Source organism: Lates calcarifer, linkage group LG17 (genome assembly GCF_001640805.2).
Source record: "Lates calcarifer isolate ASB-BC8 linkage group LG17, TLL_Latcal_v3, whole genome shotgun sequence".
Lineage (NCBI taxonomy): Eukaryota > Metazoa > Chordata > Actinopteri > Centropomidae > Lates > Lates calcarifer.
Genome location: NC_066849.1, coordinates 25,976,400 through 26,045,819, shown reverse-complemented (window position 1 = coordinate 26,045,819; position 69,420 = coordinate 25,976,400). Strand labels below are relative to the sequence as shown.

Sequence of the window (69,420 nt, the reverse complement as noted above, 5' to 3'; positions counted from 1 at the left end):
CAACTGCTGCCCCAACACCACAACTGCTGCACACACTACAACTTCAGGCCCAACAACAACAACTGCTGCCCCAACAACCACAACTGCTGCACAAAACTACAACTTCACTGCAGCCTCAACAACACAACTGCTTCACCTACAACTACAACTTCAGGCCCAACAACAACAAATGCAGCCTCAACAACCACAACTGCTGCCCCAACAACTACAACTTCTGTCCCTACAACCACAACTGCTGCACCTACGACTACAACTGCTGCCCGATAACCACAACTGCTGCACCCAACAACTACAACTGCTCAACAACCACAATTGCGCCCCAACAACCACAACTGCTGCACCTACAACTACAACTTCAGTCCCAACAACAACAACTGCAGACTCAACAACCACAACTGCTGCAGCTGCATCTACAACTACAACTTCAGGCCCAACAACAACAACTGCTGCACCTACAACTACAACTTCTGTCCCAACAACAACAACTGCAGCCCAACAACAACAACTGCAGCTCCTACAACCACAACTGCTGCACCTACAACTGGCTGCTGGCTACAACAGGCCTCAACAACCAGCAGGCCCAACAACAACAACTGCTGCACCTACAACTACAACTTCTGCCCAACAACAACAACTGCAGCCTCAACAACCACAACTGCTTCACCTACAACTACAACTTCAGGCCCAACAACAACAACTGCAGCCTCAACAACCACAACTGCTGCATCTACAACTACAACTTCAGGCCCAACAACAACTGCAGCCTCAACAACCACAAGTGCTGCCCAACAACTACAACTTCTGTCCCTACAACCACAACTTCTGCACCTACGACTACAACTGCTGCCCAACAACCACCACCCAAACAACCACAACTGTTGCCCAACAACAACAACTGCAGCCCTACAACCACAACTGCTGCACCTACAACTACAACTTCAGGCCCAACAACAACAACTGCAGCCTCAACAACCACAACTGCTGCCTACAACTACAACTTCAGGCCCAACAACAACAACTGCAGCCTCAACAACCACAACTGCTGCATCTACAACTACAACTTCAGGCCCAACAACAACAACTGCAGCCTCAACAACCACAACTGCTGCCCCAACAACTACAACTTCTGTCCCTACAACACAACTACTGCACCTACGACTACAACTGCTGCCCCGACAACCACAACTGCTGCACCTACGACTAACAACCACAACTGCTGCACCAACAACTACAACTCAGGCCCAACAACAACAACTGCTGCAGCCCAACAACAACAGCCTCAACCACAACTGCTGCCCAACAACAACAACTGCAGCTCAACAACCACAACTGCTGCATTACAACTGCATCTACAACTACAACTTCAGGCCCAACAACAACAACTGCTGCACCTACACTACAACTTCTGTCCAACAACAACAACTGCAAACAACCACAACTGCTTCACCTACAACTACAACTTCAGCCCAACAACAACAACTGCAAACTAACAACCACAACTGCTGGGCCCAACAACAACAACTGCAGCCTCAACAACACAACTGCTGCCCCACAACTACAACTTCTGTCCCTACAACACAACTACTGCACCTACGACTACAACTGCTGCCCCGACAACCACAACTGCTGCACCTACACTACAACTGCTGCCACCACAACTGCTGCACAACAACCACACTGCAGCCAACAACAACTGCTGCCCCAACACCACAACTGCTGCACCTACAACTACAACTTCACCCCAACAACAACAACTGCTGCCCAACAACCACAACTGCACCTACAACTACAACTTCAACAACAACAACTGCAGCCTCAACAACCACAACTGCTTCACCTACAACTACAACTTCAGGCCCAACAACAACAACTGCAGCCTCAACAACCACAACTGCTGCCCAACAACTACAACTTCTGTCCCTACAACCACAACTACTGCACCTACGACTACAACTACAACTACACCTACACTGCAAACCACAACTGCTGCACCAACAACTACAACTGCAGCCCAACAACAACAACCCAACAACCACAACTGCTGCACCTACAACTACAACTTCAGCTCAACAACCAACAACTGCTGCAACAACTAGGCAACAACTACAAAACAACTGCAGCCTGCAACAACCACAACTGCTGCAGCCCAACAACACAACACCTACAACTGGCCCTCAACAACCACAACTGCTTACAACTACAACTTGCTGCAGCAACAACAACTGCAGCCTCAACAACCAAACTGCTACCTACAACTACAACTTCAGGCCCAACAACAACAACTGCAGCCTCAACAACCACAACTGCTGCCTACAACTACAACTTCAGGCCCAAAAACAACAACTGCAGCCTCAACAACCACAAGTGCTGCCCCAACAACTACAACACACAACCACAACTTCTGCACCTACGACTACAACTGCTGCCCCCAACAACCACCACCACCCAACAACCACAACTGTTGCCCCAACAACAACAACTGCAGCACAACCACAACTGCTGCACTACAACTACAACTTCAGCCCAACAACAACAACTGCAGCCTCACAACCACAACTGCTGCACTACAACTACAACTTCAGCCCAACAACAACAACTGCAGCCTCAACAACCACAACTGCTGCACTACAACTACAACTTCAGGCCCAACAACAACAACTGCAGCCTCAACAACCACAACTGCTGCCCCAACAACTACAAACAACCACAACTACTGCACCTACGACTACAACTGCTGCCCCGACAACCACAACTGCTGCACCTACGACTACAACTGCACCACAACTGCTGCACCAACAACTACGCCCACAACAACTGCTGCACCTACAACCACAACAACTTCAGCCTCAACAACACAACTGCACCTACAACTACAACTTTGCACTCAACAACCACAACTACAACTGCTGCAACCAACTTCAAACAACAACAACTGCTGCACCTACAACTACAACTTCTGTCCCAACAACAACAACTGCAGCCTCAACAACCACAACTGCTTCACCTACAACTACAACTTCAGGCACCAACAACTGCAGCCTCAACAACTGCACACACCCCAACAACTGCAACAACCACAACTGCTGCCCAACAACTACAACTTCTGTCCCTACAACCACAACTACTGCCCTACGACTACAACACAGCACACTACAACTGCTGCCCTAAACCACAACTGCTGCACCAACAACTACAACTGCAGCCTCAACAACCACAATGCTGCAACAACCACAACTGCTGCACCTACAACTACAACTTCAGTCCCAACAACAACAACTGCAGACCCAACAACCACAACTGCTGCATGCTGCAACTACAACTACAACTTCAGGCCCACAACAACAACTGCTGCACCTACAACTACAACTTCTGTCCCAACAACAACAACTGCAGGCAAACAACCACAACTGCTGCACCTACAACTACAACTTCTGCCAACACCAACAACTGCAGCCTCAACAACCACAACTGCTGCACTACAACTACAACTTCAGGCCCAAAAACAACAACTGCAGCCTCAACAACCACAAGTGCTGCCCAACAACTACAACTTCTGTCCCTACAACCACAACTTCTGCACCTACGACTACAACTGCTGCCCCAACAACCACCACCACACCCACAACCACAACTGTTGCCCCAACAACAACAACTGCAGCGCCTACAACCACAACTGCTGCATCTACAACTACAACTTCAGGCCCAACAACAACAACTGCAGCCTCAACAACCACAACTGCTGCATCTACAACTACAACTTCAGTCCCAACAACAACAACTGCAGCCTCCACAACCACAACTGCTGCACCAACAACTACAACTTCTGTCCTACAACCACAACTACTGCACCTACGACTACAACTGCTGCCCCGACAACCACAACTGCTGCACCTACGACTACAACTGCTGCCCCGATAACCACAACTGCTGCACCAACAACCACAACTGCAGCCTCAACAACCACAATTGCTGCCCCAACAACCACAACTGCTGCACCTACAACTACAACTTCAGTCCCAACAACAACAACTGCAGACTCAACAACCACAACTGCTGCATCTACAACTGCTGCATCTACAACTACAACTTCAGGCCCAACAACAACAACTGCTGCACCTACAACTACAACTTCTGTCCCAACAACAACAACTGCAGCCTCAACAACCACAACTGCTTCACCTACAACTACAACTTCAGGCCCAACAACAACAACTGCAGCCTCAACAACCACAAGCTGCTCCACACCACAACTGCTGCATCTACAACTACAACTTCAGGCCCAACAACAACAACTGCAGCCTCAACAACCACAACTGCTGCCCCAACAACTACAACTTCTGTCCCTACAACCACAACTACTGCACCTACGACTACAACTGCTGCCCCGACAACCACAACTGCTGCACCTACGACTACAACTGCTGCCCCAATAACCACAACTGCTGCACCCAACAACCACAACTGCAGCCTCCAACAACCACAACTGCTGCACCTACAACTACAACTTCAGGCCCAACAACAACAACTGCTGCCCCAACAACCACAACTGCTGCACCTACAACTACAACTTCTGTCCACAGCACCAACAACTGCAGCCTCAACAACCACAACTGCTTCACCTACAACTACAACTTCAGGCCCAACAACAACAACTGCAGCCTCAACAACCACAACTGCTGCCCCAACAACTACAACTTCTGTCCCTACAACCACAACTACTGCACCTACGACTACAACTGCTGCCCCGACAACCACAACTACTGCACCTACGACTACAACTGCTGCCCGATAACCACAACTGCTGCACCAACAACTACAACTGCAGCCTCAACAACCACAATTGCTGCCCCAACAACCACAACTGCTGCACCTACAACTACAACTTCAGTCCCAACAACAACAACTGCAGACTCAACAACCACAACTGCTGCATCTACAACTGCTGCATCTACAACTACAACTTCAGGCCCAACAACAACAACTGCTGCACCTACAACTACAACTTCTGTCCCAACAACAACAACTGCAGCCCCAACAACAACAACTGCAGCTCCTACAACCACAACTGCTGCACCTACAACTACAACTTCAGGCCCAACAACAACAACTGCTGCACCTACAACTACAACTTCTGTCCCAACACCAACAACTGCAGCCTCAACAACCACAACTGCTTCACCTACAACTACAACTTCAGGCCCAACAACAACAACTGCTGCACCTACAACTACAACTTCTGTCCCAACAACAACAACTGCAGCCTCAACAACCACAACTGCTTCACCTACAACTACAACTTCAGGCCCAACAACAACAACTGCAGCCTCAACAACCACAACTGCTGCATCTACAACTACAACTTCAGGCCCAAAAACAACAACTGCAGCCTCAACAACCACAAGTGCTGCCCCAACAACTACAACTTCTGTCCCTACAACCACAACTTCTGCACCTACGACTACAACTGCTGCCCCAACAACTACAACTTCTTTCCCTACAACCACAACTTACTGCACCTACGACTACAACTGCTGCCCCGACAACCACAACTGCTGCACCTACGACTACAACTGCTGCCCCAACAACAACAACTGCTGCATCTACAACTGCTGCCACTACAACTACAACTAACAACTGCAGCTCCTACAACCACAACTGCTGCACCTACAACTACACTTCTGTCCCAACAACAACAACTGCAGCCTCAACAACCACAACTGCTGTCACCTACAACTACAACTTCAGGCCCAACAACAACAACTGCAGCCTCAACAACCACAACTGCTGCACCTACAACTACAACTTCAGGCCCAACACAACAACTGCAGCCTCAACAACCACAACTGCTGCCCCCAACAACTACAACTGCTAGCTCCTACAACCACAACTGCAGCCTCCACAACCACAACTTCAGTGCCCAAAACCACAACTGCAGCCTCCACAACCACAACTGCTTCACCAACAACTACAACTTCAGCCTGACACAACTGCAGCCTCAACAACCACAACTGCTGCCACCAACAACCACAACTGCTGCATCATACAACCACAACTTGCTGCACCAACAACAACAACTGCAACCCTCCACAACCACAACTGCTGCACCTACAACTACAACTTCAGGCCCAACAACAACAACTGCTGCCCAACAACAACAACTGCTGCCTCAACAACCACAACTGCTGCATCTAGAACTGCTGCATCTACAACTACAACTTCAGGCCCAACAACAACAACTGCTGCACCTACAACTACAACTTCAGGCCCAACAACAACAACTGCAGCCTCAACAACCACAACTGCTGCATCTACAACTACAACTTCAGGCCCAACAACAACAACTGCAGCCTCAACAACCACAAGTGCTGCCCCAACAACTACAACTTCTGTCCCTACAACCACAACTTCTGCACCTACAACTACAACTGCTGCCCCGACAACCACCACCACCCCAACAACCACAACTGTTGCCCCAACAACAACAACTGCAGCTCCTACAACCACAACTGCTGCACCTACAACTACAACTTCAGGCCCAACAACAACAACTTCAGCCTCAACAACCACAACTGCTGCATCTACAACTACAACTACTGCACCTACGACTACAACTGCTGCCCCAACAACCACAACTGCTGCACCTACAACTACAACTTCAGGCCCAACAACAACAACTGCTGCCCCAACAACCACAACTGCTGCACCTACAACTACAACTTCTGTCCTAACACCAACAACTGCAGCCTCAACAACCACCACTGCTTCACCTACAACTACAACTTCAGGCCCAACAACAACAACTGCAGCCTCAACAACCACAACTGCTGCACCTACAACTACAACTTCAGGCCCAACAACAACAACAACTGCTGCCCCAACAACCACAACTGCTGCACCTACAACTACAACTTCAGGCCCAACAACAACAACTCCAGCCTCAACAACCACAACTGCTGCACATACAACTACAACTTCAGGCCCAACAACAACAACTGCAGCCTCAACAACCACAACTGCTGCCCCAACAACCACAACTGCTGCACCTACAACTACAACTTCAGTCCCAACAACAACAACTGCAGCCTCAACAACCACAACTGCTTCACCTACAACTACAACTTCAGGTCCAACAACAACATCTGCTGCCCCAACAACTACAACTGCTGCACCTACAACTACAACTTCAGTCCCAACAACAACAACTGCAGCCTCAACAACCACAACTGCTGCACCTACAACTACAATTTCAGGCTCACCAACAACAACTGCAGCCTCAACAACCACAACTGCTGCACCTACAACTACAACTTCAGGCTCACCAACAACAACTGCAGCCTCAACAACCACAACTGCTGCCCCAACAACTACAACTTTTGTTCCTACAACCACAACTTCAGCACCTACGACAACAACCACCACCCCAACAACCACAACTGTTGCCCCAACAACAACAACTGCAGCTCCTACAACCACAACTGCTGCACCTACAACTACAACTTCAGTCCCAACAACAACAACTGCAGCCTCCACAACCACAACTGCTGCACCTACAACTACAACTTCAGGCCCAACAACATCTGCTGCCCCAACAACTACAACTTCAGTCTCAACAACCACAACTGCTGCACCTACAACTACAACTTCAGGCCCAACAACAACAACTGCAGCCTCAACAACCACAACTGCTGCCCCAACAACTACAACTTCTGTCCCTACAACCACAACTGCTGCACCTACGACTACAACTGCTGCCCCGACAACCACAACTTCTGCACCAACAATCACAACTGCTGCCCCAACAACCACCACCACCCCAACAACCACAACTGTTGCCCCAACAACAACAACTGCTGCCCTGACAACCACAACTGCTGCACCAACAACCACAACTGCAGCCTCAACAACCACAACTACTGCCCCAACAACAACCACCACCACCGCCCCATCAACAACCACTTCTGCACCAGCAACCACAACTTTTGCCCCAACAACTGCTGCACCAACAACTACAACTGCTGCACCAACAACAACTACCACCCTAACAACAACAACTGCAGCAACTACAACCACAACTGCTACCCCAACAACCAAAACTGCTTCTCCAACAAGTACGACTGCTGCACTAACAACCACCACCAGCCCATCAACTACTGCCCCAACAACAACCACCATCACCGCCCCATCAACCACAACTGTTGCCCCAACAACAACTGCAGCTCCTACAACCACAACTGCTGCACCTACAACTACAACCTCTGCACCTACAACTACAACTGCTTCCCCGGCAACCACAACTGCTGCCCCAACAACCACCACCAGCACATCAACCACAACTGTTGCCCCAACAACAACAACTGCTGCACCAACAACTACAACTTCAGTCCCAACAACAACATCTAATGCCCCAACAACCACAACTGTTGCCCCAACAACCACCACCACCTCTTCAACCACAACTGCTGCCCCAGCAACCACCACCGCCCCAACAACCACAACTATTGCCTCAACAACAACAACTGCAACTCCTACAACTACAACTGCTGCACCTACAACTACAACTTCAGTCCCAACAACAACAACTGCAGCATCTACAACAACTTCTGCACCAACAACTACAACTGCTGCCCCGACAACCACAACTGCTGCCCCAACAACCACCTCCAGCCCATCAACCACAACTACTGCCCCAACAACAACCACCACCACTGCCCCATCAACAACAACTTCTGCACCAACAACCACAACTGTTGCCCCAACAACAACACCTGCTACACCAACAACTACCACCCTAACAACAACAACTGCAGCCCCTACAACTACAACTGCTACCCCAACAACCACAACTGTTGCCCCAACAACAACTGCAGTTCCTGCAACCACAACTGCTGCACCTACAACTACAACTTCAGTCCCAACATCAACAGCTGCAGCCTCAACAACCACAACTGCAGCATTTACAACAACAACTTCTGCACCAACATTTACAACTGCTGCCCCGACAACCACAACTGTTGCCCCAACAACCACCACCACCCAATCAACCACAACTGCTGCACCAGCAACTCCAGCTGCAGTCTCAACAACAATGACTACCACCCCAATATCAACTACTGCACCAACAACAACGATTATCCCTAAGAATACAATTAGTTTCTCAACAGTGATAACTGCCCTAACCACAGAAACTGCCCCAGCAAAATCTACATCGTCCCGAACAACCACAGCCACGACCACAACAGCTCCTGCCCAAACAACGACTGCTGTGCCAACAACTTCTGCCCCAAAAACTACTGTTGCTGAAACAACAACAACTGCATCCAGTGATGCCTGCTTTATCAGACTGGGTATGATTCATCTGCTGCTTGGACTCCTTATCTATACCCTCTTTTAAAATCCAGTAAAATCAGAGACAAAGTATGGTTGATTTCACCAGAGGCTCTCTGAATTGGCTTTGTTATGTGTGCACCTGGGTTCATTGGCCATCCTCATCTTTAGCTGGCATCTTTATGGGTTATTAAATTCAAATGTGGGAAAAGGGGATGAAGCCTATGTAAATGGTAGGTGGGATAAGTAAATGCCAGTGTCATTGTCAGATGTTCATGTACACAAAGGAACATTGCTTTTTGTGCTACAATCATCAAACAATTTCAGGCACAAGGTATAATCCAAAATGCTTTGTCTGAGCTGTTCAGTTACCTGATTAAGCACACCCCTCTTGCCTGTCAAGATTGGGAATTACTATGGTGTAATAGATCATTTACTTAATCACATTGACTCATATTATCTATCTATAATTATGCTTTATCTAAATGCTACAATTTATCATATAATTGTCTTTTCTTTGCATCATCACATGAATATGTTGCAGTAGCATCATGAAATGTATTGAGATCTAATGTTCTGAATATATTATAACTTGTCTAATAAACTTTTCTGAACAACACTTTCATGCTGTGGTGTCTTTAAGTAAAAAGCCTAGAATGATGAACCAATGTATGTATTAAAGTGAAGTCACTTTAATACAAAGCTTACAGTTAATTTAGTTGGTTAGATACAGTAGAACAAAAGTCAGTCTAAATTTTGTGTATTTTTATCCATTTTCATCAACGGTTTTCTCATCAATTTGTTTTGTTTTCATTTTAATAATTATTTTATATCTATATATATATGATTTTCGCAAATCTTAAGTGGATAAGTCACTCAGAAAACAAATCTCCCAGGATACAGCACACAAAGGTAACTTTGGGAAGGGACAAACAAAGTAATTTTCAGTATGATAAATAACTATGACATTTGATTGATGATGCATATTAAGCTGTTTAAGAATAGAGGGCGGAGTAGTATTCGACATAAGCAGGTGTGACAATATTCTCACAGCCCAGAGCCAACTGTAGAATTTGAAGAAGTCTAGGATGTTAGATTTCTTCAAATTAAGGTACAATTTGTTCAAATGCTGTTTTGTTTTAAACCCCAGTGTTTTGATGATACAGAAAATTCCACAATAAGCAACAGCAACACCCTCATTTGACTAATATTACTGATTTAATTAAAGCCATTTCGTGACACTACAGCAATGACTCATATTCTATTCATACTGAACATGGCGTTGTTTTGTTAAGGCATTATAAGATCACATATTAAATTGTTATCTGTTCTACAGGTAATGCTCCAGTATTAGCGAAATCACTGGTAAGATAATTTCTATTACAATACAAATAACTTGTATGTCAGGTTTGGGTAGGTTTCCATTGGGTGTGTTGCTGATTGTATCCAAATATTTGGCCCAATGAAGACTTCCAACCCACACAGTTGTTATTCTCCTTTCAAGTCATCATTGCTATTCTTGTGATTCATTTGCACTATACCTCATTGTGTGCCAGGGCTCTCCAACCTCTTTTGTATTTTATTTTTACAGTGTTCTTGCAAGCCTGTTTATGCATTCAGATAAAAGTTATGATGTCAAAATACACACATTAGACCTGTTTTCCCTTGCTTTTTGCTGAGATAGGCTTTACTTCATCATTGTCAACTGGTCAAGGCAGATGGCCGCCCACCCTGAGTCTGGCTCTGCTTGAGGTTTCTGCCTCTTAAAAGGAAGTTTTTCCTTGTCACTGTGGCCTACTGCTTGCTCATGGTGGGATCTGTTGGGTCTCTCTCTGTAAATATATTTTAAAGAGTATGGTCCAGACCTGCTTTATATGAAAAGTGCCTTGAGATGACTTTTGTTGTGATTTGGTGCTATATAAATAAAATTGAATTGAATTGGATTGTTTGACAGACCCTACCACTCTATGTGCTAAAATAATAATTGGAAAATTAACCTTTTTTCTTAAGAACCCCAAAATGTAGGAAAAATATTTGAAGCAGTAATTCCTCCACTTGACACAAATTGAGCTTGCACAATGACTCTGTTGGTCACTGCAGTCATTTCCACTTTTTGTTGTACGGGCTATGCATGAGCAAATATATTTTTTGTTTGCCATAAAGTAATTCACAAACAAAGAAATGTACAGTATGCTCCAGTTTTGTTTCACTAGTCTCACACTTAACGTTTATTTCACAAATCAGAGTGAATAAAAAACCAAACATATAATCCACACGACTTAAAACGGAAGCAGGAGCTCTTTGGCTTAAAAACGCAGCTTCAAATGTCATAAACCTGGTACTAAACATGACATTGACTTTAAAAACATAGCATGTTTGATCAGTGCTTTCAGAGAACAAGCTTTCACTATCAAATTGAATGCTTTATTCTAACAAAGTCAGATTGTACAAGTGACATAAATGTGTTCATTTTATCCCTTAGGCTCATGTACCAATGCATTTAAATCTCATACTGTAGAACACTGTGTAGCAAGGGGTTAGAGCTCTTCTTTCTTTTTTAAGATTATCTGCCGCACCATTTCAGCTATTTTTGGTCGGATTTCTTTGACAGAAACTTTTGGTCCCCATGCATCCACCACTTTGCCATTTACATCAATTAGATACTTCCAGAAGTTCCAGTCAGGCTCTTTCCCAGAGGACTCTGCAGAAAATGTGAGAAGAAGAAAGAAGAAGTGAAAGATTGAAAAACATTCTTTCAAACAACAGTGTACAGTATATTAGTTTTTTCCATTTGGGCTCCCTCTCAGAAACACTTCCACCCTTCCCTCTTGCCTTTTTCCCAGCTTTCTTCTACAGTATTCATTATTTTCTTCTTCTTCTCTCCATTTCTCTCTTGCAGAACTGTGAATCCTCCTCTGCCTTCTCGCCAAAGTTTTTCCTATATGTAATCTTGGAGGGTGGCAAGGTGGTGGCGTGTTTAGCACTTTTGCACAGCAGGAAGGTTCAGGGTTCAAACCCTGGTTTGCCCACAGTTTTTCTGCATGAAGTTTGCATGTTTTCCCTGTGCCTGCGTGGGTTCTCTCCAGGTACTCGGGCCTTTTCCCACAATCCAAAGACATGCAGGTTAATCTGTGACTCTAAATTGCCTGTATGTGTGAATGTGAGTGTGAATGGTTGGACTGATCGCTGACATATAGAGACAATGGGATTGCAAGGTTTCACTGTGTAAATTATAAACCTGTAAATTATAAACCTGGTTGTCTTTTATACTAATCTACGTACCAAAGAGTACGTCACATTAGTGTACTAACAACATCCCATCTCACCAACGAGGTACTTGTAGACATTGTTGGCTCCAGTTCCGACGACAGCGATTTTACTGAACAGAGGGAAGGAGACTCCATAGACCCTGCGCACAAAACTGTCGATCTCCTTGTCGCTGCCGGGTTCCTGCTGCCCAAACTGGTTGCAGGGGAATGCCAGCACATTGAAGTGATATGGCCCAAAGTCCCGCTGGAGCTGCTGCAGGTCTTTGTAGTGTTCCTCAGTGAAGCCACATTCACTGGCTACATTCACCACCAGGGACACCTAATGCCACAAAAATGGACTGTAACACACCACAATAACAATCCTGACAGGACAGTCACCATACAACAACCAACAGCAACCAGGAAGTTGTACATCATATCTTCATTTGTTAGCTTGTGTTTATCTCAGATATGATGTTAAAGGAAGGACAGAATATATTCTTTTAATTGTTTGACTATCATGATTTTATTAGAAGTATTAGATACTATGATCTTATTGGTCCAGTGTTTCCAGGTTGTTCCAGCTATTAGTGTGGTCACCCTACAGTGATATCACAGTGTACTGACACACACTGGTGTACACTTGACCATTACTGTAGCAAAATGAGTTGAACACATGGGTGGAAAGTAACTTTACATTTACACTTTCTTAGGTACTGTACTTAAATGAGTACAATTTGATGTACTTGTACTTGATTTGATTTCTGTTTTATGCCACACACACACACACACACACACACACACACACACACACACAGAAAGAGGGAGATGGGTGACAAATTACACGAAAAACCTAAATAAATGACATTAGAAAAATAACAAATGCAAAGGCTTCCACATAGGTGCACCACATGGTACTGTCAAGCAATTAACATCCAATCATGTTCTGTAGCATGTATGATGATGGTATGTATATTGTCATCTTACATGTTAGTGAAGAGGTGATGGATGGACCTGTAGAGGTACACGGCTTAGAAACAGTTGATTATGTTAGTGCAGGTTTCTACATGTTACAGCTTCATGCCTCAGTTCACAGTCAGTACAGGAGCACATCTGCAAAGGACAGAAGAGCAGCTCATCACTGCAAAGGTAAGTACATGCAATGTTTAATTTCATTTTCTCTCAGTCTAACTACAGACTGGAAGGATCCCATCATCTAGTGCTGACATCTAGTGTCAAGGTGAAGTAATTACAAGTCGAATGGATCTTAAAATTAATCATGGAGTAAAAACAAATGGTTTTAAATTAATGAAACCCTTTGAACCATTCATAAATACCATAGATTGCTGTCATTTCTAAAAAATCCATCATGTCTGCAGTCATAAAAGATAATATGGGGTATGGGTCATGGGTTTCTCAGTTTGTAACAAGTCTAATCAGTCAAATAAGAAAAGGTTCTATGATAATAAGTCTGCAGGTGTACATGTTGGTAAGCAGGTTGTTAATGGATTTTGTTCCAGATGTCCTGCAGCCAAGATGAGTGTTTGTGAGTGAGTATTTTCCACATGCTTCATATCAATGTTTTGTAACTGCTTTTCTAAATTTTTTATTAATTATTAATAAAAGCACTACTTACATCTTATATTCCATTTACAAATGCTGTCTTATCAGAAAGTGGTACCAAAGCACCCTGTGAATAAACTGTAACCTACAAATAAAATCGTGTATGTTCAGGCTCATTTAATAACGGGCTGAATAAAATCTGCAGTAGTTCCAGGTAGTGTACTGTATCAATCCATTGTAGGCAGATTAAGGCTTATCTGGTCTAGTTATCCATACCTAGCTTGAATGAAAACTGAAGCTGCAGGCGCTCTGCAGGCCTCTTGCCACGTAGGCCAGCGGGGCTACATGATGGGACATCCCGAGCAGCCTACAGTCAAACTGATCTGCAGCGGTAGCCTACTGTGTTAGTTCGGCTACATCTACAAACATAATGCATAATGGGAAACGGAAAATAAAATGAAAGAAACATTCCCATGCAATGTTCATTCATGCAACCGGCTGACATGCAGAGAGATTGGTCACAGTGACTGACCGGTATAAACTGTTACGTTCAGCTGCTCGGGACCAGACTTACCGAACCCCGGTATTTTTCCAGGGACACTAACTTCCCCCTGCTGTTTACTACTTTAAAAGTATAAAAGTCTTTCTGTTTGCTTTCAGTGAGGCTGAGTAAAGTCAGTAACACGGTGAGAGCTCCGGGAAGCATCTTTATAGCCAAACTGCCAACGCAACAGAAGCGAAACTTCTTCAAACTCCTGCGATAGCTCTGCGTCCCCGGCAAGTTAAGGTACAGACCAGGGGGCGACACTTCCGGGGACCGGACGTTACTTACAAAATAAAAGTCTTGTTGACGAATTTGTGCCATCAGTAACTTCCTAAGACACCTATCTTACATAATGGTCACGGTACAAGCTGTAGATTCATCGTCAGTAATGACCACTGATGAGAGTAAACAGCACATGAACCAGTATTACCACAGAAGGTTAAAGCTTCCCATCAGTCGGTCAATGACTCCAGTTAACTTTAAATTAAAGTCTAAAGTTGTAATATAATAGAATTTGTTATCCCACAGAAAGCTACATAATTTTAAACCCTGTGAAAGTTATTTTCCTCTCAACCAGAGAGGAACATTTTTGGTGATTTGCTGGACTTTATCTGTGCTCTATTGTAAATGAAGAGTCTCGACCTTTATTTTGAAAGTATATTGGATAGAGAAGAATTGGAACTGGAACAAAAACTTTTCCAAAGTCTCAGCTCATTAGGCAAATGAAGGCATGCACACCATGGCCTACTTTCTTCTGGAGGAATATAAATGAACACAATCCAGAAATACAGAACAAAACCCAAACTCTCTGCATATTGATGACAGGAGCGTTCACTTGTAAGAGAAGTTTTCATAAACTGGGTTTCATGTGAATGGGAATTTAGGCTACATCACATTCCTAACCAGAGTAATTACACAGAGTTAAGATGGGGTATTTTGGTTACAACTTGTGTTTGGAAATATTAGTTTTGGTTTGAGTGAATGGCCTACATACTGTATGCCAAAATAGAAATTGCCCAGAGAAGTGCTCCACAGGATGTCAATTATTTTTGCTGCTTGCACTGGGAAGTAATATCCAGATTATATATATATAAAAAAACATTGTGTCAAGCTGCAGTATGTAAAGGGGACGTTACAACAACAACAATTAGCTGTGTTTATTTTATGTACAAAGCAAAAGGTCAGACATTAAAAGTTGAATTGGCACACACTGGAAGAGCCTTTCAATACTATCATTTTAGGATGGTCTTTAAATACGTTTTTGAAAATATAATTATCAGTTTCATGGGTATTAGGAGAAACAGCCTTAAGAGCAGCCTTAGGACATGGCAATGTGTTGGTAAATGTAATTTTTCAGAAAAATAGTTCTTGCTTGTGGAAATTAAGGAGAGAGAGAGTAGTTATTGGATCCTAAAAATGTTCCCAGTCCATTTTAATTTAAAATATAGACTGAAAAAATTGTAATTGTATTGTAATTAGGTTTTTAGATAAACCAAAAGAAAGAGAGAGGGAGTATATTTGCTTGGGATCACTGTATCTCCACAACAGAGATTCCGAGCGGCACCTGAACGCAGCACGTTGCACGCCCCTCTTCATCATCACTGGCACTCCCACAATGCAGCGGGGTAATGTATTAACATGGCGTCAATGGTTGCTGTTTTGACCAGGGCCGTGGGATCTGAAAAACATTATTTAGAACAGAACCATGGAGACAGCTAAACAATAATCCGAAATCAGCGTTAGAGCTCGAAAGTAAGTTAATACGCGCTCTTGTGTGTTGTAATGGTCGAAGTCGTTTTTTCCTGCTTTTAATGACTTGCTGCTGTGTGGCAGCTGGGTGCCAGTATTATTTATTTCCCGTTAGCTAGCTCAGCCGGACGACCGGGCACAGCGGCTAACGACAGTTAGCTCGCGGAGGACGGCTAACTGCAAAGTCGGCTGAGCAGAGAGCGGAGAGTCCCCTGGAAGTCAGCGCACACCCTTCCTATAAAACAGGAAACACCTTTTGGTTTTAATGGTGAGCATTTCTCTGAGTCGATAATTTCTGTGTGCTTTCGTTTCTGTTTTGGAAGTTGAGCTAACGTTAAGTCCCAGTGTTGTGTCGGAGTCTGCCCTCCACCCCCCCACCCTCACCTGAACCGCACATTATTTGCTCTTACCCCAGTCAATCATGCCTGCGACGCCATAGCACAATAATAAACCCTAAATTAACCCCTAACTCCAACCATGGGAGGAACCAATTTCAACAGACACAACATCACTGCTCAGTCTCTGGTCATATGAGATGTGTGTTTGTGTTGAGCAGTGGTGGAAAGTAACTGAGTACATCTACTCCTGTACAGCGTTGAGTATTTCCATTTTTTGCTACTTTCTTCTTCTACTCCGAAACATTTTGGAGGGAAATGTTGTACTTTTTTACTCCTCTGCGTTTATCTGGCAGATACAGTTACGAATTACTTTCCAGATTAAATCTTAACATATATTAATATGACACCCAGTGATTTTGGCTTGTGATCCGGTCAGATATCTATGAGCCACAAGAGTGGTGTCCCCTTTAAACTCTGTGTTAAATAACGGTTACAAAGCCCCAAACTGATCAGTTTTTTCATCAGAAAAGAGTAAAAATAAGTAAAATACTAAGAATTTAATATAAACTTGTGTAGCAGAACATTATATTTTTCCCTTTTCTCTCTTATTAATAATCTCAGATGCACATGAGCTGTAGATTGGGAATCGTTGCACTAATCAAGCTAACTGTACATAAAGAAGTTAAAATTAGCTCCAGTCCTGCTACAGCAGTAAATTGCTGCATACAAATGGGCACATCAATATTAACTATCTAATAATATCATATGTAATAATAAGGCATCACCAACAGGGGGCATCTTTCTGTGCACTGAGTACTTTTAATACTTTAAGTACATTTTAGTGGGAGTACATCTGTACTTTTCCTTTAGTAGAATTTTGAATGCAGGACTTAAACTTGCAATTGAGTGTTTTCATATTGCTTCACTGATATTTTTACCTAAGTAAAGGATCTGAGTGCTTCTGAACTGGAGTTTAGGGAGTCAGTTAACGCTAACATCGTATTTACTACTTCATTAGAGTAATAGAAATCCCTCTTTTCTTTACAGTTGAATAAAATGTGGGAAATTTGTGATTCGCACTGTGTTTGGACTGTAACTATTATTTTTGATCTAGCAGTTACTCAGTCTATGAAAAACCTGTACATAGGTTTCTCTTTTAAAGTGTATACATCAGTTGCAGTGCAAACAGACTGCTGCTGCTGCCAGGGTTTTGACTGGCACAAAAAAAAAGTCTTGTATCACACCAGGTCTTAAAACCCTGTGCTGGCCTCTAGTTAATTTTAAGATAAATGTATTTACAGACTTTCTCTCCACTATGTATGAAGTTGAATTCATATGAAATATATGAAATTTAACCCACAGACTCTGTGCTGTTTACTGTAGTGGAAACTAAATAAAAGTGACATTACCTTCTGTAGCTGTGGACCAAACTCTCTTTCTGTGAGTCAGAGCTCATCGATATCAATCAAGACTTTTTACTATTTGTTTAAAATCTCTTCTTACAGCTTAATTTCTGTTGGGATTTTGTGTTTTTTTTTTTTAAAGAAATAACTATTTTTATGTTGGCTCTAGTGAGTTGCATACACAGTAAGTTTATAAGTGTATTTGGTTAGTTACAGTAATTTCCATCAGTAAAACAAGACACAACAGTCTGTGCATTTTGTAGCAAAGTCTTGTTTATTTGTTTTTTGTTTGTTTTTTTTTAACCTAGATTTTAGGTGGGCTGCCTCCCTGGTGATCCTCAGCGTGGTGTTGACTCCACCAGGGACAACAGCAGCAGGACAGGAGGGATGGATGAGTCCATAAGTCCAGTAAAATCAGTCAAACAGTCTCAGCCCAGAGGAGCCAAAGCTTTGTCCAGTGAGAAGTCAAATAAAGAGGCTCCTGCACAGAGAGAGGCTAACAAATCTGCGCCCCGCAGCAAAGAAAACCTCACTACTGCAAAGGATGACCATAATATAAGCAGCCAGGGGAGCCGTGGGCAAGGCAAGACTTCCACAGACACCTCCCAGGAGAAGAGGAGAGGACGGCCCTCCAGGCTGACAAGACTGAGTGGAAGAACAAGTTCTGGGGAGCGAGGCAAAGGCAAAGGGGCAGGCTCACAACAGCAGCTGGTGGCGCTGGCTCCTGATTCCAGGGCATCTCTTTCTGTGGACAGCAGCCCCTCAGCAAACAGAGAGACCAAGTCTCCTGCAGTACCCGGTACACCTGAGAAAGGCCTCGCAGAGCACGCCAAAAGCTCCATTGTAACTCCTACAAAGGAAAAGTCTCATGGTGTGTTTACAAGATATTTTACCTGAGATGATCATGTCTTTATCAGCAAACGTATCTCTGGTACACTGCCTTGTCTTTGTTGTTTGTAGGGGTGAAAGCTGCAGCATTGATGCATCAGTCTGTTGAAGAGGGCACAGAGGTGAGGCCCACTGTGGAGGACGGACCACTGACAGAGCAACAGCTGGGCCTCCGACAGGCAGAGGAGCGCCTCTTCAGAGACTACATCCACCGACTGGTGAAAGTAAGGAAACAGCCCAGTTATGTCTGATATATAAGAGATATATGGGAGGAGTTGGTTGTTTGCATTTGAGTGTCTGTTTTAAGGTTGAACGGTTGCCTCTTTTGAATAATTAAAGCAAGAGAATTTAACTTGTAGCACTGAGGCAATAAGTTCTTACATTGATCAGTAAGTAGAAAGAAAAGGAATCAGGAACAGTTTATACTTGTACTCAAGTAATTTTTCAGTCAAACATGCCAAACATTTATTCACTCTTTTAGTTATGAACCATTGCTGAGGCAACTATTTTGACTGTCGATTAACCTCTGCAATACCTATAAAATGTAAAACTTAAAGACCCCCCCACTTTTACTTCACTTGGATGTTTGAACCTCTAAAGAATGATGTGCATGTGCAGGGTTTTACACAAGAACATCACCTTAAATCTGATTAACAAGCATGATTCTGTGACATCACAACTCGTGGTCGTGTAGCTCTTGTACAGATGTTCTGTTATTAAATGGTGACACACTGCAGAAGTTTGGGTTGTTTTGACAAATAAGAACAGTAATTGAAACCCTGTTCCTTCCCTTTCACTTCGTCTCATTTCTTTATATTTACATTTCTTTCTTTAAAAACTGTGAGAGAACATGCATAAACTGATTTCTTTTGCCTCTCTTTTTGTTTTCACAGCAGTCCCCCGAGTACCCAAACTATCAATACTTATGCAAGCTCTGTTCTGTGCACATTGAGAACATTCAAGGAGCACACAAACACATCAAGGAGAAGAGACACAAGAAGAATATAATGGTATTACCCATCCCAGGAATTTATTAATGCTCTTCTGACAAGGCATAAAATAAGCGTTTACAACTTGATATTTTATATATTGTGCTTCTGGTGTATCAGGAAAAACAGGAGGAGAATGAGCTGCGTGCTTTGCCGCCACCATCCACTGCCCAGCTGAGGGCCGTGGACATGGCCGTGCTAGAAACAGCCAGGCAGCAGGGAATCTCAGAGGAGGACTTTGAAGAACGGAAGGCTGTGGTCGTCAGGATGGAGGAGATTATAAAGAGGCACCTCTCAGGTTGTTTTCTGTGATGTCCTTCAGTCTGGTCTATATTTCTCTCAGCGATTAGAGTCGAAAAGAAAATATCTTTTGAATTGAAAAATTTGAATTTCAAGTCTTACTGAATTGTGCTTATCCTCAGTGTCTGGTATTCTTCTGTTTTTATAAAGAGCATGTTCTCAGTAGTTTGTAATCTTTCTTAGTGTGAGAAATACTACATGTACTGTACATATTTTCCATTATCTTTTCTTTGCTTTTCCAGCCTGTTCTCTCCGTCTCTATGGTTCATGTCTTACCCGATTTGCCTTCAAGACAAGTGATATCAACATCGATGTCACCTATCCTTCCTCTGTAAGTCTGCTCCTGCTGTTTCACAAAATACTGATGTGTTATTGTATTATGTGACATTTGTTCCTGTAGTTGGTTTCTCACTTTCCTACTTTTGTCTGTTCAGATGACACAACCTGAAGTCCTGATTCAAGTGCTGGAAATTCTCAAGAACAGCTGTAAGTTTTGCTTAGTGAAATAAAAAATTTCCATGAGTTGAGACATTTTTGTTTTTAAGTTGCATGAACATATTTTTCCTTATTGGTTCATATGTCTGATGGCATTTGCAAAATAGGCTTAGCAGAGCATTTTCAAAACACATTGCATGGAATGAATTTGGATAAATTGTCCTTAAGGGCCTCAACCAAATGGTTTGCTTAGTTGATGCTACTTTGTGTGGCTCCACCTTTATGTAAAGATCCTGCAGTGAATTTGTTTTAATTCTCTGGGTTTGTCTGTCTCTTTTCTTTAGCTGAATTTTCTGAGGTTGAGTCAGATTTTCATGCCAAAGTTCCTGCTGTGTTCTGTCGGGATGTTAGCAGGTGAGTGTTGGTTTAAATGCATCAACGCAGGAGGATTTGCCTATTTTTATTTCTGTGTATGTATATTTTTGTTAGTTTAGACTCATTGATGTTTAAATAGTTTGTCATAAATGTGTAGACAGAGAGTCTACTTTCACGATCATTTAGATTATGCCATCAGAGTCAGCTGTGTTAGATGATCTCATTTAAGATAAGATGACACTTTATTGATTCCCTGCAGTTCTAACATTAATTTACAGCAATTTAAACAACAATTTATGTGCCACAAAATATACAGAAGAGGCACTACATTACATGTAAGCCTCTAAGCTTAGCTTTCTTTTTCATATATTAGTTGATTGTTTTAACCCTATTTGCTTGGTGTTCTTAGGGCTCTGTGTAGTGTAATTTTATCCAACATTTAGTTGCGATCTTTCTTCACCTCTGTTTCTGCGCAGCGGCCTGATGTGCAAAGTCAGTGCGGGTAATGATGTCGCTTGTCTCACCACCAATCACCTGGCAGCCCTGGCTAAACTGGAGCCCAGATTGGTTCCACTGGTGCTGGCTTTCCGCTACTGGGCAAGGGTAAGGCTGTGACACCTCAGCTGAAAGAAGGAACAATAAAGAACTTCGAATGAGTTTTTGGATTTTTACAGCTGACAGACCAAAAGTAAATGCTTTGTAATGATGATGCTTGCATATTTGCATATTTTTTAAAATCTTCATTTTGTGCAGGTTACTCTGTGCATGCTGTATCTTCTATATATCCTAATGCCCAAAACAGAGAATCAAATATTTTGTTCTATTAGACTAATGAGTGATAAGAGCTTTTTTGTTGTGTTCATGTTTATCTTTGCAGCTGTGTCACATTGACTGCCAGGCTGAAGGTGGCATCCCCTCGTACTCCTTCGCCCTCATGGTTATCTTCTTCCTGCAGCAGAGGAAAGAGCCCATCCTTCCTGTCTACTTGGGCCGCTGGGTATGTGACGTGTTAGGTTCTTCAGGTCTTAGTCTTTTGCACTGTCCATAGGAAAGTGTCGCTCTGTATACACTCAGCAGATAACATATCTTAAACAAAATTAGTTTTCAGCCCTTTTATAATTTTTTATGCCTCTCCTAAAACATTTTCTTAGGTACAGTAGCTGACAGCAGCTAGATGATAAAAAATGGATGCTAACCAGAGGCACTTTGCCCCTAAGGCGGCACAGGGCTCCCCCTCGTCAAACAAGAACACAGGCCTTTTCTAAACTGACTTATTTCATAATAATGACAGTTGTTACCATTAAAGTGAAAGTCAGGAGGCTGAAAGTTCCGCATGCCTGCAGACAAATACACACCTGAGCCCTGGCATGAACATTCTACTGGAGAGAATAAGGTTCACAAAAGCTGCTCATGTCTCTCCAACAACTAAAGATTTGCTCATTTATCTTATCTTGTTTCCTGTGAAAAACACTTCCACACGGCTCAGCACAAGATGTTGATGTAAAAGTGTGATTGTCTGACTAAGAGCAGGCATATTAACTCAGCAACTCAAAAATAAAATCATCTTTCCGCTGCTCATCTCATTAAACTTTTTTAGCACTATGTGCCACACATTTGCATAGTAATGAGAGAAACTGATTTGATGCTGCTACAAATCATTAATTTCTTTAAGATGTAAAATTCAAGATATGGAATGACCCATTTAACTAAGATTGTATTTATTATTTCTGGCTTCAGTGTTGGAAGGTGTTTTCAAAAAAAGTAGAGGTTGTATTTTACTTCACAGCATTTACCACCAGGAAGAACTCTTCTGTAATATTTACATAAGTGTGGGTGGGGACATTTTCTTATCTCTAGTTTTCCTCCTTATGGTTAACAGTCTTTTTTTCAGACCCTCAGGCTGTTTGTGCCACAAGGTGCTCACAGAGATGATGATGAATGTGATATGCAGAAAGAGCACATATTGAAAAATCATACAGTTAAAATGAACACACATGAAGTTTGCCCTTTACTGTCTAAAAGCATCGCCCGGAGCCCAGAATGTATCAGTGAGTCAAGTGTCATCACAGCGTGTTGTTCTGGTTAAACCAGATGTGGAGTGCTGCGTTTAATGATGCACACCCAGTCCTGGCAGCGTCACACTTCACTGCATCTGCAGTTGTTGTTCATCGTTAAGTTGTATGCTAATTCAGGGTGTGATGCCCACATTTCCAGGAAATCTTTTTAACAGACAGACATCACCTCTCCCATTTTAAAGCTTTCCCTATGTTTGGAGGACACAAACAGTGTGCCACCCTCCCCTATAGTCAGGAAATATTACGTGACTATATAGCTACCTTATAAACTCAGTTCACAGTTTATTAGGCACAAAAAGTCCTCCAATAAATCCTCCCTTCAGAAAAGTTATAATGTTCATTTTTTATGGAAACTGTTTGATAGAGGTGTTGATTCAAATGTAAGATATTTTTTGAGGCTGTAGTTCATGGTGCTCTTGAACTGTATTGCATCAGAGTGGTGTTTCCTGTTTTTTAATCCTACTCTCTGATATATTAATGGGTTGAACCACATAATAGAAACAATATAAATCAACAGCATCACAAACTACATTGGACATTGAATCAAGACCTCTCTAAAACTGTTTCAACATAAACTGATTATCATCACTAACTTGTTACATAACTATTAGTGATCTGAAAGAAAAATGATTATTTTTGCCCATTATACTTAGCTATGAAATCATTTCACATGTCAAGTTGCAGCCTAAAAAATACTTTTTTGTTAAGTTTGACTTCCTTTTCCTCTTTCAGATTGAAGGCTTTGATGTGAAACGTGTGGATGAGTACCACCTAACTGGAATTGCGTTGGATATGTTTGTCCGATGGGAGCACAGACCTCCAAGCTCCACAGAGGGACGAGGGGAGAACCGAAATGAGGCCAGAGGAGAAAGCAAACCCAAACCCGAGCAGAATAAATCTGAAGATACTCATTATTCAGAGGGCTTGGTGAGTCACTACAGCACACATTCATATCAGTCCAGGGGCAGTTTAGATTCAGATTTCATGTCTTACTTTTATGAAGGGCAGTGTTGATTATTCTCGTTTTGTCAGCCTGCTTTTAACAGTGCCTCTGTTACTTTCCCTCAAAGACCCGTCTAACTTTGGACCAGGGTAAAGATGTGACACTGGGCCAGTTGTGGTTGGAGCTATTACGTTTCTACACACTGGAGTTTGCTCTTGAAGAATATATCATCAGCATCCGCTTAAAGGTGCTCCTCTCCAGGGAAGTGAAGAACTGGCCTCGTCGCAGGCTCGCTATAGAAGGTAAGAGACCTCTCTGCTGGAAATCTCATCTTACTGAATGGATAGATACCAGAAATTCACTCTGCGTGTCTCTTTCCTCTCTGTATTTTCAGATCCTTTTGCCTTGAAGAGGAATGTTGCACGAAGCTTGAACAGCCAAATGGTGTTTGAGTACATCCAGGAGCGCTTCCGTACAGCTTACAAATACTTTGCGTGTCCCCAGAGAAAGGGCACTGGGGGCCGCCAGATGAACAAGAGGGCAGGGAAGCAAGGTGCAAACCTGGAAGGCGTTGAGAAGAAGGAGGCTGCATTTGTGAACAAGGAAGAAGACGACGGGAAAGGGGACAAAAGTCAGAGCACTCAGAGGGGACACCAGGGGTTGAAGGAGGACGACGAGCCCGACAGTGATGATGAAGATGGTTCGGATCCGTCCAGAAAGAAAGATGAGAAGACTTTAGATGCCAGCCTCATGGACATGGTTCTCAATGAGGGAAACAAACCTTCCTTCTCCCCCAATGGCCTGCTGGACAGTGACAAGGAGGGGGAGGAGGAGGATGAGGAGGAAAATGGTGTTTCAGAGAAGGACGGGCCTGTTCCATCAGAGGATCTGCACTATGTGTTTGATAAGATGATTTTCACTGGTGGAAAGGTAATTCAGAGACTGTAGCAGAGTCAATCAGAACTACTAAAATCTCCATATAATACTGTTTTATATAGTTTTAAACTGTTTGTGATTGGAGCTGAAGTTGAAAAATGAAATCATAGATTTCAAGCTTTTCCACTTTTATAGCTGCAGTGTAGAAGAAGCATCATCTCACCTGTCTGCACTGATGTGTTCATGTCACTTAGATGAGACATTTCAATTTAGGGAGAGTCTTTATTTGGTTTATTGACGCATGATGACAGGGTACAATTTCAGAATGGTAAATTATCACGATACATGGCCTCAGTTTTAAGAAAACAATTTGTATTTTCAGGCTATGCAGCATGGGATATTGCCCCACAGATATGTCACTAATTTTCTATAAATAGCGTTGAAGTTAAAATGTTTTATTTATTTATTATTTACTTTGTGTTGGTAAAGGCTGTCATGTCTAATTGGTCATTCAATATATGGACATTTTTTCTTCCTTCCAGCCTCCAACTGTTGTTTGCAGCATCTGCAAACGTGACGGTCACCTGAAGGACGAGTGTCCTGAAGACTTTAAGAAGATTGAGCTGAAGCCTCTGCCTCCTATGAACGACCGCTTCAGAGATATCCTTGATGGGCTCTGTAAATTGTGCTACTGTACGTAGTCAACAGTGCAGTTGTGACTTTTCTCTCACTTAAGTCTTTCCAGGAGTATAATTGCACTAATTTTTTTTTTTTGTTTGAAGTTTGGTTCTCTTTTGGAATATTTGTGTGCTTTGAATTAATTAAAAAGAAAAAAAAACAGTATTATATTTACTCCCAACTATAATATGACAAATAGCATTTAGTAGGTTGATTCTCACTGACCACAATATCAGTGAATCAGTGTAATTAATATTATGTGACTGCAGGGTTGCAGCTAGTTGTAATTATTATATTTATTACTGATTAATCTGTCTATTACTTCCTAGATTTTTGATGACATAGTCACCATCAGTGTCTTGATTTGTTTGACCAACAGTCCAAATCCCCAAAATATTCAGTTCACTATAGTTGAGACCAAGAATGACAAACAGAAGCAGAAAACTGTTTCTGAACATAGAATCAAATGTTTGCCATTTTTGCTTGAAAAAAGTACTTATACAAGTAATCTATCTTTAATAGTAACCTGATAACTTTTATTTCAATTGATTATTTGATTAATCATTGCAGCCGAATTTCTTTTTTGCCTTTTGTAGATGAATTGTCACCTACACCTGCTGAGCAGCAGAAGAGGGAGCAGATCCTCGCCAGCCTGGAGAGGTTTATAAGGAAGGAGTACAATGGTGAGCACGAGGCATACAGTACTACTGACAACATAGTGACCACAGTCTTTATGTGTGTTCCTCCAATGAAGAGAGAAACAGACACTTACATAATATATTATAGTGGCACACCTTTCTGTTTCTCCCTTTTTGATGGTAATTTGCTGTTGTTGCTGATAACTGTATGATATCTTCTCTGGAAGGCATTTATTGTGAAACATCTGCAGGGGGTTGCAATTTGATTTCATTAACAGAAGCTTAACACTATGACAGTATAGTTAAATAGAATAAATCACAATAAATGAACAGAAAATAGAATTTCTTCCTCTGTCTGTACCCACAGATAAAGCTCAGCTCTGCTTGTTTGGTTCCTCCAAAAATGGTTTTGGTTTCCGCGACAGTGACCTTGACATTTGCATGACTCTGGAGGGTCATGAGACTGCAGAGGTAGAGAGACTAAACTCACAGACATGCTGCCATTTCATACAACTCATGTTTCCTCAGTGGGATTAGAGATGCAACCCTTTTATTCTTTCACTGATCTGTCTGAACAGAAGCTGAACTGTAAGGAGATCATTGAGGGCCTTGCAAAAGTACTGAAGAAGCATACAGGTGAATTAACATTTTACTAATCATCACTTTATAACACTGTGATGTTTGTATGTGTTATGGACTGAATCTGACTTGTTATGATCTCCTATTTTTCCCCCAACATCACAGGTTTGAGGAACATCTTGCCTATTACAACAGCTAAAGTGCCTATTGTGAAGTTTGAGCACAGACAGAGCGGTCTGGAGGGAGATATTAGCCTTTATAACACCCTGGTGAGTGAACAAGGCTCTCATACCAGAATGTGCTATCACTGTTACATCAAAGTGCTTAGACATGCTTTTATTAGTGGAAAGTGCTGCATGAATTAATGTGGATGGATCATGTCTGTAGGCTCAGCACAACACCAGAATGCTGGCGACGTATGCAGCCTTGGATCCACGTGTGCAGTTCCTGGGATACACCATGAAGGTCTTTGCAAAGGTTTGTGAAAGCTGACCAAGTGATACAGTAACTCTTAATTGTTTTAGACAGTTCAGTTTGCGGTTTTACAATTTTTCCTTCAAGGGTTAGTTAAAAAGTTAAAATTGGCGATCCCCTTCTTCCCCATGTGTCTGCCTTTGTGGGGTAAGCTCATAGGTTATGCTTTTTGACACAGGCTTGTTTTGTTGGTTGCTACAGGCAGAATTTGTCAGGTGTCTATATTTAGTAACACATGTTCATATGTAAGGAATAATTTGTCGGGTAAGAAGCATTTTAATTTAATGGCATGCAAATCTCCACTTAAAGCCCCATTTGAGTGGGATTAACATCACAAGGGGAGGGGGGGAGTAAAATATTCACTGAGCTCCTCTGTAATTTAACTCATCATTCCAGACAGCAATGGGAAATTACAGGATATTGTCTGTAATAGACATTTAGCAGGACAAAGACAAAAGCCTCCCTGAGGGCTGTGGGAGAGCAGAACTGGGGGGCAAAGACCCTGTGTGAAGGTGGTTATGAGTCAAAAATTGTCCTCATTTTTAGTCATTACCTCAGTGTGACTTCCTGGGGATAATTATCCCTGACCAAAAAAAATCCATAAATCTGCTTCCAAATCACAAAACAAAAAGCTTTAGATCTTGCAGAGGAATCATCACAATCAAGTCGTCCGTACATCCCTTGGTACATTACAAACCAGAACTGCTAATGGCTAATTCAGTGCACTTTTATTAGTGCCACAAAATGTAAACAAGTTCAGGCAAAAAACCTAATTGTAGCTGACTTTACAAAGGCTTATACGTTCCCAAATACGCCTGTATGTTGTTGTTAATGTCTCAAAAAAAGGGGTAAAATTCCTCTATTTTCACACAAAAGTTGAATTTCACACAGAGCTGACAGGGAAAGAAAAAATCAATAAAAGGACAAGCAGCTCTTCCTATGGAGAAAACGTAGAGATCCACTTTACAGGTACAAGGGCATCACTGTAGATGGGAAATAAATCACGAGATAAAAAACGTTAACCAAAGCAGTTGCGGCAGTGGTTATTACTGGTTGAGGTTGAAAACCCCTGACCCTAACTAACCTGCCTCTGTGCTCACAGCGCTGCGACATTGGGGATGCATCCAGAGGAAGCCTCTCATCTTATGCTTACATCCTGATGGTGCTTTACTTCCTGCAACAGAGGCAGCCGCCAGTCATTCCTGTCCTGCAGGAGGTACCAGTCACTGATTCACCACCACACCCTTTAAATTCAGAAGAAATAAGCTCTGCTCTAAAGTGTTTAGCTTTAAATAAAGCAAAGTGAATAGCTCTGTAATTTTTTGTAGATCTTTGATGGAAAGACTGTTCCTCAGCGGATGGTCGATGGCTGGAATGCTTTCTTTTTTGATGACCTTGAGGATCTGGTGAGTTTAATGAACATAACTTTACAAAAACTCAAATTTACTCATTTAATTGACATTATCTGAATGTTTTTGCTCTTGTCACATATCTTTTCCCCTCTCTCTTAATTTAAGTTTGTATGACGTATGTTTCCTTCTGTCCACACAGCGGCGCCGTCTGTCTGAGCTGCAGCCGAACACAGAGTCGGTTGGAGAGCTGTGGTTGGGCCTATTGCGCTTTTACACCGAAGAGTTTGACTTTAAAGAGCACGTCATCAGCATCCGTCAAAGGAAACGCCTCACCACCTTTGAGAAACAGTGGACCAGCAAATGCATCGCTATTGAAGGTGCTCACATGGATCTGCTGATTGCTCTGTCTTCACCTGCGTCCTAACGTTACTGTCAGTCTCTTCTTTTCTACTCATTCGTCTGTTTTTCCCCACAGATCCTTTTGATTTGAATCATAATCTTGGTGCTGGAGTTTCTCGCAAAAGTAAGTGCTTTAGTCTAACATTGTTACTCACAACCAGAATACTGCAGAGGGTAATTCTATTTAATCATTTAAAGAGTTTTATAACTCCTTTTTATAAGGTAACATAACCCTCATCCGCCTCCAGTTTCTGTTGTTGAGCTGAAAATATTGTCTAAACCAGAAATATCAGTAACCATATGTGCTGTATAATATAAACAGATTCTATTCACATCAATTGATTGTTCCTGAGGCTGTTTGAATTTTATATCTGAAAGAATTGAAAATTCATTGAAACCATGTCACAGTTTCAGATTTATTTTATTTCTTTTCTAACTGAAAATGCGTCTTTCCTTACACTATCTCTGTTTCCTCCTCCAGTGACAAACTTCATCATGAAGGCTTTTATAAATGGCAGGAAGTTGTTTGGAACTCCTTTTTACCCCGTCCCTGGAACTGAAGTGGTACGTCACTCATGACTGATTAAATGAGAGGAATTTAATTCTACCTTGTCCTGAGGAAACTTATTTGTCTAAAGTATCTGCTCTCTCTGTTGTGCTCTGCTGCAGGACTACTTCTTTGACTCAAAGGTGCTGACAGACGGCGAGTTGGCGCCCAACGACAGGTGCTGCAGGATCTGTGGGAAGATTGGACATTACATGAAGGACTGTCCAAAGAGACGCAGGTTGTCCACTCTTCATTCTTGGAAATATTTCTCTCACCACAGTAGAATTTAAGAAATATTAAAATAAAGCACAGAGAGGTAATAAATATGGTGCAAATTTGTGTAAAATAAATAACTAACTTAAATGTGTTTGTATTTAAACCATGCCATTGTAGCTTTCAAGTTAGGTATCGTTCAGAAAGTGTGAGGTGAAAAAGAGTTGATTTATTTAATTATAACAGTTTAACTAGAAAATATGAAATGTGTTATTTTTATTAAGTTTGTAAAATCTTCCACAGGAACATCACTCTCAAATACACACATTTAACAGAAAGGCTGTTAAATAAAACTAACACTCGCTGAGTTTAGGCTGTGGCTTTCCAAAGCCACGAATGCCTAACTGTTTTATTGGCTATAAATCACAGATGGCATTGATTGTCTGTAGAGGATTTTTACTGACATCATTTCAGTTTCTTTGTTCCAGTAATTTTTAAAGTCTTATTTGATTCGTGTGTTTGGTTGTATTGAATGTGTTATATTTATTCATCCCTTCTTGTTGTGTCCTGAACCTTTTTCTTTGCCAGGATGAAGAAGAAGGAAAACGACAAAGACGAGGACATAAAGGAGGAGGAGCGGGAGCCCAAGGACAGACGTTGTTTTCAGTGTGGGGACATGGGTCACGTACGAAGGGACTGTCCTGAGTACCGCCACCTCAAACAGAGGGCCGCCGGAGCACCAGGTACAGATACTAACTCCACACAATATTCTTAATGTTTACAGCAGCAGATGAAACAAAACTGCTTTATTTGACTTGTTGTTCTTCCCCAGCTCCTCACATGGTACGAACTATGGTGAGCTCCCAGTCCATCCCGAATCCTCAAGCAGTTGCAGACTGTCCTGGAAGGACCAGGCAGCCTTCTGAATGTGTGAGTACAGTAGACATTACACTGGAGGTGGTTCACCCAAGTTAAAATCATGTCTGGATATGAGACCAGGTGAAAATGGAGTCTTACTTATTGAAAGTGTGACTTGTGTGACTTTTAATACCCTCTTTTTTTTGTCTTCATAGTCGGACAGTCGACAGACTCCGCCCTACTCACCACAACCCACTGCTGTCCCTCAGAGCTCCTCCCAGTCCTCCAGCTCCCCTCAGCCCTCCCACAGTAAGACCAGTTCTGCTGGTCCCCCGAAGCAGCCTGCTCACCCCCAGGTCCCCCTGCCTCTCTTCAGCTTCCCTACGTCCCTTCCAGGCCAGTACCACCCAGGGACGCTCACCACGATGGGGCTTCTTCCCTCCCACCAGCACCAGTCACACCAGTCCCAGGGGCAGCCTCATCACCCAGTCCACATCCCTTCCACCTCCTGGCCCATCCACGGACCAGTCCTCACTACGTCCTCTCCCACCGCCCCCTCCCCACCCGGCCTGAAATTCGCCCTGCGTTCTGCATCGGGGAACGGGAGTCCCACAGGCTCAGGGGGCAACCCCGGCCCCATGAACCTGAACGACCCCAGCATCATCTTCGCCCAGCCGGCGGGGAGACAGCTGGGCATCGGTGGGCCAGGACGGGAAGGACACTGGCACAACCACTTAGCACAACCTGGGTCACTGATGGGGAACGGCACTGTAGTCAAGTCAGGTATTCACCGGGTGAACTTTGGTGGCACCATCTGTGTGTGATTCTGTCTTTAAAGAGTAACAATAATTCTACTTCTGAGTCAATTTTATGTGCAGTCATTTTATGATACCATCAAATAATTCTGGTCCCAGTCTGCTGTTTAATATGTCCATCCTAAAATATTTTGTGGGTTTAGCTCCCCATCAGTTTTATTTGACATGGGGGGGTTTATCCCACCTTTCCCAAGCAAGTGAGAACATTTTGCCCAAGTCAGACTTTGGACTCTGTTAATTTACAGTGTCTCTGCTGCTACAAGATAATTAAATACTTTTTTTCCTGCCACTCAGACAGTAGTGCAGAGTTAGTTTTAGGATATGAGAAGGAGGAATGTTTGAGCTGAATTCAGATGTGAAATTCCTCCTTGATTATTTAGAGAGTAAAGGGTTAAATGAGGTAAGATGCAGTTGTTTAGGATGTGGATAATGGTCCATTACATCTCTGGTGAAGGAACACTGTTTGGTTTACACAAACTGGAATTTTATTTGTTTTATTATTTGTTGTTGAGAGTTACTGAGCGTGGTGTGATCTTGTCTCAACAGAGTCCGGCCATCCGGCCCAGTTCGTAGGAGTGAGCCAAGGCTCTCGGTTATGGGAGCACAATAAAACACCCCAGTACACCCTGTCTCCATCCTGGCCCTACCGGATGCCCCAGAACTTCATCCAGCAGGGCAACGGAGGCTACCAGCCCGGCAAACCCTTCATAGCCCAAGGTCAGACATGATGGTGTTTTTTCCTTCTGAGAAAAATAGATACAAGTTCTAGTACTTGTCACTAATTCTCTATTTATACTGACTTGTCTCTCATCAGGTTCTGTGGTGCATCCGAATCCAAACTTCCCCCTGGTCCCCCATGTCCGACATCAAGTCAATCTGAATTTCATCCAACAGAAGAAGTGAACTTGTATCTCCTTTTAATTAGATTTATGGTCAGTAACATAACAAAGCAGAATTATGTACTCTTTGCATCATTTGATCGCAGGAATTTTTAAAATGAATTTTATCATTTTTGTACAGTTTTTATGTTTTATTTTTTGTCTCATTACATTGATTTGTGATACAAATGTCAAATATTTTAATACCCCCATTTTTGAGGGGGTCCAAAAAAGTGTTTTTATTTTATGTGTAAAGTAAGGAGGAAAAATGTAAACCTTTATTTTTATTAGCTGTATTCATACTTTGCTTGCCACAAGATGAAGGCTTTGAATAGACGTTTGTTTTAAAAACAACCTAACATGTCACCCTAAGTATGTAGTGCCAAAAGCAGGGATAGCGAGAAAAAAGGGAAAAAATCTTAATTATAAAAAAAAGCTACCAAAAAAATAAAGAAAAAAGCAAACAAACAAGTTTGTCATGTGGGTTAATCTGTTTGTATGCAGTAGTGACTTTAAAGTGCATCAACTTGTTATAATATACAGCAGTCCTAGCCTATTTAATCAGATACAGAAACACCATTTTATGTTGCCCAGTCAGAATGACATTGTCCTCACGTCAGTGTCTTCTTGGGAGTTTTTTTTTTTTTTTCTGCTTCAAAACAATCTGCTGCAAATAACATGTCTGTCCTTCCATGTTGATACAGGAGCCGCTGTAGTGGTATGTATGTATAAGCTGGACCTTGCTGCCACAGTACTTCAAAAAATCATCATAAAATAGACAGTTCTTATGCTATGTATTACTGCTTTTCTAATTGGCAGAAATTGCCAACAGTAAGTACAACACCAGACCATATGTCACATTCACTCCTTGGATTGGCACTGTCTCCTCACTCTGTCTCTGTGCTATGGTTGTCAGTTATTGCATGCCAGATGACGTGGTGCTCTGCAGCCTGGTGTGTGTGTTGTAGTTAACATTACTAACTAACTAACGACTGCTGCTGTTCCTTTTCAAATGTTCAGAGGCGGCTGGCATTCAGGTGGTCAGCACAGGGAAAAAAGAATAGCAGGTTGTGTACCAGGTGAATGTAGTGTAACAGTCCTGTATATGATGATATAGGTAAACAAATCTTCTCACTATACACAACTATTTCTCTCACAACAATATGAATTATAGTCCCGTGAGGTGTTGCAGAGCTCTGTTTGGCTCTGGTTTCTCAGCGTGCTCAGATTCGTGATGAGGCAGTCGTAAATAAGCATCGTCCCTCTTCAGCTACGCTGAAGCTGCAGAGAGGTGAAACAAGGAGAACGAGCTGCATCTTCACATCACAGTTTCAGGATCGGTTTATCCTGCACCTGAAAACTGTGCCGTTACCTCTCTGTCACTGTGCACTTCCTCAGGGAATGCAGAGGTTTTAATGAACTGAAGGAGGTCTCTGTAATAAATCTGTAACAACATAGGTCAGCACAAAATGAAGAACTCTGAATTTAATGCCATAACAAATGTTTTTGACACGACACATCCCAACGACACATCATGACACATCACAACGATTTAAAACCTGTCAAACACACTGGTCAATCTGATAAATGTTTCCATTTTTAGAACTCCAAAGCCTAAAAATAAGATTTCTTGTGCATGTGGAGTCTATTGTTGCTTCCTTACCTGGACTGGATCATTTTTATCAGAAAAAATCTGGAGAAGCAGAGAAAATGTTGGTAATTTCAGTGGGACATAATTTTTCAGAAACAGGTGAGTGATCTCAGGTCGATTTACTGTCCCGCTGAAGGAGGGATCAAGAGCTGCCACTTCGTCCTCTGTTGATCTCAGGGAGGAGAGCTGCCAATCAGACAGCTCCTCTCTGACAGCCGAGGAGAGCTCGGCCTTATCTCTGTCCTCAGACACACCTCTCTGGGAAAAGACCAGGAAAACGTGAGTTTATCTTCAGTCACAGCAGCAGTGGTTCAGTGCTACATCTGAGATGTGGATCATTGATCTGGATGATGTAACGCAGATGAACCAGTGAAATGTGAGGGCATTTGTGTGATTTTGCTTTGTATTCATTTGGAAATAACCACTTTGTTTTTATACCTTAAAAGCTAAATTTTGGATCAGAAACTTAAACTGAGATTAATCTGCACATTATTCTTCCAGGTTATACGCACTACCTCATTCATGGCAATTTTATGTGAATACTGTATCACTGAAATCTGTCTTTTTAAGCTTATACTCCACAGAAGAACCTGTTCTGTTTCCAGTACTTCAGCTGCTCTGTGTTCAGTGTCATGCGGTTGAGTCTTCAGGTGGATGTAGGACCTGGAGCGATCACCAGAGGGCGCAGTCACACACAACCTGTCAGGAACCTGAGGAAAAAGATGGTCACCATCAGGTGAGTAAAGCCTCAGAGCACATGTATGCAGTGGTGGGAGAAATGCACAGTACTTAAATATCTGTATCAACATGTACTCATCATTTAGAATAGTCTGTTTCAGAATAATGTACAGAATATTATATTACTGGATTATAATTATAATATTACTTTCCACCACCATAAAAAACATTTAGTTTTGTAAGTTTCCATATAAATAAGTTGTTATTACTTCCTCTGAATATTTTACCTGGTTGATCAAAGCCCAAAGTCCAGAGTCCACTCTGTATCTGTGAGACCTGGACTCCATCACGTCTTGTTTTTCTGGAGTTTTCTCAAAATCATCACCTGCATTTTCAACAGGAGGATTTTCTGCTTCTCTCTCTGACATGTCCTGAATATCTCTGTTCAGGAAAAACACATCGTACCTCTGCTGCATGTTTGACACAAGAGCTGCATCCTTTGAAAAACACAAATTAAACTTTAATGGAAGCCACTTTAAATCAGTCAGCTGCATTTGTACAGCCCATAATCACAGTTAAAGCATCAAAGGGCTTAATAATAATAATGTGATAACAAAGGGAAAACTCCCATACACAGTTAACCTATGTATCTGTCATACAAGGAATTGATTCAAAATAAAGGAAGATAAAAAATAAAAGCAATAATTAGTGATGCCACTGAACAAATCCTTAGAGGTCAATACACACTGAGATCATGAGATTATGAGCAGTCAGTAATCAAACAGAGTCTCCTGAATCCAAACGCCTGCATGTCACAATCATACAAATAAATAATAAAATACAAGGAGCCAAAAGTAAAGTAAAATAAAAATCAATAACCTACTTACGATAACTAATCTTTGATCTGTAGCTCATGATATCTTCATTATACTCACTGTGGCTCTTCAATGAACTGCTTGACTTGTTTGCTGCCTACGATCTTGACAACAAGTCTGGGGACCAGCTTTGTTCCAGACGTGTTTTTCTGAGCCATGAGGCAGCCGCTGTGATCGGGATTCCCTAGAGACAGACAGACAGATTCCCTAGAGACAGACAGACAGAGCAGGAGATGCATCAGTCACACAGCTGACTGAGGGCTACACAGCTCAGACCTTTGTATCAGGAACATTACAATTTTAAAAATAGGTTCCCTTCAGTTTGATCACGACCTTCTGCCTGTATACAGGCATATATAAATATACATTACTTACAATAATGTACTATTATTCCATTTCCATTTTCCAGTTCTTTCTCATTTCCCTTTTACTTTTCTGTGACCAAGTGGATCCTGTTTCTTGCACTGCGTCTGAGGTGTCGGGCTTCCTGTTTGATCTTTCTGCACCATGGTTACCTCTGTGTTCCCGCCCCTGAGCTGCAACGCCCGACACACCACAGTGCTCTGCAGAGGACTGGGCCTCACTTCAGCACACAAACACTGGTGATTTATGAGTGTGTTTCATTAGAGTGTGCTGGCATTATGTTTGTGTGGAGGTGTGTGAAAAGGCAGATAAAGGTAAAGGTTAAATAAAAGGATATTCATTTTATGACCAGTTACTGTAGGTATTCCTTTCCATCTCTGTTGTGAGCACAGGATTGTGTCTGATGTGTGTGTACCAGGCTGCAGCGTGAACCATTATCTAAAGCACTAACAGAAAAAGTAGCCATTTATTAGTAAGAGTCCTGCATTAAAATGGATTCATTAAGTTGAATTCGTTATAAAACATAGGCCTCGTTGTGAAGATTGGTCCTCTTCAGTGCTAAATTATGACCTTAATGCATCAGTAATGAACCTCATGCTCAGGTAGGTTTTCCACGAGTCCCCTCTGGATCTGGTCCAACATATTGGGCTGTTTAAAACTTTAAACCTGTACATGAAGCTGCTTTGCTCCATTTTTAGCCACCAGAGGGCAGAAGAACTCCACAACGAGGTCACGGACACAAGGCCTGGACATATTATCACCTCATAAAGTTGATATGTGTGTGTTGATATGTAGTAACTGATTCACACACCCAGCAATTACAGGGCAACATTATCATTCATCTGGAGTAGTGTTTCTGTCTGCCTCATGAATGTCCAGTAATCGCCTTCCTGGTTCGATCTCCACTAACTCCTGGGAAAAATATCTGGCTCTGAAGCTGCTTGATGTCTCTGACTGTGTCTGCCTGCTGTTTGGCAGTGGGCAGGTAGTGCACAGTGGGTTTATCAGAGCTGCCTGCTGCTGCTGGAAACACTGAGACTGAGTGATAATGATGATTAGTGGAGCTTTAAGTACTGTGCTTCAGTGCTGTACAAACTGTTTTTCCTCTCCACCCCCGTCCAGCTGTCCAACTCTTGTCTTTACGTGTCTCCAGCCATCAATTAACAAGGGAATCAACTGGTTGAAGTTAACTTAAATTTTGCCAAATCATTAATTAGACAGAAATTTCTAATTAAATTTCCAGAGGTGATAAAGACACAGCTTTGATAAGAGGCCTGAGCAGAGATAGAGAGCCTAATTACATTAATTACTCTATACCTGGAGGAGAAATCTGAGTCAATAAGTTCTGCAACCCTTTAATCTGTTCATAGAATAAAGGTGGACCACTGTACGGCTTTAGCCTGAGTCTGGCACACTGCCAGGTACAGCCGCTGGAGCTCGGCCTCTCTCCATCTGATTTGCAGGAATTAAGTTATTAAATGGTCTTAATAAGTGTGGAAATGGGCGCTCATTCTTCATGGCATTGTCAGTCCCCACACGTCACACACCTCTTTAAATGTCCTGCTGCGACTGAAGTGTGAAAGTCAAACACAAAGTCCGGCTCTTAATGATCAAACGAGCAGCAACAAAACAGCTGTAGGATGTTTGTTGCTGTGAGGAGAGAGGCGTCGACACCAAACCGAGAGCCTGTTTACTGACACAGGAATCCTCAAAGGCCCATCTGGTGCTTCTGTGAAATTATGTCCACTGTGTCTGAGCTCCCATGCTGCTCAGTAATATTAACAGCAGTCCAGGAGAGCAGGGGCACAGAGAATTACAATCATCTGTTTTCCTTTTTTGGTCAAAATTTGTTCAAATTCACAATCAGCTTGACATTTTGCTGCTCAAACTAAACTAACAAGTAACTACAACTGCTGCCCTGCTGTTGTATTCCTCTGCCAGCCCCTCCTGTTACAGTTTGCGTGTAAATTCTTTAGTTATGGCCAAAACTGTGTTTTGTGCAGTCACAGTGACCTTGGTCTTTGACCTTTGATCACCAACTTCTAATCAGTTCACCTTTGAGTCCAGGTGAACGTTTGTAAGAAATTAATTTAAGGGTGTCGTTTGTTGAGGCTCCTAACTTAAACTGTGGACCAGAGAAAAACCAGGACTAAACCTCTTCTCACCCACTTGAAAATCTGAGCACAGAGCACATTAGAGCTACTGGTGATCCCTAAGATCATTAACCTGGGCCTTAGGTTCTCATGTGAAACCAGTTGAAGGTTATTGTATTTTCTGTGAATGTGAGTTTGTAAATGTTTGTTTGGTGAAAGTTTAGATGAACAGGATGATGTGAAACACTGAGGTAAAATGTGTTTAGCTCCGTTTAGTCACCTCTCTGTGTCTCGCAGATCTGACTGCCAGCCTCATTTATGCACTTGGCTCAGACGATCTTTTTGCACACAGGCTTTAATTGATTAGCAGCCCAATTAAAGAGCAGCGATGGGGGCCGGGGGTGGAAGAGAAGGTGACAGAATCACGGCGCTCTCCTGTCCTCTCGAGTAATTCTTTTACTGAGTTTCTAAATCGGGTTTGCCTCAGACTGATAATGGATGTCTGGGCTATCCAAACATGCACCCAAATACCAGCTCAGCCCCTCAGCTGAGATAAAGCAGACAAATTACACAAGGAGGAAAGTACAGGGAATGAAAAAAACCAGAACAACTCCTGAAGGTTTTTATCAGATGTTTTGGAGTGTTTGTGTTTGTAGAAGTGGTTGCTCCTCCTTGTTTGTCTGTGAATCAGTGTATGTGCTTTTAGGGTGAGAAACGACAAAAGACTAAATTGGAGATATATTTCAGAGTGATGAATTGATCATTTAATGGGTTATCTCTGTCTCGTTAACCTTCGCCTGCGTGCAAATGATGTGTTGGATTAAACAATGGGCTCTGAACATGGCAGGCACTACATCTCCATAGCAGCTGTGTGTAGAGTCACATTGATCAAAGCGTCACATCCATGATCTCCAACACTCCTGCTGCGCTCTGAGCCATCCATCACCAGCTCCTCCTCTGGTTCAGATGGCAGTGTCGTTTAACATTTTTACAAATGCCTCCTGCTCGACATACCTGCACAGGAAATATGTGACATTATAACGTCCTTCAGCAGCCTAATGGTCACGTTTGGAAAAAAAAGAAGTCTCTTCTTCTCTGCTCCTTGGAGGGATGAAAAATGGAAAGACAACTTTTCTGTTTTTAGATCATTGCCCTAAGTGGAGGAGAAATGTAAAGTCTGAGTCTCTGGCATCATGGCATCAGAAATGTTACTGAAATCTAAGGGTTTATCTTCTGTACAGTGAATATTTTTGGATTCTTGAAGTTCAGCCATAGTTACACTGAAAGTTGAAAAGTTAAAGTTAACATATTTTATTGTTACTTAGGTTAATGCTAGCATTCAACATGGCTGCTGAGTTTCCATAATGATATTTAGTAGTCTGAATTCTTGTCTTATAGATCAGTTAAAAAGACGTAGAGGTCATTAAAAACCAGCGTTCATCTCTGATATCCAGGAAACTGACGGAAATATCGAGAGTTAGAAACAGAGTTTGGTGTGTTTGTTACAGCGACAGCACTTCCTGCTCCAGAAACCGGGAATCATGGGTAATACACCATTCGCCACATTGCCATGTGGGGCTACACAGTCAGAGAGGTCAAGAGATTGATAGGTTTTGTTTTCTGTGCATGAAAACCACTTAACTGCTCGGTCAAGGCTGGAGAGAGCGCCAATGCTCAGCAAAGTGACATTGTGTTGCTTTAATGATGCGTTCAAATAACAAAAGAGGTTATTTTCAAATTGGTCATGTTGTATAGGTGTCAGTATAACCTGAAATGATGACATCCCTGTAAAGCTTTTTTCATTTCAGACTGAACATGAGGAAATTCTGACCTGCTGGTGGAGCCAGATGAAAGGTGAGGGTAATTATTCTTATGGTGGACATTAATGTCTGTATCAAAGTCCACTGCAATCCATCTAATAGTGGCCGTGATATTTCACTCAGCATTGCCACCCTGACACTGACTGAAAACCACAAAACATATCATTCATATTAAGAAGAAAACAAAAATGCCTCTGATAATAGTCGTATTATTGCACATATGACTACACTCTTTCATTGCTCTCACAGGCTGCATGAGCTCCATCAGTGGTTGAATGTTAACATCATTATTCAGAGAACATTTTGTGTACCCTTCACAGGTGACAGCTATCATCTGTTTATAGTCTCGGTCCTGACCTGGACAGGAATCACCCGCTACGGCAGGAACTGATCCTTCAGCGGAGGTCAAAGTGGAAATTCATCCCTCGAGTAATTTATAAACTGGTACGTTTTGGTGAGGTTTAAGTATGATTCTAAAAATGTTGGGAACTAAAGTCTGACCTCTCGCTGAGCGGAAAGGAGCTGACCCCATGCTCAGGCAAAAAAACTGAAAAATAAACAATGAAATGTAATAAATCAAAGGCATGTATCAGTACAGGATTATAAATCTAGTTTTTCATTTGGCAGGCTGCAGCGTGGCCATGCCTCTCTATTAAGGAGGTGTCAAACGTGATAGGAGGGCTCTGCTCCGCCCTTCAGGGAGCTGGAGCAGCAGCGACACTCCACTCGCACGGTTCCCCCCGTGTTAAAATGCAAATTGCTTTTTCCTGACCCCTCTGTAGTGGACAGGAAGGGCCTGTAGCTTTCAAAGTGACCTGCTTTTTGCCTCAAAAGGCTGCACACTATGATGCAGCAGGTGCTGACAGGGCGAGACAGCTTAGCAGATAATATCGTCCATGGCAACAGAGCAGCCAGCAAACCAGACAAAAACACCAAAATACACTCCCACACAGCATATCTTTAACCCTGTGCAGTCTCAGGTCACTTTTCTAATGTTGCTTTATATTGTCAAGGAAATAGAGCCCTGTTATTTATGCATTACAAGTTCCTTATACTTCTCATTTAAGGTGGCAATGGGTCAGTCAGTTGATTTAGGGGGTAAAGGGATGGATGAAGGTCCCCTAAATATAATTTTTATGTTATTATATAATCATTCAGCTGGCATTAAGTCCTGTTTGTAGAATAAATATAATCAGAAATCCTACACATCCAGACTTTACATTCAGAGATTTAAGGGACAATAAATCGATATAAAGGAGCGTGCTTACAGAATAAATGGTTGGATGATTTTGAAGTTCTGACCTTTTGGAAATTTAGCTCCAGTTCTTTACAGTTCTTTCCTCAAACAATAATCAAAATATATCTTCCTGTTCAGAGCTGACAGAACCTTCTTATCGTGAGCAGCTTCTGCTGCTTGGTGTTGGCAAAGATCTGCCCAAAAGGTTGCTTTGTTTTGATTATTATCTTTTATCTTTAGGCATTCTTTACTTCTTTTATATAATTCCTCAGTCAAAGGCATGTGAAACCAGCTGGACATTCTCAAAGCCTTTAACAAACAGAGGATGAAAGCAGCTAATTAAAACTTTTCATATGGAGAGCCTGTAGTCTCATTGACCTGCTGAGAGATCCTGCAGTGCTCTGCTGGCCTGACAACACTTATTTATTAGTGATTAAAAAACACAGTGAGTCAAAAATCCACTGTAAAAGATGAACACACTTCTCATATTCTCCACTGTACACTTTTTTACACTTTGGTTTTTGTGTGAAATATAATCATTGAGCTGAAGGTGGATGTTGTTCCCTTTGGACAGGGCCAGGCTACCTGGTCTCCAGTCTTTATGCTAAGCTAAGTTAGCCGGCTGCTGTTGGTAGTTTATTAGATCACAGATATGAGACTTGTATCAACCTTCTCCTCTAACTCTCATCCAGGAAGTAAAATAAACAGACTGTTCCTTTAAATCTATAAATTGCAAACTCTGGTTAATTAGAGCAGGTTTAAGAAAACCTGAAATAAACTTATTAAACTCTGAATCATTAATCTGTAAAAATGTTAAAATGACCTCAGACTCCACCGTGTTTAGAGCTCGTCAGGGATCATAGTGTTGATATTAAGTTCAGGTCATATTGAATATCTACAGACTAATTCCTCCAACAGTCACCTTCCTCAGATACAGCCCAGCTTGCCCGATGAAATATTAAACTAAAACATGTTAGTGGGGGGAGCCCAGAGGAAGAAGCTCCTGCTCACAGCAGACTGACGTAAATCTGGTCTGAATTTCTGGAGCTGACAATCATCTACAGCAGAGGGCCTTTCTGGGCTTCCTCTGCTGCCTCTTATCTATCTGACAGAGGATACCCAGGAGACAGACACGTATAATAAATGTGTGAGTGTGTGTGTGTGTGTGTGTGTGCAAGTGTGTAACCAGAGACTATTTCTGTGCAACTGCACAACAAAGCCGCTCTCAAATGTTCATGAGAGGAAAACCTGGACACACTGAAGTTCAATAACGTGATATAGAGGTCAAACTTGCCGCCATTGTGGTTTGTAGCACGTGTATTCAGTCTCTGATGCACAGTCTTCCATATGGCATCTTTTAGTGTTTCTGTCTGTAAAATGTTTTGAAAGAAAACATATTTTTTATTATGTTATTTTCATACTTCTGTCCAAATGCAGCGAGCTGCCATGGAAGGTGCTGGCCTGACCATTGGGACAACACAGGGTTCAGTGTCTTCTCCAAGGACACTCCAACATGTGGACAGGAGAAGGATCAAAACACCAGCTGTGGTTAGTGGAAAACTCGCTCTACCTCCACTGATGATGATGATTTGAGATCTGGACATGTAACGACACCAAGAGCCATCTGTAGTAGGATAAAGGCCACATTTACACCAGGCATTACAGCGCAAACTGTATCTGGACATTGTATCTTGATAAAGAGACGGATGGTCATGATGCACTGTGATCGAAGTGCATCTGGAGGTGGTCTGGCTCACATTGTGGTCAGATCTCAGTCAGGTGTAAATGCAATCTGCACAGCACAAACACATTATTAAGAAATAAGTCTGTCCAGTACGTTGAAAGGTCCTGTGATAGACTGGCTACCTGTCCAGGGTGCATCCCTCTCTGTAACCCTGAAAGGTGAAGCTGTATGGCTAATGGATGGACGGATGGACGCTGAAAGATGAATTAACTCCTTCAGCCCCACTACACTGTGCATACTCACAGTATGTTGAAATGATGAAAGGTTTATTAACACTGTGTTTAAATCTAAAGGTCCCTGTGTAAAGTCAGTCTAATCTAATGAATGTTTAAGAGACAGATTGAGTAAACCTAGAATTTTCACCTTTAAAGCTCCTCTGAGACGACCTCGTGCCGCCTCCATTTTTGACACTTTCTGATACCGAACACAAACAAATGATGTTTTTCAGTGGAGGACAATTTTGACATCCAGCTTGTCACTCCAACTTCAATCATCGCAGTTCGAAAGGAAACAAATAAAACATGGCTTTCTCACTTATTGTCCGACCTTGATCTGAAGGAACATATCTTCACCTCCAGACCCAGTAAAAAAAAAACAAACAATCATTCTCGTCCAGCTATGGAATGACACCTCACCACTCTGGACTTTGAATCATCTCCAAATCAATCAATTAGCTCCTTCTGGCCATTCATCTCAGAGGAGAAAAGGCTCCGGTTGAGATTATTTATCTGCTGTCAGGACGGTTGCAGGCGGCGGCAGAAGCTGCAGGTTTGTTGGAGACACATCTCGGGGATAAAGGTTAATAAGGACATCTCCTCTTTACCGGAGAGACAGCGCCGTCACTTTGCCGGTGAGGGAGCCTCGAACAGGTCTCTGCCCCATGCAGCGCAGGAATATTTTAGAATATTAATTGCACACTTAGTATGCTGTTGTCATATGGCTTTTATTAGTATTCCATCAACTCAATGAGGCGTGAAAGGGCCAGATGCTGTGTCCTCATCTATCCCGCATATATTCCTGTCTTTTGTCAGTTATTAGTGCAGTGAGTGTCAGTCTGCTCATCACTTCAGCAATCTGATGTCATGTATTTATTAATTGGACCAGTGACTTTAAAAATGGATTAATAACACTCAGGTCTGATCTCCATTATCAGAGTGGGGTGAAGAGTGAGCATGGTGACAGTTTACACCCTACACTGCTCATTGTTGTAAACACACACACACACACACATTAGTATTACTGTACTTGTGAGGACAGTATTAACTCACCTGGAGGCTCACACTTTACATTATCACCTGCTTTTCCTAATCCCAGTGCCCCTCCTAACCTAACCGTCCATCATTTTTCTGACTGTCTTTGGATCAGTTTCAGGGCATCTACATTTAATAAGAAGAATAATCAGTGAAACACATGATCATCTACTCCATAACAGATAAAACTTGTTCCTCTTCTTGCTGCTGTAGAGTGAATGAATGAGCGAATGAGAGTCTCTGTTTGATGCTATTTTACCTCTTTCTTCACTGCTGTCCCAAATGATGGTGTTTTATTTTAAGAGAAGGTGACTGTATTTTGTAGGAAGAAGATATTGTCTTGTCGGAACAGGAGGAGTTCTCTTCTTAGAACGAGATCAATTCATCGCCATAAATTCACAATCTATTATCACTGGATTAAAGGTAACATCTTTATAAGACTCTGGGGGTTGTGTACTGCTTAGCTGCATCTGTTTGTTGATATTTATGTTGGTTATAGGTTATTTTTTTAAGTGATGCCTCTCGTGTGTAGATGCTGGTTTGTGCTTTGACATCTTGTTTAATGGCTGTTTCCAAACCAATTTCCTGACGCTGACGTTCTCTGGCTGTGTAATCATGTTAAGGAGGCATTCATTTACAAAGTTTTGTTCTCTCCTGCTCCCTGCCACTTACTGAGTGGAGGTCCTCGATAACATTATAACTCTCTTTTACTGCACTCCAGAGCTGTGAGCAGGTGGCTGAGAGCCAGGCAGGAGGAGCAACGCCTCCATTTCTCCTTCAACACTGTCACTATCACAAGACTGCTCACCTTCTCTGGAACAACTAATAGCCACCAGGAACACTTTTTTATCTGGTGCTTCCCCTCTGATATCCACTCTCAGCATCAGTCTGAACAAAAAGAAGAAAAGGAGCTTTTTGGCCTTAATGTGTTAGATTGTGGCTCTTTCTTTAGTGAAAATACTGGAGGCATGGTTGAATTATGTTAGCAGTGTGCAGCCTCACAGAGCTTTTAGCATGGCAGTAGACCTCTTAGTCATATTTGAGTGAGATTTTTAGCATCTTTGAGGGTTTCTAGAAGAACCTAGTTTCTGAAAGAGTTCTTTTAAGAACCCTGAACTTTTCCAGGGTTACCCAATCATCCATTTTAATTAAGAAAGCTGCAAGAACTAAAGTGGCCACTAGGCGTCGCTGTCACACCGGGCAGCAGGTCTGTGAACGGAAGTATCCTGCTGCGGTGCGATGAGCGCGGGAACGGATTAAAACAATGTTTGGCCTTTCTGTCGATTTCTAAAGGTCAGTGATATCATGTGAAAACTCTACATATCACAGATGCTACGGAACATTATTAACATTGTTTCTGTGTCGATGTTGGAGCACAGTTTTAAGTTTTGAGCTTTTAGCAAGCGAATTAGCTCTTGACATGTATGCTAGCAGCTAGCTAAACGTTAGCTAACGGTTGACAACGGAAGATTACTTCCTGTCAGTTTAATCCCTTAAAATCTTATAGTTGTCCTCTGCTGTCACTGTGTAGTTTGAAATACATGGTAGCTAGTGAATATTATTTATTTATGAAGACACCTTATAAGGCTAGATGTCAACTTTATGCTAGCAGGCTAGTTTGGAGCCGGCTACAGAGTTTGTATGTGCTATTCAGCCTAGCTTTATACCTTTCTGCCTTTTTATTTCCAGGCATTGTTGGTGTTTCTTCTTGCCTGTCTGTCCTCCCTGTGCTGAGCCCTGATTTTGATCATCTACACAGTAAACCCTCCTTTTCTTACCTGTCTGAGCACCAACAGTGGATTAGGTATTGGCTACGATGTGACCAAACTGCTTTAAATGTATTTTCTTTGTAAAATAAATGTTTCCACTGTCTGTGATATACAGATTTTTAATTCTAGGGAAAAAGAGAGCGCTGGAATAGCATCTGAATCGATGCCCTGAGCTGAAGTGTCAGGAGAAAGGGGTAGTTTGATGCCTCCAGAATTTGGATCCCCTGTGTGTTTTACATCAAGCATTTGCTGGTGCCAGCTTTTAAATTCTTGATGTTTTCTGCTCTTGCCCGTCTTATATCATTGTAAATTGAATCCTAAGCCTGTAAATTCTTTACATTTCAGTTGAACAAAACAAGCCATTTGTAGACATCGCCTTGGGCATGTGATGTTTTTTGTTTTGTGACATTTTATTGATGAAACAATCTAAATTCATAGATCACCGCACCAGTTTTCACTGGTATTGTCTAGATTTTCTTAAGATAAAAACCTGCCATCAGAATAATTTGAAAAACACACATCTATTTGTAAACATAATAGCTTTAAAATTAGAACACACTCACACACACACACACACACACAGAGTGATGGTTAGAGTCCCTCAGTTCATTAGAGTTTAGATTGGAATCTGTAGCGGTGTTGGTTGTGGCAGCTGTACTTTGTCCCCTGTAGGATTGGAGAAGAGGGAAAATTGAAACCACAACCTTTGGACAAACAGACATTTAAGGCCTTGTCAGAGTGAGATAGGGCTCCCCGGCACTGCCAAACCCTGACAGCCGGCTCCATCACTCTCAATATCCTTCCTCTTACTCACAGCAGCCTTCCCTTTAAAACAAAAGGAGATGAGGAGAACAGATAGGAGGGGAGCTGCAGCTCAGCAGACATTTCTGCAGACTTCCCCCCCTTCCTTTTCTTAGGTGACACCATTTCTTACAAAGTCAGAGGAAAGATGAGAGCCGACACAGTTTCGCTAAGGAGCGAAGATATTGAGGCAATTTTTTAAAAATGTGCAAACTGTGTCTTATCAAAAGATAATTTATAGAAATAAAATGTAAACAAGAGAAACCTAGTCTGAGCTGTCACGCAAACAAATGTGGTACAATCCACACACTCACACAGAGTGTGTTATTAGCTTACTGCAGCTTACAGTTGATATATTGGTGAAAAACGCAGACACAAAAACCTCTTCCTGCATATACACAGAAGCCTGAATTTGGTCTTTCTGTTGGTAGAAACCAGCATGAAACTATGCACCTGAAATCTGTGTTTACATTATTTCAAAATAGTTGTACACACTGCTATTTTCAGTGGTTTAAATGTTTTTTAAGCCTATTATCTTGGTCACAGCATTTGTTTTGTTGGTCTCTCCTGCGCCTAGCTGAAGTAGCGACAGTATAGTATTTTTAGGATTTTAGGATAGACAGTGATACTTGTTTTTGTTTTTTTAAGCCCTCCCTTGGGAGTTAGGCTGGATCACTGTCGTTTGGTGCTCTGCTGAGCAGGAAGGCAATGGTAGACCCTTCCTTAAGCCTTTCCCACACTGCCCTGGCTCAGGAGGCATGTAGTTCAATCCCTGGCTCCTCCAGTCTGCATGTTGAAGTCTGTGAGCAAGATACTGAACCCCACATTCTCCCCATGTAGCACAGAAACGCTGAGTTAATGTGTGTGTAAATCAAATGCTACGTTTCATTATCAGTGTACACTTTATTCCCATCTTACCAGTAATAGCTGGGCATCTCAAGGTAATGATTAAAATAATATCACAACGAAAATACAGTCTGAGAACTTAGTGATGCTCTTAAGGAACCAGGTCTACATAAACCATTAACTTCTGTAGTCTACAAAATACCATCTCATGGCATCATTCCACACAGCTCACAGATAATTAACACCTTCCAGCAGAGTCATCTGCTCCTGGCTCTGCATTATCACACGAACATTGATGTACACAACAAGACACACCCTGCACCGACTCAACACCAAATGCATCAAATTAAGATGTTAATGGTTGTGGGATAGATCATTGCCGTTAATGGCTCTGGCTCCAACACAGAGATAGAGATCCCATTTTAGTAATATTCCTGGTTGCGAGGTCAGTGACATTCTCATGCAGTCTGGCAGCTATTTCCATCAGCATCACTGTAATAAAATTACACAAATGTGATTGCTGTGAGTAAATCTACATTACTGAATATCATTTATTTACTGTCCTGACATCCTGTTCTGTGTGACCCTGCTGTTTCAGTCCCTCCCATCATTATCCTGCATCAGTTTACAGAGATGGCGCGGTAAATGCCAGGAGACGAATTGTGGCCTCAGAGGAGCGTGCTCTCTCTTCACCTCGAAGGAGCCCAGTCTGAATGACACCCGACGGCAACGACAACGATGACAATGGCAAGGTCAGATGTTCATCCACGTAAATATAAACTACAGTGAGATTAAACTGCTGCAATCACCACAGTTACATAACAGCCACATAAACAACAACAACAGTCCTTATCATGCAGACACTGATGAATGGCATCATTATGGAGAATGAGTTGGAGTCACATTATGAACAAAAAAGAATCCTTATCTTATGATTAATTGACTTTGTATTGTTGACTTCCTCCTTCAGCTCACCTCCCTCCTCAACATGATCTAGCAAAGTTATTGTCCCTTCTCTAAATGCGTTCTCATCATCGATCATATTTCACATGTGAAATGTTTGGCTATAGCACTGGGGTGTAGGCATGATCATATCTAAACAAATAAAATGTTGGCAGCAACTAAAACCAGTTGGCTAAGTTTAAGTCATGATAGAACTTTTAATCCTGAATAACTTGTCAGTATCCTGAAGTCATTTCGCTTGTTATCACCACATATTTATTGCTTTTTGCGTGTCATTTCGTGCCATGTAACTTCTGTACTGACTAATCCTAACTACAATCATGATGCCATTAATTGACACATGGGACTGTGCAGCGTTAATTGACAGATAAAAAGCTTAAATTCCATAGAATTGACATGAAAAATGTCTCTGAAAGTGGTGTGCTACTTAAACACAATCCCATGGTAGCACATTACATTAAACAATTATTTCAGTAAAAACCATTCAGTGTAATGACATTATGTCTCCTCTATTCAGTAATTGTAACCCTGAGGGGAAATGCAGTTTCTACGTCTGGCTGAGGTAGAAAAGTTGGTGCATTGATAAAAGCTAAACGCAACAGAGAGCAGTGGAAACAGACCGAATGAATAAATCAAAGTGTAAATGAAGCGTGTGACTTAAACATCCTCTGAAACTTCCATTGAAGCGATACAAATATATGAAACAAACAACATTATTCATTTATTCAAATGTCATCATGATTTCTACATTTTTTCACCATTTGAGTTTTCAGCTCTGCATGTTTAATTACACAACCTTTCTGTGTCGTCTTCTTCTGCAATGGTGCCACCAATTTTTTTCAACATTTGGTTAAATTTTGTGCTTTCTGTGTTTCCGATTCAAATTTTGTACACATTCAGTGCAGACTGACTGAAAACGACCTCAGTCTAAATGTACTGAGGTGGTTCAGGGTGATGTCTGTGTGCTGAGATTGGGGGGAATCTCCCTCTGTAACTGAACAGGGGCGGCCCTGTCTGTGCAAGCCCCAGCTCCTCCAGCTCACCATTTGTGATAATTAAATTTTCAGAGAGCAGATTTTGTCTCTCTGACACATCGAGGGGAAGCTGTGAAAAGAAGCATTTTCCCTGCTGGGACGTCTGAGGAGGGGAAAGCAGCAGAAACTAATGTGTTTCATCAGGGAAAACACAGCCTGGAAAACCTATTCAGAACAATTCCATTTGCCAGAGGTTTTCCATTATCACGTCTGTGATGGAGGACACCAGGAGGGGAGGGAAGATCACAAAACAAATCTTTTCTAAAGCAAAAATGCACAAAGCAATAAAGATATTCTGCCAGAAACATTGACTTCTTAAAAGGAGAGCGGTGGCTTTTTTGTTACCAATGTTAAGTTGCATAGATTTTCCTGATTGTAATTACACTTAATAAGCTTCATTAGACATTTTCAAGTATTATCTTGCATTTATTTTTATTCTTGATAAGTAAATTCAGCCTAAATGTTAATTGAATTTCATTTAATTTCTGTTGCAGTTCAGCAGAAAATTGCAGTGTCCATTAACACCAAGAGACGTTTGATTATCCCGACAAATCAGTAATGTATAATCAATTTAAAAATGAGTCAGAATAGTCACATGCGATGTCAGGGAAACCCCCCATCACGTTTTAAGACGCAGCAGCAGAACGGAGATCAGCTGTTTAATGATTCATGACGGTAGCGACTGGAGAACCAGAATGACTTTGCTGAACGAGCTGAGACAGGTACCCTTGGAGTCAACGGGAAGGAGAGAGCACAAGGGGAATGCATTAATGTGGTATTGATCACAGTGACAGTACTATCAGCTGAGTCGAACAGAAAGGTCGCAGTCACTCACTCTGACTTTACCTTGTGTGTCCACCTCTCTCGCGCTGATGGACAGAAAAAACCTGAATGGATGTAAATATGGATCAAAACAGTCTCTGAGCTGTTTAGATTAAAATTAATCCTGTGATGTTTTAGTCTGTGTTACAAATCTGACGCCCGTCAATGACCCAGAAAAGCAGGAATTTGTTATCTGCACTGGCCTATATTAGCTTCTACACCTTAACATTTCCTCTGTCTGCTGCTGTCTGCTCTCTTTTGCTATTTTCTTGTCTTTTCCTTTATCCCTCTCATCTGAGTTCTTGGACCATTTATCATGCTAGAACCAGCATGTCAGGCTACACTGTCGTATGTTCAATCAACTGTAAAGCTCTCTGAGGTTAGGAAATTTCAAAATTACTCAGCTTGAAGTTCTGGATCATGAAGCTCATTTGCACTTCCTTCATCCCTAAAAAACTGGAGGTTCAGTATCACATTACACACAGTTCAGAGGTTAAGTAAGAGCTGTGTAAAAGTTTTAAAAAACATCCACAATAGCAGAATATATGAGTGTTTATGGGAGCAGAGTATCATGGCAGAGCCAAACAGTTTTCATATGAGTGGCCAAGTCGAGGCCAGTACTCACCTTGAGTTGGCACAGAAATTAGATTTTATTCAGTTTTTTCTGTAGGTGGGGAGCTATACAGAAGTTAGATTATGATGTTTACATATGGTCATAAAGTGTATTGAAAATAGACCTCTAATAGTTTGTGGATGTGCAGGCAATAAGAATATTTGCTATTATTACTACTCTTATTAATAACATTGTTAGCAGCTTTCAGTACTTTTATAACTTGTACCAAAATCTCTGTTCTTTAGAGTTTGGTTCCTTTGTTCCTGTTTTATCTCCACTGCTTTCAGACCCCTCCAGAGGAAACTATAATTGCCTAGATGGTGCTGTGTGGGGTGACAAATGGGATGGCCTGACCCCGTTACCCCAGAAATTACTGTAGGGATGATTCTGCACCTCATGATTTCCATCCAAAGTTCACTATCAGTGCAGGATGTTGTGTGTCTTTCATGCAGTGAAGCAGAAAGTAAGTGTGTGGAGAGATTTTAATGTGCAGACCAGAGTTTGCATCTGCTTTTAGACCAGAAATTAGCTTTTTATTTGTATTTCTCTGACTTTAACTATAACACAGATAGTAACTGTTGTGTGGTAAGTGCAGAGTGTAACATGGGGTTTTGCAGAATTGCTCAATATAAATGTTGTTATCTGGTAATAGGGTTGGATATAGACAGAATGCTCTCTTGCCTGAAAGATCTTGTGATTACATCTTGACCTTGTGTTGTATTTTTGGATGTCACCGAAAAAGAAACGGTTTTTAATAGAGTCAATAGAGTTGTCTTCCTCTTATTTTTATTGCTGCTGGTGAGCTGTAAAGACATAAAAGCGCATCACGTCTGCTCCTGTGAGCCTTGTGAAACTGTAATCACTCATCCACTGGAGGAAAGAGCAAACTGTTGGTGCTACAGATCAGTTATTAAACAGAGATGGTTTGGATCATTAGGCATGCTGAGGGGGACTCCCTGTGCCAGATGTGCTGCGCCTCTGGTTCAACTGTGGGACAGACACATCCGAACATTAACTCACGCACTGACAGCACCGCTTTATTGCTCATCACTGAGAGTAATTAGCTCAGCCGTCCTGGGAAACCCTCTGGGAACTTATTTAGGAAAAAAGGGTGAATCCCTGTTAATGTTCAGGTAAAAACCCTGTTTCTGCCTGGTGTCACGTCTGAGGTGAAAACGGCACTAGAATACAATAATGTACTCTGTGGCATTTAATACTGAGGGACACACTACAAAGGCTTATTGACAGGTGCATTAGATCACAATCCTCAGTCTGTCATCAGATAGATTCCATAAACCTTTTATCTATAATCAAAGTTTTTGTTTGCTCTAACTTTAACTTCCAGAGTCCAAGTTGATGAAGTGAAACTCAACAGCTGCAGGCTGAGCCAAAAACAGAATAATGATCTTTACTTTGCTCTGTCATGCTGTTTTTCTCTCTTTCTCTTAAGTTTCTTTTATTAATCAGCTCGAAATACTTTGCATCTTTTACATCACTTTTGTGCAGCCTCATGGGCAGCAAGTCCTCCAACCTAAATAACGAATATCTGTGTTAGGTGCAGTGTTTTGCTTCTAGTTCAGTCTCTAATTTTCTTCTACTGAAGTCAAAATGCTAAGATAGCGACTCACTGTAGCGCCCAGTCTGCTCTGAGGAAGTAGCACTGCTCGGAGGGCATATTCTAACCTCTGGTATTGCCAGTGCAACAATGGCTGAAGCTCTTAGCAAGTGACCATCACCACTACCTGCTCCCAGCAAGAAACCAGGAAAATGACAAATAGCTAGAGAACTATTTTCTAGCTGTGTTATGCCTCTGATTTTATGTAACTCTGCACTGAGACTGGAATTAAAAGCACAAGTACGTCTCTTAGCTAATGTTACTCACCCTGCAGAAAGCCACTGTTAATGATTAGCAATGCGAGTATTAATCACATATTTGGTGTGCGAATAGACTTTGCTGTGCTCTTTTGTTTGGTTGTCCCTCACTTGCACGTCCCTTTGGATAAAAGTGTAAATATAATCCATCCGCATCCTGGAAGATGTACTCTTGACTATTAAGATGTATATACAATTTAACTAGTGTTAAATGTATCTCATGTCACATCCCAGGCAGTAAATGTTTAATAAATGAAGTAGGAAATTGTCTTGAGCTCAGTTGTGGCTATTCTGTCAGTACTTTTCATCTGATCCCTCAGCGTGCAGCCGCTGCAGCTGGCATGAGGTCGAAGGTGTTTGCCGCGATACAAAAGTTCAAAGGTGAACAGGGAGTTGGTCTTTGCCAAATGTCAGCTGGTTCTCCACATAAAAAGACCACCTGGCAAAAGTAAAAGCAGCCGCCCTCAGCAGGACAGAGGGACAGTGAAATACCTCAACTGGAAACACTGCTCTCCAGACTTCAGACTGAATCAAACACAAAAGACACAAAAGACAGCGTGACCTGAGTCTGTCAGATAAAAACAATCCAACTCGTCAAAAAATAAATAAATAAATGACTTCCTAAATTTACACTCTCCTTGCTTTTTCCATTTGGAATATTAAGATCACAATACAAACAGCACTGTCCATTTTTGAAATTAATCTCCCGTTGAAATGAGATGCCTGCTATGATGTGATTAATGCAATAAAAATAGTTGCTGCTCATCTGATCAGAGGGGAAGGATCATGAGAGTTAAATCCAGATTTTGTGTCACCTGTAGCTGCTCAGACCAGACATGTGCTGTCACAAAGACATTATGTGCATGTTTACAGAATACAAATCAGAATGTATGTCTGAATATAACTTGGTTTCTATTTATAAGATGTTTAATTAATTCATTAATGTCACTCAGGTTTTTAAATTTAAAGAGAGTGAAACTGTAGAGAGGAGGAAAGGAAGGAGCAAACAGGAAAGTAACATCACTGACAATGTAGTGTCTTATTCACAAAAAACCCCATCGCCTCTGGACATTATCCAACCAGTTATGTTTGCTTCCACAGTGTAATTGGAAAAACTATTAAGTGCTGTTTAAATGCAATTTCTAGGAGCCAGGGTTGAGGCTGCACATAGGTGAACATCAGTGTTTGTTTACTTTTTGAATATTCAACCAAACCACCATCTTTCCTGTGCATTAACCACTGTGTAGCCAGTTAGAGTCATTCATTAATACCGCTCAAACAAAGCTCCATAATACGTTTGTTAGTTGTAATGAGTAATTTTTTGGTTAATAATAACCCTAACACTAACTTTTGAGCTGTCAAAATCCCTTTGGCTGGTGCTTACCCTCCTTCAGAATTACATTTACTCATCTTTTTAGCTCTTTAGTTCTTTAGTGATGAAAACCCAGAAAGACTAAGCCAAGTGTTTTTACCAATAAAATTTGTTATAGATACATTTTTATATTTATTGGAAAAACAAGTGAGTCAGAATGTCTGCTGACAGCAATGACAAAATTAGCCGTCATCTCCACGACTGAAGATACAGACTGTGTATTTTCTGTTTTGTTTTGTTCAGCAGACGTGCAGACAGGCAGCCAGTGGGGATGTGGATAAATCCTTTGACAGAAAACTGTGATGCTGAACTTCAAAAAACAAAACTTATGCCAAACCACCAAACACAAAAATCTATATAAATGTCATCCTGGGTGTTCTGCTTTATTTAACTGTTATTTCAGTGTGCTTGTGCATTTTACTGGTCAAATTAGAGAGCAGGCTTCAGCGTAAACATGAGTTAGGAGACGAATGTCCCTTTGACCTACAGTTTGAAGAGGATGCTGTGGATTTGATATAAGGCCTCAAAATACATCAAGCCAATTTCATTACATTGGAGGAAAATCAATATGGCCCAGTGTCCTATTTACCTGCACAATATCCAGGGAGGAATGGAGGAGTAGATGAAGGTTGACCTGTTCCTGACATGATTACACAGATATCATCCAGATGACTCGGGAGTGCTGGAGCTACAGGACTGGTTTTTTAAATGAAACTCTGACAAGATGCAAGAATAATTTTGAAGTTTAAATGGTATAAAATGGAAGGTTACTGACAACAAGTCTGGTTATGTTGTGTGTTTGTATTTGGGGGTTGTTGTCTAGTCCTTGCAAATTCAATTTCTCTGCCCATCTGAAGGTGTTGAACTTGTTTGGCTCCTGTAAGCGTGTCTGTCCACAGCAACAATTATTTTGCACCTATATTTTTCATGCTCTGTCACTTTGCAGTTTTTGGTTAAATGCTGGATTTTTTTTTAGATCTGAAATGATTAGTTGATCAATAGATTAGTTAAAACTATTTTTGATAACTGATGGATAGTTTAAGACAAAAATACCAACAATTCTCTCATTCCCACCTCATAGATGTGAATATTAACATGTTTTCTTTGGCTTCTGTGATTGTAAATAAAATATCTTTGGGCTGTTGGTTAGTCTAAATATGTCCTTTTAGGCCTTGTGAAATTGTGTTGGGCATGTTTCATTATTTTCTCACATTGATCTACAAATGATCAATGAAGAAAGTAACTGACAGAATAGTGAATAATGAAAATTGTTAGTTGCAGTGGTAAACAGTAAGAAACTTCATTCTATTATTAGTGCGTTGCAGATCTGCAATTTTGTAGTATCTTTGTTTGCATGCATGTAGAGGCTTGTCAGTGACTTCACTTGCTATACTAATTCTTATAGCATGCTGCTACATACAAAAACTATGAACTTCTCCAGTGTGTCATATCGTAAATATCAGCAAAGTTGGCTGATTGCTTAAAAATTGTTGGTCTCCTTTTTGAGGCGTCTTATTTTTCTTCCTTCACTGCTTTATCTAGTTTTTCTCCTCAGATTCCACTAAATTTAGAGCCTTTTATGAATACTGTTCCAACTTTCATGAGCAGCCTCAGGCCATCGCCGTCTTCACACACACTCACTTTAATGAGGAATAACACAGGTTGTTGCAAAGGATCATGTTTAAAGAATGTGCAGGTCTGTACAGTAAAGGCCAAAATATAATGATTTTCAATCTGTAGAGTGGGTATCAATCCAAAAAATACTGGATCGGATCCTTTGCTGAGATAAAGATAGTGACTCCACTGCAATATAATCAGGGTGATTTTCTCATACTCAACAAAGCTCCTCCAGAGATAAATGTTTTCCTGCAGCTGAGTAGTACTCCTCATGATGAGTCATCTGACCTTTATGTGCACAATTGTTGGACTGCCCCTTAAATATGAGCAAAGACATGAACAAATGTTTCAGGAAACTGCTTTTTAAACCAAGATCGTATTCTTTACTTAATAACCTATCCAGTTTAAGTGACCACAGAACTTAAAAGCAGTGTTTCCAAGTGGTATTACTGTCTGCACTGCTATCACAAAGACCAGACTGTCAAAAAATAAGACTGTTCAAAGCAAGAAACAACAGTAAGAATCCCAGTCTGGACTAGAAACCCTGATCTAAGTGCTGCGATAAACGCAGAGTAAAACACCTGGTTGTAAAACACCAGAATCGTATATGAAGCAAGGCTCATAAAGAACCATCTAAACTACAGTGGTGTTATCATTGTTTAGCCATTACTTTGTGCAATCAACGGTTACTTCATAATGATAACTTAAAAAAAAAAACTTCCTTGAATTCTGGTGGAAATCCCAAAGTTTCCAAGAACACCAATTACGTCAGGGTGAATTTTGGTAAATGTGTAAAATGATGGACATGTAGAGTATTACAGATGTGTCTGAATATTGCACTCAGTGTAAATATTGTAGCTTCAGTGATGAGCTGGAAGAAGCTCCTGTAGAATATGTATCTGCCCTCAAGAAACCATGTGATTACATTAAAAAAATGTAAAAAATGAAAAAGGCAGTAAAAAGCAGGTCCACACTGATGTTCATTTCATGGAAAAAGGACAAAAAGGTTGAGCATAAGGATCATGGAGAGTGTGTGCTGACAGTGAAGCCACTTCCACAGCTAAGAGTTGCTGAGGATTAGGATCTGACATGAGAGAGAGAGACAGGGTGTGTGACCTTGATGGTTTTAGGGGGAGAAAATGACTTTTCATCCATGGTGTCTGTGGAGGACGAGGGGTGACGAGCGACACAAGAGAGCTTAATTCAGCCTGCGGGATGGAAGGAGGGGATGGAGGATGCAGAGAATGGATGGGGGGAGAGGTGGAATCGAGCATTTGTCTGGCTCGGGTCATATCTGATTAAAGTATATGAGTCCAGTATTAGGGGTAATATTCATCAGGCAGCCAGATAAGCCAGAGCCGCACAGACAGAGATTCTTTGTTATTCAGCAGGACTCGATCACAGGCGTGTGTCGTCTGCTGCCGTCACAATCCCTGCTGATTAACAAAGGAATAGAGAGGATGCTGTGTTCCTATTTCTCTCTTTGTGACTCCCTTAAATCTGTTTCTCCCCGTCAGTCTCTTTTGTATCTTTGTCTATCTATCATATAGATCCATTACCATAAACAAAGAATAATTCCCTTAAATTTATCTGTGATCTATTTTCTATTCAGTTTAGTGCTTTGGACTCTTCAGTTCTTTCTTTCTGCTCCAAAACGCTATATTTTCTCAGGTATTTAAATAAGGTAGGTCCAGTAGACAGTTAGCCAGGAGAGAAGAATGGCAACATCACCTTCCTGTGCCAGAACCAAAATGAAAATTAAATAGAAGCATAGATGAGATGGAAACTAATGCCTAAGTTGTTGTTAATGTGTTTTGACGACTTAAATGCTATACATATTTTTCTGAGTTGTATTTTGTGAAGTAAAACATTTCAAATTGTCCCCTCCACACTCTCCTTACAGAAAACTTAGATGTTGTTTATTTTGATTTTAGTCTGACGTGTATAAACCTCAGGTTTTGCCCTGTTTAAAACGATCTCTGGTGTTTGGGCAAAACAAATTAGGTAGGCTGAGGTTGAGCTGGTGGTTGAGCGTGGTCTCTGTCTTGAGTCTAGTCTTAAGGCGTTTTGTCTCGTCTTGGTTGGCGTCTCATCTATTACAGATTTTTGTCTCAAGTGAGTCACATCTGAACATCATTATGACAGAGTGGCAGAAGCTGCTCTGCCGTCAGTCAGAGACTTTGTTCTTTATTCTGGCTGCTCTGTTCTGTACTGATTTACCAGTGTATCTTTACCATGTAGTCACAAAGTATTTTAGACATGTTGTTTTATGCACAAATATGTGGAAAGGTGTACCTCTGTTAGCTTAACTTGTAACCTCGTGCAGGGAAAGACTGCACTGACAATCTTTTATTCTCTAAATATAAGACCTGCAGAGTCGGAAGCACACAGCAGCCAGACGTACACAAAGTCCCTCGAGACAAATTAACAAAGTTTTCGGGAGATTCATACTTTGCATAAACCATTCTCACATTCCCAAGTGAGTATCAGACAAAAATACCATCAGCAGCAAATATCTTGTAAGTAAACTGTTACTGTTTATAGGACAAGGGAGTCAATGCATGAGCAGTTTCATGTGACAGCCAAGAATAACAAGGACTAGACTACACAATATAAGACCAGTAGTTTTTCATTTTAACTCATGCAGTCGTATTTCATAGTTTTCTCTTGCCTGTAGTTTCATCCACTCATCTATGAAGTGCTCTGTGACATTTTGGACACTATGGTTGGTTTGTCTCTCTCCAGGTCATGAAGATCACAATCATGATCGGTCGTGGTTCGACATGTAGTTTGACATGTCTTAGCCAATCATAATTTAATTATTCGACATGTTTGATTCTGTCACCCCTTTATCACATTTAATAATTGCACCGCTGAGCAAATTAAGCCACAAGAAGATGACATCCATTTTTAAACTATTGATGGTCGATGTTGAAAATCTTTTTAAAAATGTTCCCTTCATTTCTGACAGCTGAACCCCTGAAGGCCTCGGTGGCGTCCGCAGTGACTCAGTGGATGCCATGATTGATTTAAGGGTCAGTGAGTCCAATACATTTCCTCTGAGCTGATCTTTGAACGGCTGATGTGATCTTAATTGAGTCTGGTTCATCTTCCCGGGAAAAGAGAGGGAGAAAGAGGAGAAATACACAGTCTTTCAGATCCAGAGAGGTACAGGGAATTTCACAGAGATAACTGGCAGCACGCTGGTGGTTTTCTGGTGGTTCACTGTCTAAAGAAAGAAAAAAATTTGACACTTTTCTTTGTTCTGTTTGTTTGGCAAACAACATTCAACTGTTGTAAGATGACAAAAGACGCCTATTTTACACCTGTGCAGCCACCTGACAACAGAAGCTAAAGGACATGTGAGTAACACCAGTGTGTGATCCACTGATCCAACGTACATTTTGCTTCTTGACTGCAACTACACAGAAAGAATTAGCTCTGTCTGTAACAGATGATGACGTATTGAGCGATGGTAGCTGTGCAGCTCTGAGGATGACATTATAGGTCTGTCCACCACTTTGTCTCAGACTGAAATATCTCAAAGACCAGTCGCATAACTGTGATGAAATTTCCTACAGACTATCACGGTTCCCTGACAATGTGTCCTGACTTTGGTGATACACTGAATTTTCTCTGGTGCCACTATCAGTTTGACATTTGTGGTTGTGTGTGAAATGCCTTCATACCTGTTGGATGTATTCATGTTCTGCTCAGGTTGATCCACTGTACTTTGTGCTTAGTGCAAATTAGCAAATATTAGCATGCTAACTCACTAAGCTAAAACTTTGATCATACTCTGGGATGGATGTGGACACATGCTTCACTACATACCACAATCAGAGGTATGTGTACATGGACATGTTCCCTTTAGAAAACAAGATGGTGACCTGCTGACACAACCCGAGCTCCGCTGGTCTCAAATATTTGTTTGGCTAGAAGTGGGCATTGTTCTGTGGACCACATTTAGTGAAACATAGTGAATAAAATCTCCAAAACATCAGCATGTAGCACTGTCATTGTGAGCACATTTAGCATGCTGATTTTAGCATTTAGCACAAAGCACTGCTTTGCTTTATTTCAGCTTTGCAAAGCTGTTGGCATGTGGCCTAAACTTGTCTTTACAAAAGGTTTTCTGTGGTGAAAAAGGCCAGGGCACTGCACACGCAGGAAGCCACCAGTGAGGAGAACAAATAAAATTAGTTTTAATTTGTGCTGCTTGTGTAACTATAGTTTCTCTTCATTTGAGTCACAGAATCGAGGCAGAAATAGGCCACAGTTCTTGGAGGCTTGTAGGGGAAATAACTGGAAGATTTGTGACAAAGAAGACTCCTCTGTCTTACAGAGAACAATCCCTCCAGTGCACAGTTCAGAGAATTTCATCTCACAATTTGACCCAAAGATGACTGCTTTTAGTAATAAACTCACAGATAATTAATGCCATCTATCCAGTCCTACTTCTACTTTTCCCCTGCCAGTCAGAGTCTGTTTTGAGCTGCCTTCTTGTCATTGTTTTTATGACTTTTGTTTTTTCCTCTTTGAGAAAAAAAATATTGATTTTGCTAAATTAGTTTTTCGTTCCTTAATGATACCTTTTTTTACGTCTCCTCATTTCCTACTTTTTCCAAGTTTCAATTTTTATTAACTCCACTCTTAACCTTTGTGAAAGTTCCTATTGAGACTGTATCAGATTTAAATTGAGCTGTATTGAAAGAAATGATCCAGTCTGACAGAGTGCCATTCCCTTCGCCATCTATCTTACAGTCGCCGTTGGATCTGTCCATTCCTGAGCACAAAACCACCCACTGAGGTCTAAAAGACTCTGGTCGAATAAAGACATGAACTCACCTCATGCCGCGGAGTCTGCTGAGCATCGCCCCATCTGAAGTCGACAAGAAGGGCGAACAAGTGGATCTCATGATTCCTTACATGATTCCTTCACCAGGATCAGGACGGAGAATTCAGTGTGTAATCATCATCATCGCTGCATGTGACATCCGCGGGGACCCGGGTTCCAGTCAAAGATGTTTCTCTTTCATCCAACATTTAGATGTTTTTAAGGTCGGGAGGAAAATGCCGAGACGTTTTCTGACACGTTTCTTTCCTTGTTTGACACTGTAGGCAGTGGTGCTCTGCCTATGGTTGCTTTTATTTTACTTTTGGAAATAAAGATAGGACGCACAAAATTCCTTCTTTATTCGTGCGTAAAAGCCGCGCAGCTCGTCAACGAATGACGCGTTGTGCGTTTCATCAGTGAAAGCGAGGTAAGTTTTCAGAGGCACTGATGAGCTCCTGTCGGACGTAGACTTTGGCATCTGAGGAAACCTGTTGGATTATAAAAACAATAATCAGTCACTTTGAGGGACGAGGAGTTTGGAGAGTCTGGTGCGTCTTCGGCGGATTCTTTGCGACCCTGCAAATTCAACCCTTCCTGTAGGTGATTACATGGTAGAAACAATGTTTTTATGCAACACGAGTGCCATAAAGGACTGGAGCTATTTTCTGTCACAGATTTTGCCTTTGATGAATAAAACAACAGGCTTGGTCAGCATCGACAAAGCGGAGACTGTGACGACCACTATGGTGACAGCTCTGCAGCCGGACAGCGCCATGAGCGCGAGTAACCCGCCTCTCAACTCCAACCATACCTCGGGCATGGAGCACGTCTTTCAGTACTCTTACTCGGAGAGTGACCTGCTGTACACGGACTACCGGACACCTGTGCGAGACTCCATCCCGCTGCCCAAAGCGGTTCTCTACCTGGTCATGGCAGCGCTGGTGGTGGTGGCAGTGGCGTATGCGATAGTTGGACACCTGGTCAAAGATGTGGTTAACGACTTTGTGGGTATGTGACCCCCATTGTGTGTGTGTCTCTGTGTGTGTGTGCATACATGTCCTCTGGGATTACTAGAGGGAACATGGGAAGAATTGGAATTACTGCGAATAAAACCTGATAAAAAATAAATAATTTTATTAGAACAGTTTATCGCTATTTTACACTGGCATAACTTTTTATAAAATATTAGTGAAATTGACCTTTTAGCAATTTTGCATTTGGATCCCTGGGACCCATTAATGGACCCCACCTGGAGCACACTGTGAGAGTCACTGAATCACAGGCTCAAGCAGAACAATTACTGCTCTAAACAAACAACACAGAATCCACACATCTTAAATAATAGATGGACAAAGTGATCTGGGGCTCTCTCAGACAGGTTCTTTATTAATTGAGTGTACAATGACAGTTGTTTGGAGAAAGCAACTAGTAGACAGCGAAGAGTATTTTGCCATCCCAAGTACTTTTAATGCAGATGTACAGGAGCTCTGCTCTCCTATCAGCTCATGACCTTGTGAGGGAGACGTCCTGACAAACTACACTATCAGCTAGTGTCTGAGAAATGGAGAAGAGGTCCGCTGTTTTTCTATTTTTGAAGAGCTTCCTGTGAGCGATACATAATGAATGAATCAACAAAACAATGAGTGTTATTTTTAGAGCTCAGTATGGTCTCATAGTGCTGACTTGACCTGATAGTCAGCTCATTACATCAGGTGATTTCAAGTGATATACAAGATTTCACTCAGTATTGTCTCTGTGGGGGGACAGATGAGGACAGGGAGTTAGCTGATGACTGGAGCTCTGTGGTTAAATTTTGTTGACATAGTTCAAGTATGCAGTTCTTGAATTTGTTATTTTGGAAGCATTATACCAATTTTTTTGGGACTTTGGTGCTCTGCAATAAGTTTTGGGTCCATGGCAACAAATTTTATCATTTTGGAATTATGACAAAAATCTTTGATGGGACTAATACTGCGTGTTTTTGGCATTTGGCAACAAAATTTGGGGTGGAGGTAATGTTCCACATTTTTTTTGATTCGGTGGCGCAACAACAACGAGACTGTAACAACAAATTTTGGTGGCACTGATCCAAATGTTTGGGGTGCAACAGTAACCTGTGTGATTATGGAGGTCAGAGGCATTATACAGATTCTGAGGACATGATTAATCTTACAAATCTGAGATGCTCCAACGAATATCTGGATCGTGACAACAAATTTGTGGGGCACTGTCAAAATACAAAAGTTTTGGACTTGAATGCAACAAGTTTTGTACGTGTTACAACAAACTATTACATTTGAGGGGTTCTACAACAAATTTTAGCATCATGACAACAAGTCTTGCATCCATTGCTTTCATAAATTAGGACACATTGTCATGTGATACAGTTTTTTATGTGACTTTATATTGGTATGTCCATAAAACAGAACAGATGTTCTTCAGGTTTTACAAGATTTTCTAATAAGTTGTGTTTAATTGATGCCTTGCATTTTTTAACACTTGGATAAGGCTCCAGAATACTTGAGCTAGCCCTGCAAGTCCCACATCATCACACCTGTCCACTTGTGTTTAAATGACTTCTGTCTCTGGCTTCTTGCTCTGTCTTTTTCTTTTCACAAGACACAGAGTGAGCCTGTGTTCAGTCTCTAACATGCCTGTTCTCTTGCTCACTTCATGTAGGTGGAGGAAGGTCGATTGTTGCTGAAGATGACGGCGGTGAAACCAGTGAACCAGGTAAAAAAAAAACAAAGCTCACATGGGTCACAGTCTGCAGCACTTAGCTTTGCCACAGAGACATGCTGACCCCTCTCCTCTTCTGGTCAGCAGTAAGAGCTTATCCGTCTGTCTGCCTTCACCTCACCTGGCCTTCCCACCTTCATATGAAAATTCACACTCACACACATTTACACAAACACACAGGTGATACAATGTTTGCTCTCCTGGGCATTTTGCTGAAGTGTAAATGTGGAGGATTTGTGTCTTGCAGCGGGAAGGTTGAAGAAGCACTGTCAAGTCTGGTGGTCATAGCAAGTCTGACATGGTGCAACACGGAAAAAGCAAAACAGTCTGGTGTAGACATGTCATGGTCCATGTATACGGAAAAAAACTATGGAAAATGTCCATCTGAATGAATACAGAGAGCTTTCATTCATAAATTGTTTTTAATGGATAATTGAGTTTTATTACAGCTTGGGTTTATTCCATTGTTTTGGATCTCAGTTCTGTCAGTGCTAAAAACATACACACACCCAACTTTGACCTACTGTATTTACTGGAGTCACACACACAGTTTCCGTGTCCAATGAGGGATTATTACCAACATTTCTCATGCATTCACTTTCAGTTCAATCTCCCAATAATGTGCTTTAGATAATCTGTATAAACTGTCGGCTTGTTTAAAACTGATCAGATCATCCAACTTCTCCTTATTCTTTCCCATGTGATTTTGTTGTTTCCACATGAACCCAGAAATGAGAGGCAGAACTATAAATTAAAATAAGTTGTCATAAACCAGATTTACCCTCTAAAATTGTAATAGTCTCAGAAATAACAGTAGCATTAGAGTTACAAGTAGTAGCAATGCCAGTAATAGTGATAGTGGCTTTTAAACATATTTATTTTAAAAAGGGACCATCTTAAAAAAGAAGAGGATCTAGAAAAGGGATATTAGATTATAGATGAAAAATCTGTTAAGTCAAAATGGCTGCAGTGTGTTTACCAAATAGCCAGTTATTCAGCACAGCAGTACCAACCCAAACAGGCTCCTGAGCCACACAGCAGACAGTCTCCCCAGTCAGATGCTGTGGAAGGTAAAATAAACCTTACCTATTGTGTGCATGAAGCTAGTTTAAGTTAGCATCTCATTGCTTTTATTGCAGTTACACTTACATGAAGTGAGGCTAGGAAGCCCTGTCGTTATCAGTGTGGGAGCTGTAAGCGAGCACGCTGTAAACACAGTGTTATTGATGAGACATTTTCCTCCAGTATGTGTGAAATGTCAGCCACTGTTAACTGAACTGGCACAAACTAATTCAAGTTTATTCCTACAGGAGCCTCCATTTTTTGGCTTGTATTTCTTGTTTATTGAATTAATAATGAGCATTATTCTCCTGTCTTTAACTCCCACATAGACATACGCGCATTGTGACAGATATAGATAGATAGAGTCTACAAAAAAGGAGGTTTAAAATTCATTTAAAAACACTACACAAATCATTAGATTGATACAAACATCAGTTTTTTGATGTAGCACACGCTCCTACTCATTCTTTGCTCTGATTCGCTTTAGTCCCTTGTTGCACCAGAGGCCCCGAATGCACCATTTGAGTGGGGGTTTAACCGGCGGACACAGTCTGGTCATGTACCAGCTCTGTGGGTCTGAGGAATCCCGTTCTGCCTTCTGTCTGTTCTTCACACTCACGACTGTCAGACTTAATCTCAGCTCCTCATCTGACAGAACAATGATTGATGTGTCCCAATTCAAATAGGGCTCCACCACACACGATGGGGCTGCTGTGCGACAGACATCTCCCCCAGAAACAATTTTATGGTGCTTTGCCTCTAATGGAATTACAGAGGCTGAACCCATCATAACTTTCTGTCAGATGAAGTTTGCAGCCTTGTTCTGTGCATGTTCTAAATACTCAGCTTGCTTGTTTTTGCCTGTAGCTCCAACGTTCCAGCATGTATGTGGTTGCACTTTATACCTCCACCCCCCACAAGGGAGTATCAGTGAGGGTCTGGAAAACATGGTGGAAACAGTACTCAGTCCCTTTATTTAAAGGGAAAGTCTCACAGTCCTGTCTGTAAAAATTCTTGCACAGATGCACAGGTGTTGGTTGACACCACCTCACCTCACACAGAGTCAGTTGAACCATCGTTAACAGAACATATTGATTAAATGAACTGTAAGGATGGCAGTTGACTCGGCCATTTTCACATATTTTACTTAAGTCTCTGACTGCCAACTAACCAGTATTATCCCTTTGTCTCTCCTCAGATTGGGTATTCGGGTCTCGTCGAGTCACCAGCCGCAACAAGACTGAGATAAACTGCATCACCAACAACATGAACGAGGTGAGTGAGTTGGGCGAGAGGCCCCGGCTGGTGGAAATGAGCTACATATCCCTGAACCACATTAACTGCCTGAGCACCAACAGACCGGAGGACGTAGTGATCACCATAGACGAGACGTTACAGCAGCATCCTCCAGACACTCACTCTGGGACTTAACTGTGACCTTCTGACCTTTCCTGAGAAAAAAAAAATAACAATAAGCAGCATATTTTGCTTGCATTTCTTGTTCAAGTGGATTTACAAGTCTGTCATGAATCGAAGCTCTATCCACTGTTTCATCACCTGCAGGTGGGCTGTAATACCTGTGTAATGTTGGGCCAAAAGGGACTTTGAATTGTGAACCTGTGCTGGAACATTGGAGGCATCAGATGCTGATGTTTGAATGTGACTGGACTCCTCTCTAAGGAGATAACTATAGAGGACGACTGTGGCTTTTTTTTGGACAAGATGTCAGAAAAAAGTGTTGTTTTTTTTTTTAATTTTCTTCTTATTTTTGTCTTCATTGTACTGCCCCTTTTTTTCAAGTGACCCCTTAAGCTTTAATGTGGAAATACCACCCTGTTAACTTAAACCACACACAGTACATAATCACTCTAAATATACAATACACGTTGGTCAGTGCTTATTGTAATATTGCCGATAGCAAACACCTCACCTTCATCAAAAACAATCACATCAATATTTTTTATTTTCCTTGACGCTGTGAGACCCTTAAAGTTTTTTGTAATTATCGTACACTTTGTATCAAGCACCTCAAACAACACAGGTAGTTTAGATGTCTTCTTTTTTTGTGTAATAATGCTGTAGTTACTAGGGGCAAAAAAACTACACTTGATGATACAATTAAAGTATTTTATAGTTTCATGTTATTAGCTTAATGTGAACAAGTGCTAAATCACCTTTAAGAGCTCTGGTTATACCTGATTGCAAAAAAAATCTAATATTAAAGTATTGAAGCCATTGTTCGTACGTAAAAAAAAAAGAGTAATTTCAGTTGTTGAAGGTTTATGATTTCTTGATATCCACCTCTCTGGTTAAATGTCTAAACGTGGCATCACCTCTGAAGCTAAAGTGTTGATCATCTTTTTGTCAGTTAATATTTCATGTGAAACGGCTTTTGTCAAAGCCTTTGTTTACCTTTATTACCTCACTGTTAAGGGCTACGTAATGCTGCTGTTGAGTCTGTAACACCACTCAAAGCTACAGCTAATGGGGCTTGTTTTTCCATGCATGCTGGGATCATTGTACTCTGCACACAGCTACTGTAAACTTGGGGCGATGTGTTGAACTGCAGCAGGGATTCAGTGACGGCTACAGAGGAAATATTAGACTCTTTAAACAGAATCACAACAGAGAAAAAAAATTAACTGTTGTACCTGAAATTGTTCCTGTCTGGACTATAGTTTAACTTATTCACAGTCTCATATATTTGAATGAAATTTGGTAAAGCAGTGGTATTTGAAGGCATTGGTTTTAAGGGCAATATAATGGTGTTAAACTCTGCAGCAGTAATCATTTCTCAGATTTTAAATGTAAAAAAAAATATCTGAATTTGAACCTTGAAAAAAGCCTCTTTTTTTTTTTCACCGCACTGATGCCGTCAATCACTGTTTTCCTTTTAAGTTGTCTAATAAATACTCATGGGCAAAAGTGCTATAGTTCATTCGCTGTTTATTATTTTCACATACTTAACTGACTTAGCTCTTAGTTAAATGTTTTCTTTATATCAGTTGTTTCTTCAAGATATTAAAGGTTCAGTCAACATCCTGTTTCTCGTTTGCACTCTGTACTAGGTAAAAGGGAGCGAGCATCCAGAGCATCGGCCAAAACAGTGACACAGGAGACTGAGTGTGATTGACAGGCATCAAGTTGATAGGTGAAGTAACTAAAGTTGCTGCAGGTGAGCAGAAGAAAGGCACTGAGGCAGGGCACTCAGCATAAAGAAACAAAATAGTATCAATATAATAAATTTAAATGAACCTTTTAGGCACGACTTTATAGTCATAGTTTTCTTCACTTGAATTAAAATTCACAGTAACAATGAAGGGCACTCTAAAATGTCTATGTGAGGTCAAAGGGACAACAGAATACAAATGTTATTTCAGTGATGTCCTCCTGAAGCAGTAAAGCATTAAAATGACATTTCCTTAAATCAGAGAACAAAGGAGAAAATCACTGATGCACAGCTTAGAAGTTTTAATAATAAAACCACAAGATCCAGAGATGGAGCCGGTGGAACTCGACCTTGAGGACGCATGCTGCAGTATGTTTTCTCCTATATCCACCCCCTCCCTCAACAACTTCACAGTCTCCGAGGTTCTTCATTGCAGTGACCAACTGCTGTGAGGATGCAGTGGAAATACTAATGAGCACGGCACACGGCTCACATGTTTAATACCACGCCAATGGATAAAGGACATCTGTGTCATGAATTTCTACTTATGGCTTCAAAACATCTTGGGCCAGCCCCACTAATGTTTAATATTTTCAGCCATGCTAGCACTAGGAATGGCAATGTCAGTCCTTTAAACCATGAGGCTGATTTTTGTGTTCTTTAGATGAAATATCTCTACAGCTGTGGATGGATTGTTGTGAAATTTGGTAGAGAGAGGTGATAATTAATTCAGAAGAGTAGTATGTATCTTTGAGATGCTCCAAACTGGGACAATTAGTCTGACACTAGTCCACACTCTTCTGAAAAATCAGTCTCTGCATCGGATTCATTCAAATTCACCTTTTCATGACCAGACAGGATAAAAATGTCTCTTGCCGAGCAGCGGATGTAATTAATTTGACAGCACACACATCACAACCAACCCTGGGTCTAAATTTTTCATCACCTTGAGGCACCTGAAAAGATTTCTGCCCTCCTGTATTCTGAGGACAAACTCCAGTGTGTTACCCACACTGCTGAGTGTAGTTGTTGCCTGTCAGCTGCCCCCTCCCGTTAAATAGGTGCGTGACACAGGAGCTAATGAAAGGGCAGCGAGGATTGCCAGTGACCTGCCCACCCAGGTAACCATCTGTTCCAAAAACCCTTCCCCTCGCACGCTTAGTGAGACCTCCTGTCACCTCGGCAACTTCATCCCAGGACCTGTCTCTTTGCTTGACTCGTCCTGCTACTCACTGAGCCTCCACCAGACAGGGCCTCAGTATCCGACGGGCTCATTCTGTACATACTTACTGTGAACATGTACACCCTCACACTTTTTGTCCCAAGAAAATCAAACTATAAAAGCTAGGTAGATCTTAACATAGTTAATTAACATTTTTTGGGTGAAATTGTTTTTTTTGTGAGTTAGCTGAGAAGACTGATAATCTCATGTCTGTATGCAAAGTGTGTAACTGAATTCAGCATGTGGTTAGCCTAGCTTAGCATGAAGACTGGAAGCGGGGGGAAACAGCTAGCATGGCTCTGTCCAAAGTTCAAAAATATACCTGCAACACCTCTAAGATTAATCTCTTGTCTGCAGTTTGTTCAATCAGCACACAAACAACTGTAAAGCCAATAATTTGAGGCCAAAACCATAATCTGTTCTCACTGAAACCAGGAGACACTGCACAGAAATACTGGGCTCTTGGATAAACTACAGCCTAAAGAAATAC

The 69,420-nt window shown here is 41.5% G+C and overlaps 3 protein-coding genes and 1 non-coding gene across 9 annotated transcripts; 2 read left to right on the top strand and 2 right to left on the bottom strand.

Annotated features, from left to right (window-relative positions):
- Positions 1–11,523: 11,523 nt before the first annotated feature.
- Positions 11,524–14,929, bottom strand: gpx7 (glutathione peroxidase 7). Its single transcript, XM_018690319.1, has 3 exons — positions 14,710–14,929; positions 12,651–12,912; positions 11,524–12,025 (listed from the first exon to the last, which is right to left on the bottom strand). The coding sequence occupies exons 1-3, from the start codon at positions 14,839–14,841 to the stop codon at positions 11,862–11,864; spliced, it is 558 nt and encodes a 185-aa protein (XP_018545835.1). The 5' UTR covers positions 14,842–14,929; the 3' UTR covers positions 11,524–11,861.
- A 1,365-nt stretch (positions 14,930–16,294) lies between these two features.
- On the top strand, positions 16,295–32,952 carry tut4 (terminal uridylyl transferase 4). Of its 2 annotated transcripts, XM_018690320.2 has the most exons (31): positions 16,295–16,431; positions 16,513–16,696; positions 18,478–19,040; positions 19,130–19,281; positions 19,951–20,067; positions 20,167–20,344; positions 20,589–20,677; positions 20,781–20,832; positions 21,126–21,195; positions 21,633–21,759; positions 22,034–22,153; positions 23,964–24,158; positions 24,302–24,476; positions 24,569–25,104; positions 25,593–25,743; positions 26,325–26,411; positions 26,734–26,837; positions 26,945–27,002; positions 27,111–27,214; positions 27,333–27,422; positions 28,522–28,635; positions 28,748–28,825; positions 28,971–29,148; positions 29,247–29,294; positions 29,652–29,734; positions 29,840–29,955; positions 30,519–30,673; positions 30,763–30,860; positions 31,004–31,571; positions 32,150–32,320; positions 32,418–32,952. In XM_018690320.2, exons 3-31 carry the CDS (start codon positions 18,557–18,559, stop codon positions 32,504–32,506), a joined length of 4,587 nt encoding a protein of 1,528 aa, XP_018545836.1. In that variant the 5' UTR covers positions 16,295–16,431; positions 16,513–16,696; positions 18,478–18,556; the 3' UTR covers positions 32,507–32,952. The 2 variants fall into 2 exon arrangements, with proteins under 2 accessions (XP_018545836.1, XP_018545837.1); XM_018690321.2 differs by having other exon boundaries at positions 16,295–16,696.
- Positions 32,743–35,260, bottom strand: LOC108892643 (uncharacterized). The gene is made up of 2 exons (XR_007814892.1): positions 35,098–35,260; positions 32,743–34,842 (listed from the first exon to the last, which is right to left on the bottom strand). It is a non-coding gene; the product is annotated as an uncharacterized LOC108892643 (transcript).
- A 10,051-nt stretch (positions 35,261–45,311) lies between these two features.
- Positions 45,312–67,953, top strand: LOC108892644 (uncharacterized). Of its 5 annotated transcripts, none has more exons than XM_051077398.1 (7): positions 45,312–45,485; positions 45,882–45,996; positions 48,207–48,360; positions 60,666–61,746; positions 63,418–63,471; positions 65,738–65,814; positions 67,608–67,953. In XM_051077398.1, the coding sequence occupies exons 4-7, from the start codon at positions 61,347–61,349 to the stop codon at positions 67,647–67,649; spliced, it is 573 nt and encodes a 190-aa protein (XP_050933355.1). In that variant the 5' UTR covers positions 45,312–45,485; positions 45,882–45,996; positions 48,207–48,360; positions 60,666–61,346; the 3' UTR covers positions 67,650–67,953. The 5 variants fall into 5 exon arrangements, 4 of the variants coding, with proteins under 4 accessions (XP_050933355.1, XP_050933354.1, XP_050933353.1 ...); XM_051077397.1 differs by lacking the exon at positions 67,608–67,953 and adding an exon at positions 66,103–67,572; XM_051077396.1 differs by lacking the exon at positions 67,608–67,953 and having other exon boundaries at positions 65,738–67,572.
- Positions 67,954–69,420: the final 1,467 nt, after the last annotated feature.

Excerpts from the sequence above, each read along its gene's own strand:
- tut4 (XM_018690320.2), top strand. The coding sequence starts at position 18,557 with ATGGATGAGTCCATAAGTCCAGTAAAATCAGTCAAACAGTCTCAGCCC. Across the intron at positions 27,215-27,332 it reads TTAGCCTTTATAACACCCTG|GCTCAGCACAACACCAGAAT; the intron begins GTGAGTGAACAA and ends TCATGTCTGTAG. Across the intron at positions 28,826-28,970 it reads TTGATGACCTTGAGGATCTG|CGGCGCCGTCTGTCTGAGCT; the intron begins GTGAGTTTAATG and ends CTGTCCACACAG.
- gpx7 (XM_018690319.1), bottom strand. The coding sequence starts at position 14,841 with ATGCTTCCCGGAGCTCTCACCGTGTTACTGACTTTACTCAGCCTCACT. Across the intron at positions 12,913-14,709 it reads TGGAAAAATACCGGGGTTCG|GTGTCCCTGGTGGTGAATGT; the intron begins GTAAGTCTGGTC and ends TTGTGGCATTAG. Across the intron at positions 12,026-12,650 it reads TGTCTACAAGTACCTCGTTG|AGTCCTCTGGGAAAGAGCCT; the intron begins GTGAGATGGGAT and ends CATTTTCTGCAG.
- LOC108892644 (XM_018690328.2), top strand. The coding sequence starts at position 61,347 with ATGGTAGAAACAATGTTTTTATGCAACACGAGTGCCATAAAGGACTGG. Across the intron at positions 61,747-63,417 it reads TGTGGTTAACGACTTTGTGG|GTGGAGGAAGGTCGATTGTT; the intron begins GTATGTGACCCC and ends CACTTCATGTAG. Across the intron at positions 63,472-65,737 it reads CGGTGAAACCAGTGAACCAG|ATTGGGTATTCGGGTCTCGT; the intron begins GTAAAAAAAAAA and ends GTCTCTCCTCAG.